The sequence below is a fragment of the Impatiens glandulifera genome, chromosome 1 (assembly GCF_907164915.1).
Source record: "Impatiens glandulifera chromosome 1, dImpGla2.1, whole genome shotgun sequence".
NCBI lineage: Eukaryota > Viridiplantae > Streptophyta > Magnoliopsida > Ericales > Balsaminaceae > Impatiens > Impatiens glandulifera.
The window spans coordinates 92925521-92997609 of NC_061862.1; the positions used below are offsets into that span (position 1 = coordinate 92925521).

The following is a 72089-nucleotide window of genomic DNA, read 5'->3' on the forward strand; positions in this document are numbered from 1 at the left end:
CATAAACTTAAAACGGTTATGTATATTTCGAATTTACAACCTAATAAAACAAGTACAACTCTTTAACCAAGTGTGAATTGGATGTGGTTTGACAAGAGATAATAGACCAATAACAATTGAAAATGGTTAAAAAATATATATTAAATATTTAATTAACCAAAGTGTGAGGTCACAATGTTAAATATTAAAAAATATGAATCAAATATTTGATAGAATAAAGTAAAAGTGTAAGGTCACGAAATGAGAGATTCATTGGAAAAAAATATGTGATGTGATACGTGAGAAAAAATTGTTTTACCGAAATGAATAAAATGTGAAATGAAAGTGTTCTATTTTTAATTTTAATATATTATTTGTGAATTTATTAAAATTTTAAACAATGAATACATATTATTATATTTTTATAAAATTTATTTTGTTTATATTTTTATCGATGTTGTGTATCGCACTGGAATTTTACTAGTTTCATTAATTCTTGTAATTTAAGATTAAGAACAGGAATCGAAATTATAATAGATAAAATGTGATTTTGTAATTTTTAATTTTACTATTTTAACTGGTAATTGTAATTTCCATATTTTTTTACTAAAGAAATTATTTTATTATTTATTATAAAAAACTAAAAAGTGGTGGTAGATAAATTGTGGTAGGAATTTCGCATTAAATTTAATTAGTATATTTTTTTACTATAGTTAGGAAAAAAATATATTTTTTCAAATTTAATATTTGTACTTTTCCTACCACTTTTTTTGAACAACGAACTAAAGTTTTCAAGTAGAGAGTGACCCTAGCTTATGCCTTATATGGCATTGTGTTTTGAATTTTTTATTTTATAAAAAAATTAATATAATCAAATATTATTGAATCCTACTTATCAATTAGATTAACTAAATATGCATTCTATTAATATTTGTATTTAAGCATTGTCTAGAAAAACAAATTAATTATATTTGAGACTAGTTGAATTGTCACAAACTTTAAAATGTGTTGTCTAACGTTTTAAGCTAAGTCTAATAGTTTCAAGTTCGACCTCATCTCATTTAGCATATATTCAAGCTCGAGCGGTTCAAATTTTTATATTAAAGTTCGAATTTGACTAATATGTATTTAATTAAGTTCACGAGTTACTCGAACTCGTCTCATTTGAAGCTCGTGAATAGCTCGTTTACAACCTAGACGAAGGGCTTCAATTTTTTTTTATTAAATATTAATATATATGTAATAACATATTGCGAAAATGACGAAAATAATAATAAAAAACACATATTTAACGTAGTTCACTAAAATAAAATTTGGTTAAGTCCGCATAGAATATATATTATTGAAGAGATGAAAACAAATATTACATAATGATAGTCTATAACACGAGTTTATATAATATACTCGATCACCTGAGACCCTAATATATACATAATTGAATTGAAAACAATATTTTCAAGACAAAGACTTTAACTTTTTAAAGTGTATAGTTGCACTTTTAAATAAACTCAAATAGATACAAAATCATAACAAATATAGAATTTTTAGATTTCGATGTATATAATATAAAAGATATTGAATATCGACACATCAATATTCTAACATATATATTAATCAATATTAAACGATATTTAAACCATCTTCTAAACGAACATGCTCACAAGCTCGTAAACGTGTTTAGTTAAACGGATATTTTCAAGAGTCTCTGAACAAACATGTTTTCAAGTCCATTAACGAGTCTCTAAATAAATATGTTAGCGAGCTGACGATACAAATATTTAAAAGCTCTAATTTGACTTGTTTAAATTTCAAACTTTTAAACGAGTTCGATGTTGACTCTTAAACTTGATTTCGTTTCTAAACAGTGAACTTTATCGAGTTTTTTAATTATTTAAAAAATTTTTGCAACAAACTCCATCTTGCCTACTTGATATTTTTCCAAAGCTCATGGAGTTGCTAGATTTTCTTGGCTGCTCTGATTGTAGTATTCTATATTAATTTATTAAAAATAAAATAAAACAATATTATTATTATTTTTCATAATCCTCTCCTCCACGATGTCTCTTTTAATATGGGTTAGTAAATTTCTTTTTAAAATTTTATTATTTTCATTTATAATTTTTTTTCAATCCAATCATTATATTATAACTAATAAATCTTATTTTTATCAATTAAAATATTTTAAATAAATTTAGTTTTAAATCTTAAAAATAATAATTAATTCAATTAAAAACCCAATAACTTTTTTATCAGACAATTTTTTTTAAAAAATATCTTAAAAACCAAAATCAAACAAGTTCTTAAAAAAAGAAAATAGATAAAGGTTAAGCCAAACTCTTATATATCCTAGATTGGAGTAATTAGAAACAAAGATGGATTTGATAAGCTTAATTGTTGTGCGGAATGAAAAAAAAAGTGATGAACAATGAAGTGTGGAAAAACTGATGAAGAGAGATTTTTTATTGTCAAAGATGAAGATAAAACAGATTACAGCAAAAGAAATAAACTACAATTATAAAATGCTAAAAACAAGAAAAGCGTAAATACTAACTTAATTAAGCATAACTATAGAATTAATGTGATATTAATTCCTATACTAAAGACAGATCGTTACAAATCTCCACATTGCCTTAGTGTCACCCAACAAAAAAAAGAGATTGATCAAACTACTTCCAACTGTCAACATTTAGCAGGTCCAAACAATGGGTGAATTTGTTAAATGGGACCGGCTTCGTGAACATGTCAGCAGGATTATGATGTGTGATGATCTTCTTCACTTTGATTCTCCTCTCAGTACGAAGAAAATGATAACGAACATCAATATGTTTGATTCTATCATGATGCACTTGATCTTTGGCCAAACAAATAGCACTTAAGCTATCACAAAAAACAATTGTCTGATCATGATGGATACCAAGGTCACTGATTAATCATTTCAACCATATACCCTCCTTGGCTGCTTCAATTAGCGCCATATACTCAGCCTCGGTAGTGGACAACGTCACCGTTGACTGTAATGTTGCCTTCCAACTAACCACAGAGTCACCAAGGGTGTAAACATAACCAGTCATTGATCTTCTACCATCGATATCTGTAGCATAATCTGAGTCCGAATAACCAGTTACGAGACACTAGTTATTACTCCCATAAATGATACCAACATCGGATGTGTCTCTCAGATAGCGAAATATTCGCTTTACCGCTTGTCAGTGTTCCTTACCAGGTCGAGACATAAACCTGCTAACAACACTAACTGAATACGCAATATCAGGTCTAGTACATACCATGACATACATTAAACTACCCACCGCACTAGCATACGGTACATTAGACATGTATAACTTCTCAGCTTCAGACTAGGGTGCGAATGCAGACAAATGATCTGTAACAGCTGCAGGAGTTTTGAGAGCCTTTGTTGTACTCATCTCAAAACGAGACAACATTTTCAAAATATAACTCTTCTATGAAAGAAATAGCTTTTTTTGAACTCGATCTCTTACTATTTCCATGCCCAGAATTTTTTTCGTGCTCCACCTAGATCTTTCATATCAAACTCGGAACTGAGAAGGTCTTTCAGCTTTTGAATCTCCGACATCTTCTTGGTTGCGATTAACATGTCGTCTACATATAGGAGTAAATAAATCAAAGAACCATCACCGATTTTGTTGTGATTGACACAACAATTTTATGCACTCCTATTGTAACCATGTTCAATCATGAAATTGTCGAACCGCTTATACCATTGTCGAGGAGACTGTTTAAGTCCATACAAAGACTTCTTCAGACTACAAACATGTGTTTCCTTACTAGGAACAGGAAATCCTTCAGGCTGACTCACCAGTATATCCTCCTGAATCTCACCATGTAAGAAAGTCGTCTTCACGTCTAATTGCTCGAGTTCCAGATCCTGATGTGCTACTATAGCGAGTAGTACCCTAATAGAAGTGTGTCGGACTACAGGTGAGAATATCTCATTGTAGTCTACGCCTTTCTTTTGACTGAATCATTTTGCAACTAATCGTGCTTTATATCTAGTCCCTTCAGCACTAGAGGTTCCATCTTTCCTTTTGAAAATCCATTTGCACCCAATGACTCTTCTTCCCTTAGGTAAAGTAACCAGCTCCCATGTATTATTCTTGTGAAGTGATTTCATTTCCTCACACATGGCAGCAATCCATTGCGCAAAATCACCACCATTAACATCTTCATTGTAAGAAGATGGCTCATTATGTATGACATCTTCATCTACCTAAAGTGCATAACTTCTCATTTCTTCAGTATCATTCATAGAGGGACTAAGTGTCCTACTTCCAGGATCAGTTGAGATATTTCTTCCCTCGATTGAATGAATTAACCTGTCAGGAGCTTTAATTTGCCTTCTAGGTCGTGTTGCAATGTCAGATTGACTTTCAGGTGCTCCAAATTGATAAATTTCCTCAGATGGCTTATCGGTATCGTGTTTCATGTCAGTTGTCCCTTGAATTGGAGCCACCTCAAGCTCCACATGTTTCTTAGTATTATTATTTTCTCCAGAAAGTGATGGTTTGATAGAGGAGTTAAGTATAAACTTCTTATTAAAGGTGACATCCCTGCTGAGGATTACTCTACCTTTAGAAGATGACCAGATTTTATATCCCTTGACTCCATCTCTATAGCCCATGAAAATACCCTGTTTTTCCCTTGGTTTTAACTTCCCTTCATTAACATGATAGTAAGATGTCCACCCAAAGACTTTCAAATGAGAATAATCAACGATGTTACCAGACCATACCTTGTAAGGGATTCTGCAATCAATCATAGTGTGTGGTGCACGATTTATCAGATAGCAAGCTGTTAAGACAGCCTCGCTCTAGTACTTTCTAGTCAATCCCGCATTAGAGAGCATGCTTCTAACTCTCTCTAACAATGTTTGATTCACCCTTTCTGCTACACCATTCTACTGTGGTGTACCTCAGACAGTGTGATGTCTTGAAATCCCCATATCCCTGCAGAACTCATTAAACTCAGATGAACAGAATTCAAACCCATTATTTGTTCGCAGCCTCTTAACCTTCTTTCCAGTTTGATTCTCCACCAGTGCCTTCTAATGTTTGAAGGTCTTAAATACCTCGCTCTTATGTCTCAAAAGATACAATCAGGTCATCCTTGAGTAATCATCTATGAATGTTACAAAATAGATATAACCTCCTATACCTTCAACTTGAGCAAGACCCCAGCAATCAGAGTGGATATAATCCAGTGTGCCCTTAATTTTGTGAACTCCCTTACTGAACTTACGACGATGCTTTTTCCCGAAAATGCAGTGTTCACACAACTCAAGGTTGGTAACCTTGTGGCCAGATAGAAGATCTTGTTTGGACAGAATTTGCATCCCACTCTCCCTCATATGTCCAAGTCGCATATGCCACAACTTGGTTACATCAGGGTGCCGATTCACAGATTTAAATGCGATTGCAGCGAAACCTGTCATCGTCTTACCTTGTAGTATATACAAGGTATTCTGTTTGATACCTTTCAGTATTATTTTTGAACTTTTACTGATGCACAATGTTCCTTCTTCACTGCTAAACTTGAAACCTTTATCATCTAAAATGCCTAAAGATATTAAGTTCTTCTTCAGTTGAGGAACATGCCGAACGCCAGTTAGGGTCCGTATCTTACCATCATCAGTTAGAATCTTGATAGTCCCAATACCCACCGTTCTACATATGACATCATTTCCCATGACAACGTTTCCTCCATAATAATCTTCATAGGTATTGAACCATTCTTTGTTCGGACTCATATGATATGAACACCCTGAATCCAACACCCACGTATCAATAGGGTGTAGAGAAGCGTTAGCTACAAGGGCAATGTCCTCCTCCGAGTCGGTGTCTCTATTTTTATGTGCTATAGCAGCCATATAATATTTGCCCCTTTTCTTAGGATAATTATTCTTCCAATGACCAGGTTCTTTACAGTAATTGCAGATGTCTTTAGCACTAGAGCCCTTAGCTTTGTAATTTTTTATCCTTCTTCTTTCTAGGCCCTTTGTAGTTGATTGTGCTGGCAATCAACCCAGATGCTTGACTGTCTACAATTTCACCGCTCGCCTTATGGCGCAGTTCTCTAGTATGAAGTGCTGACCAAACTTCCTCTAGAGTTACGGAGTCTTTACCCACAACGAACGATTGAACAAAATTTTCAAATGAGTTGAGTAAAAATACCAACAAAATTAATGCACCATCTTCATCTTCGATCTTAACATCTATATTTCTCAATTCAAGTAATATAGTGTTTAACTTATCAAGATGTCACGAAGAGAATTACCTTCAAGCATATGAAGACTGAACATACGTTGATTCAATAACAACTTGTTAGTTAGTGACTTTGTCATGTACAAAGCCTCTAACTTCGACCATAGACCGATTGCGGTATCTTCATCGGATACCTCAGTAATCACTTCATTAGCCAAACAGAGTAAAATTATTGAGTGTGCCTTCTCTTCCAAGACCTCAAGCTCAGCAGTGATTTTACCAGAGGAAGACTCCTTTGCAGGACCTACAACTATCTTTGCCTTTTCCTTCGACAATGGTGCCTAGACGCCTTGTTGTTTAAGCAAGGCTCGCATTTTGATCTGCCATAGACCAAAACTGTTTTGCCCTGTGAATTTTTCGATTTTCAGATTCATTGAAGATATTCTCTCGCCAGAAAACAATTAGTGATAATATGATCGGATCTAACTCGCTCTGATATCAATTGTTGTGCGGAATACAAGAAAGTGATGAACAATGAAGTGTGGAAAAACAGATGAAGAGATATTTTTTATTATCAAAGATGAAGATAAAACAGATTACAGCAAAAGAAATAAACTACAACTATAAAATGCAAAAAAACAAGAAAACGATCGTTACATTAATATTGATCTCTTCTTTTGTCCTGATTTTGGTGTTCCTAAAATCATGCATCCACCGCCGAAACAAGAACCTTCCACCGAGTCCATTGGCCGTCCCGTTAATCGGTCATCTTCATCTCCTGAAATTCCCGGCACAAAGATGCTTTCAAAATCTATCTCAAAAATTAGGACCCATTTTCTGTCTTCAGCTGGGAACCCAGTTAACGGTCATCGTCTCGTCTCGTCTCCTTCCGCGATTGAAGAATGTTTAACAAAAAACGATATCATTTTTGCAAATCGTCCCAAATTCGTGGTTACAAAGTATTTTGGTTACAATTACACGACGGTTAGTTCCTCCTCCTACGGTGACCACTGGCGTAACCTCCGGCGGCTCATGACGGTGGATTTGCTCTCGTCAAACCGACTCAACGGGTTCTTGTTCATCCGGCGAGAAGAGGCCAAGTATATTGTTTCGACGACTCTACCGTCTCACAAATGGCGGTTTTTCCCATGTACAAATAAGGTAATTAATTAATATAATTAATTAATCCTAACCCCTAAAGTGGGTAATAGACTAATAGTAGTTTAGACTTCAAGGTTAAAGTTTTAATTTTATTTCTTTTAAAAATAATTCATCAAATTTATTATTTAAGAATATATATATATATATATATATATATATATATATATATATATATATATATATATAAAAGAAATGATTGGAAGATGAAAATTTAGGCTCAACATAAATTTTGGAACACCAACTCATCTTGAAAAATTGGGAAAAAGAATTTTAAAGGGAATTTTGATTAGCTCAAAAAATAACAAAATCTCTTTATTCTCACTCTCCTCACACTTTATCTTTTTTTTCAACTGACAATAATTTAATTTATATCTAAAGATAGACTCTTTAATTTAAAATTTCTTTAAGAAATAAAAACTTAACTAGTTCATGTGAATATGAATATGGATTTTAGTCATGTAATTCATGGGATCCACTCATGTGATCCACTGACCCATTATTTTCTAGCTATGTGACCCACACAAAATAATAGGAATAATGACCCCATTACTTTTGTGACCCTCCCTATGAGACCTATTATCAGAGAGCACATGGGAGTTTGGTAACCCTATGATAGGGCACATGGGAGTTTGGTAACAGGGATCGATGTTTTTCAGAAACCACAAATAAGCAAAACGAGAAACTAAATTCACTCATGATGTAATTGTTATACTAAGTTTTAAAATATATTATATATCAAACCTTTATGTCACAAATTTTAAAAAATAATAGTAATGTTGTATAAATTTTCTAGTGGATAATAATATAAACAATATATATTTTATATTGGGTTCAATTCTTTTTAATAAAAACAAACCATATAAATCGCATTTAATGATTGAATTAAATGGAAAGCATGGTAGTAAAACCTTTTTCTAGCCTTCTCAGTGATTACATCCTACTTACAAAATTTAATAAACGAAAAATTAAATTTTGGTACCAAATAAATTTATGAATTTTATCTATCACTTTGTTATCAAATATGTATATGTTAATATTAAATAAAAAAAAGTATTTTTAACCGTTGTCATGAGCGCCCTATATATATGCAAATGTATCTATATCTCAGAATTCACTTATGATAATATTTCACCAAGAAATTCAGATTAGATGCAACCACATTTTCAAATAAAGCCAATAAATTACATCTAAATTTTGATAAATTGACAATTTTGTGGAAAAACGAATGAACCCAACAAACCCTACATAAATTGGTGGGATGTCAAAAGTTTATATTAGCCTTTACATTCACATATATATCTTTACCATCATGTCAATAAATGATTGGTGGCATTAAGGGCAACTTGGTAATTACAACATGTATTCAATTTGTTTCGTCATTTAAGTAATGCTGATTCAATATTTAGATTCTTCTCCTTGTTTATATATATAATTCAACTTTTAATTTTAGATCGAGTTTAAAGGAGCTTGTATATAATAACATCATGAGAATGATTGACCGGAAAAGATACTATGGTGAGGAAGAACTTTCAAACAACCATGAAGCTAGCGTGTTTTGAGCACTAGCAGAAGAGGTTCTTCAATACGGTGGGATAACCAATATTGGAGATTTCTTTCCAATTCTAAAGTTGATTGATTATGGGAATTTCGAGAAGAAAGTAAAAATGGTCCATAAGAAGATGGATACGTTCCTCCAAAATCTTATACAAAAATGGAAACTCTATGGTCGACCACTTACTCTCTTTACAAGAATCACAACCAGGATACTACACCGACGAAATCATCAAGGGATTTATATTTGTGGGTACCAATCTTATAAGTATTAGTACTATTTTCTTTAAATCCAGATTTATTTTTAAAAAAAGGTGTTGTTATGATCCCGGTTTCAATTAAAATGTTTGAAGTAGAAATCAAACTTTCAACCCAAATTCTTTCCAATTTAACAGCCCTGAAATCACACTAAAATCTATTTTATTCTATCTTGTTGAACTTTTGTTGTTTTGATCAGATAGTGTTGTTCGCGGGCACAGACACATCATCAGTAACAATAGAATGGGCAATGACTTTATTACAGGGGCGGAGCCAGGATGAAAAATTACCTGGGACTGACTCCAACTTGCATCTCAGATTTATCTTTCTACGTTCCACATTTTTTTCAATAAAATTTCCACGATTATTAGAAGATGGAAACTCGTCATGCCCTCTTAATGCACACGCTTGCAAAGTGAGCCACCGAGTGATTTCAATAATTGCTGTAAGCCGTAATCTGTTATTTTGTTTTTCATCTGAAGAATGTGCATTTAGTATTTTGTCAATATGACAAGGATATTCATTAGATTATCAAGATATTCAACTGCCCTATTATGTGGTGAAATATTATATCCTATATGCATAACGAAAGAGCATTTATCCTCATCATTAACTCGTTTTCAATATTTGAATCCATCTATTGTAAATATAGGTTTTTTGGGTTGCTTATGTTAAAACAAGAAACATGGGAAACAAAAAGCAGCATCTTTCAAAGGAGAGTATTCTAACCAAGTAAATTTCTTAAACCAATGACTTTAGAACCGTCGATTTTGATTTCCAAATTTGGTCGGCGGGTACTCATCCTTAATAGGTTGATATGACCTCATCTTGATATAAACTCGTTTAATTTCATCCCTTTGATTAAAAGGATATTTCCATATCGGAATACGTAATGTTGGATCAAGTTTAAGAGAACTTACATCAATATCAATTCTAGGAGATTTGTTAAGTTCTTGAGTAGGGATATCAAATTCTTTATTTTAACTTGTTTATTAATATTAATTTATATTTTCTTATAAATTTTTGAAATAGTTTAAAATTAAGAAATATAAAACACTATTATTATTATTATTTTAATTTTTATATTTTACTCTTATAAATAATTTGTATTATTAATTATATTGAAATAAATAAAAAATAATGTATAATTATTATATAAATATAATTTTAAAATAAATAATATTATTATATGATTTACAAAATTTTATATATAAATAAATCTTATTTATATATTATTATAAAATAAAATATTTTAATAAGTTAAAGGCGATGTCAGGGTTTGATCACTTGACCTCATATTCACATTTCAATAATATAGTCAACTAGGCTAAGACTGACATCTCAAACACATATATAAAAAAATTTCTTTTAGGATTTTAATTTAGGCCCCTACTCTATTAGTAAACCACCCTGAGATTTTGAGAAAGGTGAGAGATGAGATCGCCGATTGTATCGGTTGTAAAGATCGCTTTTTGAATGAAGGTGATCTTGCTCAGTTGCCTTACTTTCAATGCATCATATATGAGACTATGCGTTTATTCCCTGCGGTGCCACTCCTTTTGCCCCACTTTTCCTCCGATGATTGCAAGGTGGCAGGCTATAATGTGCCATGTGGAACCCTATTTTTGGTTAATGCATGGGCCATGCATAGGGACCCTAATGTTTGGGATGAACCATTGAGATTCAAACCGGAGAGATTCCAAGATAATGAATGTGAAAGACACAAGCTAATAATACATTTCGGAATGGGGAGAAGGGCTTGTCCGGGAGCTGGTCTAGCGCAGCGAATTGTGGGCCTGGCCTTAGGGTCGTTGATCCATTGCTTCGAGTGGAAGAGGGTTGGTGAAGAAAAAGTTGATCTTAAGTGAGGGGAAAGGAGTTGCCATGCCCAAAGCTGAACCACTAAAAGTCATGTGCAAACCAAGGGACATCTTGTGTCACACTTTCTTGGATCTAAACTAGAATCATCTGGACGAAATGTTAATACTAAAAAAGATGTATTCATGTTATGCACCTTTTGTTTTAAGGCTATACTGTTAGAATTTTTAGGGTCACTAGTATAATAAATAATTGTGTAATTGTCATATTTAATATAAGTCAAAATAATATGATCTAATGTGATTAAGTTTATGGCTTATGGATGTATTTGTCATGAATATAAAGTGAAGATACATAAATGGAATTTCTAATTTTATGAAGGAGCTGAATTAGAAAAACCTAACTATAATAACTAACTTAATGTTGGTTATATGTAACGGTAATGGTCCCAATTTGAAGTACGGTCAATTCTCATTTGCGTCCTCATCAACAGAGAAAGAAATCTATTGATGTACTCATCAAATGGAAGAACCATTCCATATAAGAAATCCATGTAAGAGGAAGCTACTTCTTCCATATCACTGAAGAATCCTTCTCTAATTTCTTCAATCTACCAATCGAAGGTTTTTCGGATTTTCCCCCTCCCCTCTCCAACTCTTTAAGTCCGATCAGCAACCATGGAATCAAATTCAACCTCACTCCCCATATCCAAATTCTTCACTCCCCATATCCAAATTCCTAACTAGTTCTACACCAGGAAGGTCTATGAGAAGATGATATCAACCGTCTGCGGCACCTCCATCAACTGGGCCTATATCATCTTCAACAACTTGAAGATGATGATTTAGGCTTCTCAAAGGAGGATCGGCTACATGCTTCAACTTAGTCGACTGCTTCGAAGTCTCAACCCAAATCTTGGATCGGGATCTCTAGTGACCCCGGTCAACATCCTCACTAAGGAATCAGTTGAAAATTGGATTAGGAGGGTAGAAAATAGGATTTGAAATTAATTTTATGTATTTGCATTTCATGAACAAACCAGCTAACTTTTTATACCGGTTGTTGTCTCTTTCAAATTAACCGATTGTTTTCATTTTCAATGGTTCTTATAAAATGAGTATTGTTAAATTCGGTTCAAGTTTATACCGCTGCAAAATATTTTAACACCGATATTACTTACTGCCTAAAACTTACCACTTAAAATAACCGCCAAATGTTACCGCCTAAAAGTTACCGCCAACATTTTACCGCCATAACTTTTAGAGGGAAATTTTGGCGTCAATCCATAATAACCGTAGAATGGAGTGACGGTTCGATGACTCAACCGTCACACTCATCATATATAAAGACTTTTGTTCATTATTTTATTCACAACTCACCATATTTCTTGAAATCATCTTTGCTATTGTACTCTCTATACAAACACTTCTAAGTTTTTCGGAATCATCATGGGACGTGATAACGCACTCTTTGTTCATATTGTTCAGATTGATTTTGAGAAGATTAAGAACAACGAAACGGTTGATGTTCAGAAGGTTATGGATTCTATCAATGAATCGGGGCTGGTATTCTTTCTTGATGGTCCGTTCATCATGTATCAGGATGTTGTTAAGGAGTTCTTTGAGAACACCAAAATTAAAAAGAAAGTTATTCATTCGATGGTGGGTAGCAAGAAGATTGAATTATTGGAAGAGGTTTTCACCGAGGCTCTTCGTCTGCTGACAGAGGGGCGCGACTTCTCAACCGATCTATCAGACAAGGCGACCCTAGAAATTCAGATGATGGTGTCCAACACGAGTGAACCGGTGGATCCCACCGGTAAGAAAATCTCATTACGGTTTGAGTATCGGCTCCTATGTGATATCGTCTCAAAGTCGCTCTAGGCAAGGGGAGCTAACTTTGTTAGCCTCACGCGGTCAAAGTTCGAGATGATGGACGGTATCCTTCTCGATGACCAAATAAACTAGGTCGGCATCCTTTTTGAGATCCTATGTGAGATGATATTTCCCAAGTTCGACCGGTCTCTGGGCTATGCTATGCAGATCGACAAGATTCTGCTTCATCTTGACATTCCAACCGGCCCAGGTACCTTTTTGTCTAAAAGAAAATTTTTAAATTCGGTCAACATCGAGAAGAGCATCGTTAAAGCCGGTAAGGCTAAAGTAACAAAGGAAAAGGAACCGAAGGCTAAAAAGCCGAAAGTTAAGGAAACGAAAGAGAAAATTAAGAAAGGAAAACGACCGGCACCTGTGGCATCAGCTAGCAAAGAAACTGACAGTGAGGCAACAGAAACGGATAACCGCGACGTCACTCTAGTTGATCATCAAATTCATGCCGAGTTTGTCCCTTCTCCGGTCATTCCTCCGACTCGTGCCGAGTCTACGGCCAGCACGGCTAGCCGATTCAAATCCAATGAAACCTCTATCCATGAGGTAAATATTCCTATCTCTAGTGTGTCCAAAATCGGTTGAGTCTGTGGTGTTAGAGACTCAACTTGGTGTTTCAGAAATTATTGTTGAAATTGTGGATGAGGTCAATCGGGTGGCTGAAACCGATGTGACCAGTAAAATTGTTGAGACCGGTCAAATTGCTGAAATTTACCGGGTATGTACTACTAATGAGGCCGATAAGTTGGTCGAAAGAAATGAAGGAGAAATCTTGGCCGAGCAGCCTCGGGTGCATGAAAGCGATAATACCGCGAAGATCACAACTGGTCTGGTCAATGAGGAAACTTTTCCAACCGGAACCAATCAAAACCCGATTATAAACGAGGCGGCTGATACTACAATTCCGGATTTTGCTGAAACACCGGATTCTTACATGGTTGATGCTGAGGTCGAGAAGATTGTAGAAAATGTTCTCAAAATAATTGAAGAGAGAGCATATCTTCTATCCGATCCTTACTATGAATGGGCAAAAATAAGGACAGAAATCAATTTAAGGAAATGCTCCTAGAATGCCCTGAAGAGAGCAAGTGGTCGACGATGGTATCATTGGAAGAAACAGTGATTGATCTTGCCAAAACATCATCTGTACCGATCGCCATGACAAGAGTGAAACTGGTTGAATCAAACCCAAGTTGAGGGTGTTGTCCTCAGCCATTAATAACATAAATCGAAGATATCTTGCTATAGGTGAAATAGTCGTCGTGGATAAGATCGTGCTGGAAATTTTGAAAACGGTTGAAGTAGATCTTTTAGCCGAAATTTCAAAGTATGAAAAGGCAACCGAAATGGATGCAGAACTGCTTGACTCCACTCCGGTTGAAGTGGAAGATGCTGACCGGAATGGAAAACAGCCTGAAAAGTCTAACTTTGAGGTCGGTCAATCATCCAAACAGGTAAGGGTTCAATCTAAAATCAGTCAACTAGAACCTCCATTTAAGTCTCCAGAAAATAAAGAGAAACAAGATGGGGTAACGGTTTCTCCGTCAACCGATATATCAGCCAAGACTTCATCGGGAAAGCATTCTGACCCAAGCAAATTCAGAAAATATAGTTTTCAGAAACCGGCCGGAACAGAAGTATCTTTTCCGATCAACTCTCTGCCTCCAGTACAACATCAATCGGTCGAATTAGTGGCTCACATAACTGAAGACCGCATGAAATCTATCATAGCGGAAATGATCAAAGCATCCATGGCTACTTGGCAGGCTTGTGGAAGTTCGTGCCTCATCCACCGACTCTAAACTTGAAGACGTTGAAAAGGTAACATCTCAAACTTAAAATAGTCATTGCCATCCTTTTCGAGTACTAAGCTAATTAATAATAGTCCATTTTAAAATATTATTTAGACTGGATTCATATAGAAAAAATATTTAAAAATTAAAATTTAATTAAACAAACTTAATATTTTATTTTCATTATTTGGATCTGTATTCAAACACCATAAAGTGTTTTCGTATTATAAAAATGGATAATTTAAGTATAATTGTTCTCTAGTCAACCTGAGTAAGAGATGTTCATCTCAAGTTTTATAATCATTTCAATAATGTCAATTATATAAAATAGCTTAGCCCTTAAAAGTAATTCCAACCAATTGAAATTTCAAATCATACAATGTATGAATACTATACACCTGTTATAATAAAAGAATATTTCAAAATGCAATAATAGTTGGATTAAATCAGAGGAAAAATGTTTAAAATGGAAAATCAGTTTGAATGATATTATCTAGAATTCTTAAACCCTTCATAATAAACCAGTAAAATTAACTTCAATACATATATTATTACAACTCCAATGGGATCATATTATCAGATCAAATCCAATGGTAAAATTGCATTATAACAAAACAGAGAGTCTCAAATTTTGGGGCACTATGAGAAACAGCAGATCTGAACCTTTGTAACAAAACTTGAATTATGATGTGAATAAAACAAAAAAAACTACTGCTCATTATTTTGACCCATCATGCTGATTAAAAAGATGCTCTTTCTTATCAAACTCTGCCGATTCTGAAACTAATTTCCTATTCAGAAAATATATTTGTAAATTAGACTGAAAAATAATTTAACTTTTAATATTAATTTGGTAATATCTCGGAACTCAGGACTAGTTTGATTCAGCTTATTGACGTTAGCTTATCCAGCTATCTTTGATATGATCTCAGCTTATTTAATCGTTAAGCTTGAGTATGTTTCATTCAGCTTATACACCCAACTTATTTATTTTTTTATATTTATAATATATTGTTTAATAATTAATATTATATATTAATAAACTATTTAAATTAAAAAATATTATATATTTAAAAATAAATTATATTAATATATTATTTTTATAAATTTTTGTTAATATATTATTTTAAATATTAATAAATAACTTAAATTAAAAAATAATATATTTTCAAATAAATGATAGGAATGTATATTATTTTTATAAATATATAATTTCAAATATATTTAGTATAAATATGATATAAAAAATATATAAATATAAATAATAAATAAAAAATATATTTAAATGTATATTTTTTTATTATAATAATTTTATATAAATATATAAAAATATTACAAATATATGGAATAGATGAGAGAGAATTAATAAAATTATTAGAGAGAGATTAAATTAATGAGAGAGAATGAATAAAATGATTAAAAATGAATGAAATAGATGAGAGAGAATGAATTAAAAAAATATTTAAAATTGATGAGAGAGAAAAAAACTGAGATTATAATCTTAAACGCTGAGGAGAGAAGTAGAGAGAAATTTGAGTTTAAACGCAAAAATGTGTTTGATTCTAATTTTTGGCGTGAGCTTATTAAGCAAAGTTACTGTAGCAGCTTATTACGCAAACATTAATAAGCTGCTTATTAACGCCGAATCAAACGTGTCCTATATCATTTTGAATAAGCATTTCCTTGTATAACCACTCACTTACAAACTTTTTTTTATATATTTTAATTCAAACGAATCAAAAGAAAACCAGAACTAAAGCTAACCATTTAACTTTACTTTTTATAAAACTGTAAAGCTTCGAATTAATTTAGGATATTAGTTGTCATAATTTTTATATAGCATAATCATTTTTCACTAAAAAGTTTCATTTTTTTTAATTAAAGCAAACACTATGGTTATGGTCAAGAATAAATCTGGTATTGTTCGGTATAGGTTATTTAAATAATCTATAACTTAAAAAAATTTATATCCATTTTTATTTTATTTTTTCTTCTATCACATTATTTAATTTATTACCCAAAATATTAAATATCGTTTATTTTAAATTATTATTTTTTATTTTATCATTTTATATTAATATATTTAAGTTTTTTACCAAAAATATATTCATCTCAAAATTATTCCTCATCATTTAAATAATCAAATTGTTTAAATAATTCAAATTCATAACTATTGTTGTAGAGTACTTCTGGGGCAGTTGTTTTTTTGTTTTGTTTTTTTTATAATTTAATTAATTATGAACCTTGACAATAAATCACACTGATCGGCTAACAAATTAATTTAAAAAAGCGACCGAATGGGACATGTGTAAGATATGACTTTTTAAACTTTCCCATACTTATTTTTTAAACAGAAAATATTGTGATCGGTTAACAAATTAATTTGTCAATGTCACATGACTCATATCCAAACTTGAATATATATAATTAATCATAGGGAAATATGGTCTTCATCTTTTCTCTCCATAAACATGGAAATTGCTCTTTTCTATTATGCATTTCTTTGCATTATTATTGTAGCTTTAGCTTTCAAGTTCAAGTTCTACTCATCTCATAAAGTCAGCCAAAAAAGATCTCCCCCAAGTCCTTCTCTATCTCTTCCCTTCATCGGCCATCTTCTTCTCCTCATCGGAAAAGACCCTATCCATCGAGTCTTTCGCCGGATCTCCCATGAACTAGGTCCACTTTTTTCTCTCCAATTGGGGAACCGATTTGCAGTCATCGTCTCATCATGGTCAATTGCCGAAGAATGCTTCACCAAGAACGATATTGTCCTTACAAATCGACCTAAATTTTTATTTGGAAAGTACATATTCTACAATTACTCCACTCTTGGCTTTACTCCTTATGGTGAATACTGGCGCAATCTCCGTCGCATCATGGTACATGATATTTTCTCCACCAGTCGTCTTAACAGTTTCTTGCACATCCGTCAGGATGAGGTCAAACATTTACTTCAAGGGTTGTGTGGTCTATCTTCACCTGAATTCGTTAAAGTAGAAATGAGGTATTTACTTGTCTATCAGCAAGAAATATGGTTAATATATAATTCTGATTTTCCAAATAGAAAAATTATAATTAAAAGAATATCTATATCTTGACTCTTATAATTGTGAGGTTATTGAGTTATAATTATCTTCATTGTTACCTTTTTAGGACTTAAGTTGTGCTAACATATTTATTTGCATAAGATAAAGCTTACATAGTAACAAATTAATGTTTACAGTTGTAGGAAAAAATGTAGAGGGGTAATCTCTTTAATCTTGCTGTCATAGGATAACCTCCTTTATTCCACGGGGAACAAAACATCATGCTCGTGGGTCATTTATAGAGTTTTAACTAGAGATGAGATTGGAACTATTATTAGAACACGACAAAGATAATTGTGTGACTTAGTTTTATGTTAATTTTACAATTTTTTTACTTTTTAAAAATATTAAATTTGTATTTATAGTTAGTGACAAATATAACTTCAAAAATTCAATATATATATATATATATATATAAGAGATTGTATTTTAGTTCTTTAAATAATTTCTACGACTTTTAGAGATTATTATATCTACTTGCATATGTTTGACTTTTGTAATTTTACTCTATAATAAGATCGCGATTGATAGATATGTCGTTTAATATAATCATGCGAATGATTGCTGGGAAGAGATATTTTGGAGTGGGGGAATTTTCGGTAGACGAGGAGGCGGTTGAGTTTCGACAAATTGTGAAAGAAGTATTTGAATACATGACACTTTCCAATGCCGCAGACTTTTTGCCATTTATGAGACTACTTGATTGTCAAAATATTCAAAAAAAAATGATGATACTTCAAAAGAAGATGGATTGCTTTGTACAACGTCTTATAACGCAGCAACGGCTCAAGAAGCAAGGAAACTCCATGATTAATCATCTACTCTCATTACAAGAAGCACAACCAGGCTATTACACAGATGAAATCATCAAAGGGAACATTTGGGTAAGTTAGTTATCAAAACAAAATAAATAAATTGATTATTTAACTGAATTACGTGATTGATTATCATTTTAAACGTACAATATAGGAGATTATTATTGCGGGTACAGAAACATCATCGGTAACAATCGAGTGGGCAATGGCTTTATTATTAAATAATCTAGAGAAATTGGAGAAAGCAAAAGTTGAGATAGATTCTTGCATAGAACCAAGCCGATTAGTTGATGAATCCGACATCTCTAAGCTTCCTTACCTTCAAGCAATCATATCGGAGACGTTGCGACTCTTCCCTCCGGCTCCTTTACTCGCACCACACATGCCTTCAGAAGATTGCCAAATAGCGGGATTTGATGTTCCTCGTGGTACAATCTTAATTGTGAATGCATGGGCCATACATAGGGACCCAAGTATTTGGGACGATCCAAATGCCTTTAAGCCGGAGAGATTCATGAGTGTAGAAACCAAGGGTGAGGCATACAAGATGTTGCCGTTTGGGATGGGAAGGAGGGCTTGCCCCGGTTCTGTGTTGGGTCAACGTGTTGTGGGTTTAACCTTGGCTTCTTTGATTCAGAGTTTCGAGTGGAAGAGAGTTGATGGAAAGGAAGTTGACCTAATGGAGGGAAAAGGGATCGCCATGCCTAAAGTTGAACCATTGGAGGTCATGTGCAAGGCACGTAACATCTTACTCAATGCTCTTGATATGAGCCGGCCGGCCCATAAAATGTGAAAACTGAAAAGTGAATTTGGTTTTTAGTTTGTAATACTTAACTAGCTAGTTTCCTATGGAGGCAAGTAACTAAAGTTGAAATGATGGAAACTGGGTTTTCTATATATGTAAATGGATTATATTATATTGTATTTAGAAAAGAAATTTTGTTTCGTTAATAAGTTTGAATTATATGTCGCTTCACTTTAATTAGCAAGAAGTTTATTTAGGAGGGTGGTGTCTCCTCCATTTGGACTAGTTTCTTGTTTTTCTACTTTTGTTTTGGTTTGGTTGTCATGTTTAGGGTGTTTTGCTTTTTATTTCCTCTTATTTTTGTTGTATCATTTTACATAAATGGTTTTTTATTAACTTTTATTTTGTTGTTATTCGTAACACTGATTCGGTTCTGATAACATTTGTCGGGACGTTTCTCAGGATATAGACTATAAATACCTAATGCAATCGAGTTTCAGTTAAGATAATTATTGCTCGTTATAACCTCGCATTTATAATGAGTCTAGTTTTTATGTGACTTTGATGCGGCTGAATTGCAAATTTCATGCTTAGTATTATAAGGATGTAACGTATAATCTGACTGATATTTTAAGTTTCTCTCCCTATACTGGCTATTCAATAAGACAAAACAACCTAACACCGACACATGGTTATCTGCTCTCAAATCTCCTATGTTCCCTTGTTTTTCCTCACAGAAAGAGGTAAAAGTGTAATTATTGTTATTATTTTTTATAAATGACTGTTTTACCCTCTCAAAAGAATAGAGGAAATTTGAAGACAAATGATATATATCTCAAAACACCGTGTCACAATATATTTTATTATAATAACACATTATCTATCCTGCAAATATTTAGTATTATATACATGTTACATAATTGACTATTTAGCAACACCTTGTGGACATTTTTACAGATATTTTTATACTTAGCAGTGTTTAATGTAATTTTATTGACCCTAATTTAACCGTTGCTAAATATTTTTCGGCCTACTGAAGATGCTATATATTAAATGTTGGTAATTAAACACTTTTTGCCAACACTTGTTTGTGCAGAAAAAATCACTTTTAACTTTTATGTGTCGGTAAAAATCTGTTTTGTTGTCATGTCTTTGGGCTTCAAACTTCACAAAAAAAAATGTTGAACCTCTAATAGGAAGAGATATTAATGGACATTAGCCTTTTATTAATTACATTGAACTTTATATATATTTACACAAATACATAATAATGAGATAACTATAGCCAATACACACTCGGTTAAATTATATCTACATTTCAAATTACATAAACCATTAATGAAATGATTTAATCTGAGAGACCATAAACATATACATTCACTAACTAGTGACCAGGTCCTTTCCTGCTGGGACTGGAAGCTAAGGGTTGAAATTCCCTGCTTATTTCATTTATATCAATAGCCTTGACTGATAATGGACGAAACTTAACTTCAGCTTCAGACCCATGTCGGATTATGGCTTGATGATCATTAGCCGTGATTTGATTCAACATAAGTAGGACTCGAGAATCGGCTAGAAGTAAGTTGGAGAAGAGAAGAAATGGTATGATGAAAGCTAAAAGATGAAGTCTCATTTGATGGTTAATGATGTTGAATGAGAGGTTAGTTTGTCCCTATTTATTTGGTTTGATTCAATTCACTTTATTTCTCTCTTCTCTCCTATTACTAGGGAGGGAGGTGGAAAAGATTGGTTGAGATTTGGTGTTGATGAAGATACTAACTTTATGTAAGGGGATGGTTTAGGGTGGTGGAGAGGAATTCAAAAGTAGCAACTTTTTGGATTTGGAATTTTGACTGAAAAATTTTCTTACATTGGTTGGTTGGTGATTATTTAAGATGAGATATTGCTTATGGGTTTTAAATTTGTATAAGTTTAAAGCGTTTGAAATTGATTCAGATTCTCTTCGAGCATCTCGATATATTTTGGTTTTTCTTATTTTATATAAAGTTAGTTTTAGGTTGACATTAAGCCTTAATTTAATACCGTTCATCTTCTATATTATTAAAAATATTATCTTGAGTTGAAACATTTGTTTATATATCTTGTCGGTTATTTTTTTTAATATTATTTTATATTTTTTCTCAATAACTTTTTTATTTAAAAAAAATGATTATTTAGATGATTGAAAAAAATTATAATCATATTTAAAAGTAGAAAATTGAATAATCAACCAAAAAAACAAAGAAAAACGAATGCATAAGAAAGAATCTCAAAATGGTTTTATTTTATTTTTGTGACTGTTTTATTTTTCTAAAATGAAATAATATGAGATCTTGATTGGAGTTTGGATTTTATTTATTTATTTTGGGGATAATTGTTTATATATATTGAAAAGTTTATGTGCACATGTTATGACACGAGAGCCGACATTTGTGCACATTCCCTTTTGTGTAAGTAATAATATTTATATTACCTTAAAAAAAATAAAGATAACTCCTTTTCCTCTAAACCATGGTTAATGTTGCGGCCAACTAAAATATGTCTTTCTTTCCCCACTCCTCTATATGTGGATTGGAATAATGATCCTATTATAAATAGGGCTGCTTTAAAATTTGGATTAAATAAAGATACATTTCATTTTAAAATATGTTATTATTTAAATTCACAACAAATATGTTATCATTTGAAAGAATAGATGTATTTAAACATATCTCTTTGCCAACAAATCATCGACTCTTGTAAGGAATTCGATGATAAAGTTTCAAGACCCAACTATTTAGAATAATTATAGATAGGTAGTTTTTAAGATAATTATATATATATATTGTTTTAGATTATAGATAGGTAGTTTTTAAGATAAATTATATATATATATATATATAAATTATATATATATATATATATATATATATATATATATATATATATATATATATATATATATATATATATATATATATATATATATATATTGTTTTAGATTCAATTCTTCCTAAATGTATATTTTTTTTATAATTTCTTCTTACAAGTACTTTAACTTTAATTTTTTTTAAGTCTTTTACTACTAATAGTATAATATAATATAAGAAGTCAGTTTTTTATTAATATAACACAATGTTCATAATTTATATTTTCTTTAATTATAAATGTTGATTTCAAAGGCAATAGGTCTTACTTATCATTTCAGTTACATTCATAATTGAGGGTTTCCTAACTATGAATGTCAATTTTTCGAGACATTACTTATTCTACTTAGGAGATTTATTTTATACATTTCTCGTTTAGTGAATCTCAATAAATCTTTCTATGTACAATTTATTTTATTTTGTTAAAATTTTATTTTAATCTAACCATTTAAATAAAAATTGAAAAAAACTAAAAACTAAAAAAACCCTAATCCTAATCTCGAAATCAACATAAGAAATTCACATGTCTCTGGTTCTTCTTCAGAGAAGGCCATAAACAGTTATTTGTAGACCGGCAAGTAACATCGTCCGAATCTCGTAGGTTTAAAAGATTAGATGGGGGGAAGCTTGAAGGACGATTCTGACACCGACGGCGACAACTCTGGCGGAGATGTTCCTGATTCCGATACTTCCCTATATTCCGAAGGCGAAAAAGTTCTCGCCTATCATGGTCCGCGCATCTACGAAGCCAAGGTGCTCTTCCTCCTCCCTCTTTTTCTGCTCAATTTGTTCTTCTTTTCCTACCGTTCATTCACTATTTCAATTTGGGAAATTTAATCATCCACTCTGAAGCTCAATTCTAGTAGAAAGATTAACTTTTTCGTTGGTGGAATGATGATTTCCTTTTGTTTTCTCCTCGTAGAAATCGTCCTTGATTAAACACATTAAAGATCGATTGATGTTTCATATAGATCTTTGGGAAATTAAATTAGCCATTCTGTCTTGCGAATTGTCATATAGATTCAAACTTCTTAGTTCTTGGAAGAAAATAAGGATTTCTTCTTGTTTTTATCGCTGATTAATTAAACACACTAAAGATGGTTCTTTGCGGAGTCAACATAACTAACCCATATGAGAACACAGATGTCAGCACAAGCGCCATGGAAGTGTAATAAAATGAATCAGATGTTTCCAGTCAGTCTAATGTATTTTGCCTCTCTAATAATATGAGTGTATCCTTCTACTGGTTTTCTAATAATAAAATATGTATTCAAGCATGGAGCCACCACAATACCCTCAAGAAACAAGTCTTCATTATTTCAGCAAACATTGGCCTGCCAAAATGATATCCCTTGGTACATAATAGATGGATTGAAAGATATAGTATATGCTTTTATGTGTTGGAAACAACTCAAAAGTTTAATGAGATAGTTTACTAATGTTGAATGTTATCACATCTTTTGTTGCAGAGAGTTTTTATACTTCTCAAATTACATAGTTCTAGCGTTTTCTATTATAAGTCAGACATGTTTCATTAGTGAACTCATAAAGTATTCTCTTTTTCTTTATTTTGAGTTGGACATTGTTTGATTCTTGAACATTTTAAAGTATTAAATACACACCTGTCTATCAAAAACACCTTTCTTAGCCTAGTTTCTTGCACTTAAAGTTGATTTTTTTTTGTTTTTCCGATTCCATTCTATTACCATATATGTCAGCCATACATGTTTTATTTATTTTATCTCATCAAAACTCTACTTACTCTCTCTTTGACACTGTTGTTTGTTTTAGAAGATAGATATCATATGATATACCAGAAAGGAAAGAAAATGTAGAATCTGAAATTGTGATAGTTTGTGCTGGTAGTTTGTGGCATTAAATCTTTTGCAAGATTATGTTTCATGTTGTCACGGGATTTCTCATACTTGTTAATGCTTTCATGATATTAACTATGACTAGCAATATGCTGTGCATTTTATATGTGGATTTTGTGAATCCTATATCCTACTCTAAATTCAATGTTTTGTGTGAATAAATGGCTAGGGTATTTTTAGTATACTGGGAAATACTTGTGGGCTAAATGTAATTATGCCAAGCCCAATTGATAGAATATTAAGAAGATTAGTAGATAAGTAATATAAATACAGATGCAGACAATATGCAAGGTGTGAATAAAAAGTTTGGAGGTTTTTCTAATTTCTCATTTAATTATACAGTGTTAAAATTTCTCTCAATTCTAGTCTAGTTTCTGGGATTCTTTATTTCAGAACCTTACCCAATGATTAGAAACTTGGTCTAGGCTGAGTGTTTAGACTCCCAATGATTCATAGAGGTGGTATTTCACTATCAAAGGCTTCCTTTTTTTTCATGTGCTTTATTATGCAATAAGAGAGGTTAATATTTGAGTTCTATTTCACCCATGTTGCATGATTACTCTTGCATGTCAGGTGTCCAGATGTGAAAAAAATATTAATAGTATGCATGAAGATTAAGTAGAAAGAGAAGTAAACTTGTCTTCAATACAATTTTGGGATAGATCTGAATTTGATTGGATAAGCAGAAGGATATCAAATGAATATTGGCTACGGAATGCCAAGCAAATGAGCCTGCCTCTTTTAGACCATTTTCTAGTTCAAACAATATACGAAGCGGTAAAATTGAAGATCTGCATCACGATTAGAGGTGTTTTTGGATATATGGTTCTAGGTTCAGGACTAAGTGGAGGATCTAGATTACTATACTGCATTGCATGTCACATCCTTGATTTAGATCTCTTTTATTTCCTCTTTCTTAGGCATTGTTATAACGTATCACTTAATCTAATGAAAGTGCTTATTTAAATTAAGTTCATTTGATAATTATTACTTAAAATCATATAATTATTTAGATTTAGCTAAAATATCTAGCTTAATTTGGTAACCTATGAATGACTTAACTCGGTAATATAGTAAGAGCATCCAAAAGACAACTTCAACCTCTGCACCAACTACTTAAAATTTTTATATTTTCATTTTGTTTATTCAACGTTTATTTTTGAGACACTTAAAACATTTAACACTTAGTTTTTATCATTGAATTAACTTTTCTAATCTAAAATATTTCCACTTGTCTATTGCAAAATTTACGCAAGGTTCAAAAAACTGAATTGAGGAAGAAAGAATGGAGATACTTTGTCCACTATCTTGTAAGTTTTCTACTCTTACTACAGATCTTCACTAAAATTCTATATTTGGCTCCTCTTTTTGTCTAGTAATCTATACGAGTAACAATATATTCACCAACTGTGTCACTGTTTCACTGATATTCCAGGTGAATATGTTAGTAATTGAGTGATTTTCCAGGAATTGGCATTTGATTTACTTTTTATTTTATTTTTCCTTTTACAGGGTTGGAATAAAAAGTGAGTTCAAGTTCTACTATTACGCCAATTTTTGACATATTTTCAAACATGGAGTTGAGGCATTAAAATCAGATGTGGTGAACCATGTTTGACTCTAAATCTTTTGACTAAATATATGTTCTTCTCGTCATAGCAAAATTATTCTTAATCTAGTGCATTTTATTTTAGCTTTTTCTTTGTGTGATATGTGGAGCTTCGAACATTATCGACAAGCTCTAGATTTATCTGCATCATATACATGAATAAGATTTCACAGTCAGATGTCCTGACTTGAAAGGTTTAAATAGTCAGTTTTAAATGCTTATGGGAAACATCATTGTGCATTAATAATAGAGACAGCTCCACATTAAACTTGATGCTCTGTGACAATTTCCTTTTTTTGGTTTTATTGGTATATTTTTCTAAGGCAAGGGGGTGGGAAGGCTAGCATTTTTCCACTGTTGTTTTAGTTGGTATTACTACTATGAATCGACAGTATGATCTTTCATGGTTAAGGTGAATCCACTCAGATATATCATTTGCATACATTGGACTAAAGCACTTAATCATTTAGTGATAAATTGTGTTATTAAACACATAATGTCAACTAACTAATCCCACCTCTTGATGGAAAGAAATAACAGTTTTCAAAATGTCAATTGTACATTTCTGTTCTTGCTGTCTAGAAACCATTTAATTTTCTCAGAATTTGATCAACCTCAATTTTTTTTGTTAAAATGGAAGCTGTTAACAAAATGAAAAGTCTAAATCTTTTTTATCATGACACAGCTGGGATGAATGGGTAAGGGCAGAGCGGCTGATGAAACATACAAAGGAGAATGTGCAGAAGCAGCAGACACTTGAAAAAAAGCAGGGTGTAGATAAGAACTCAAAGTCAGGGCGTGCTGGACAATCTAAACCTAAATCCTCAACTGGTAGCTACAATGTTCATTAACTTGACCAATTGTTCTTTAGTTTATCAAATTCCAGATTAAGTATTTCTCAGCTTATTTAGAGTTTGGTTCATACTACACATGTTCACAAGTTTGTATTAGTAAGCATGTGTTATGGAACGGGGATTAGGGTTCTGAAGGGAGAATCACACGAGGACAAATAACCTGCAAACTAGAAGAATTAGATGATTATTATAATTATTTAGTAGGATAATTCTTCTTATTTTTTGGCTGTGTCCATTTTGTGATTAAACCTTTGAAACTAATCCCCATAACACATTTGTAAACTAGTACTAACCTGTTTGTTTTATCCTTTTATAACTTCAAATTCTCAGATTCAATGCTACTTTTCAATCTCTGTTGTTCAGTTTAGTACTGGAAGACAGGAGAGCATATTTTATGTAATGGTTTGACGTCATGTTTTTCATTCTGAAGAACATCTTCTAGAATGATTTTTAGCTTTCCTAAACCCTGTTTCTTCAATGCTAACAAAGTAACCACATGATAACCTTAGCATTTTCTTGGCATTCCTTGATACACTGTTTTCTCCAATTACCTTTTCAGATGTTAAGACAGAAAAGGAGGACTTAAAGAACATGGGTAAGGTTTTCCCCTCTTTTTCAAGCTTCTTGCTTTCTCACTATGACCTGTTTTATGTTGGTATGAAGCGATTGTAGCTTTTTCAATAGGGTATTAGGACTTGTTTGATCTGGGATTATTTGATAACCAGGTGGTTACTTTCAAATAATTCCGTTTGATGTAGGTTATGAAAAACCAGGTTATTTGAAGTTAGTTATTTGAGTAAAAAGACATTAAGGGTATACATATATAATGAATACATAATTTATTAATTTTTAAATATAGAGTGTTTTAGTATTTTTGTTATGATTTGAATGATGTGACTAATGAGTAGATTGTTGATTGGATAGTGAGTTATTTGAAAACAATTCAAAATAACCCACATCAAACAAGACCTTAGTTTTTTTCCCTTTCTATATTCTTCTCTTCTTAAGTTTGTAATGCTCTTGTCATTGTAACCTGCTATATGTTGGTCATGGAGGAACTAATTGATTGAAGTTAGGTTTTGAACTAGTTGGTCATGCAAGAGTTGGAATCTATTTGAATATTAAGTTCTTGTGCACGAGATACTACTTTTTTTCCTTATCCAATCCTAATGCATAATAATTTTATCACATTATGTTTTATTTTTTTTGAAAAGTTAAAGCATTTATTATTAACATTTATCGCAAAATTGTGATTGTTACAACAATAATGTGACATCATTGCTGTCATGATAATTTTGTCACATTATAAACCAAGTGACGAAGTATGTTATCAACCATCATATACTAGCTTTGTTTAAATTATGGATCATTTTGTGTTTTGCACAAGTTTGAATAAAAGCAACTAGTTGACCATGGTCCAATGAAATAGAACATTCATTTTGTTTAGAATAATTTTGTAATATTATATACTAGGTGATGAAGTATGATATCAACCATCGTATGCTCCCTTTGTTTAAATGGTTCGTTTTTTTTTTGTTTTGCACAAGTTTGAATAACAACTAATTGACCTTCCAGTGAAATAGAACATTCATTTTGTTTACAATTATTCCTGGTAATAAGAGCTAATATTGCCATATTAATTGTCCATAAAAGCTAAAGTGGTTGAAAGATTGAGTATAGATCAATATTAAAATGTGTTAATTAAACTTATACTGGTTACAAAAAATAAGCTGATATTGGACCAAGTTACAGTGTTTTCTTTGGACATTTTTGCAGTGGCAAAAGGGAAGAAAAGAAAGACAGAGTCCGTTATCGCGGTATGTTTTGTAATCTCCTTCTGCACTTATATACTTTTGGTCTGTATGACTCAGTGGGGGACTTAATTGCTATATTAGAAGAACTTCACACTAGATAAGTTTTTTATTTGCTTTTTTTACAGATAAGGTTTTTGCTTTATAAGTTTTATTTTTATTTCTCTTTGACTCTCATGTCTTGCTTTAGCCGTTGAGCTTAAACAACCTTATTTTCATTCTATGGATTGACCTTTTTAAAAAAGAAAAGAAAAGGCCAGTATCATCTGGTAGTGTTTATTAGAACATATTTTCTTGTCAAGTAAGCCTGTTCTTCACTGAATGCCCACTGATATATATCTACATTCTTTTGGAAAATTAATACTTGTGCTAAATAGATTGTTGCAAAGATAGTGATTTCTAATAATAAAAGTGCAACTAAAACTGAAAAATAAAAACTAAAAGAACAAAGACTTCCAAAAAATAATCATCCAACTTGAATTTTTCACTTGGACGCCAAAAACATCTTAAAATAAGTTCAAACCAAAATTTATTGTAGTACCTCAAATAGGCCAAATGGATACATCAAGATATAGTAATACCCAGACAACCTTTACAAGGCTTTACCATAAAAGTCAAATTGGATTTGCATATATCTTAAATGATGAAACTCGGTTTTGAATCTGATGCTCCAAATGTTGATTTGCTGATGTTAGAAGGATAATGCGGCTATGGAGAAGCTAGTTAAGATCCAGATCCCATCAACTCTAAAGAAACAATTAGTTGATGACTGGGAGTTCATTAATCAGCAGGATAAGGTACTTGATAATACAAATTGAAATCAATTGCTTCATTTCTTTGTAAAAGAACTCTCTTTTTGTTCCTTGTTGAATTTGTTTTGGATAGAAATTCATTTGTGTTCTGATCTTGCACCATAGCCTTGTTTTTTTTTTTTTACTTTTAAAAACAGCTCAAATTACTTCATTTCGCCACCTCTTTGTTAACTCCTTTAATTTTTGTAGTTTCTTAATCTCAATCGTTAGCTAACATACTATTTTCAATCTAAAATGTATATCAAGACGAGTTAACAAATCGAGTTTATGAATCAAGTTCAAGAAGCAAAATGAGTTTCTTTCCATTTCATTTCATTGGCATTTTTGGTTTACACTTAATAATGAAAAAAATATAAATTGGATTATTGAATCATGAATGGAAGTTTGATACATCTTTTTCCATTCAAATGACCCTGGGTTGGATATGTTGAATATAATTCTTATGGTGGAGAATTAAATGTTGAAATTTTTTGTTTTAATTGCAGCTTGTTAAACTTCCTTGTTCTCCCACTGTTGATGATATATTGACCAAGTATCTTCAATACAGGACAAAAAAAGATGGCTTGTAAGATTTCTCAACTGCCTATCCACTTTTGTTACATATGCCAATTTGGAAACGCCAGATCCGGAGCTGGATCTGGGTTTGGGCAAAAAAATATTTTAAATTTATTTAACTTTTTAAAATATCTTATTGGGATATTTTTAGATGAAATAATATTCTGGAATATAATTTAATTATGTATATATTAACAAATTTAATAACATTTGTCTGTTCAAACTCAGCTCCACTCCTAGACTCCTAGGTGTTTCCTAACAGGGTTATGTATTTGGTTTTAATTTGCTCACTTTCCTTGGCCATGAGAGTTTGTATTACTAAAGTTGTCGCATTGACGACTTCTAATAATACAACTAAAGAGCGTCTGTCTATTTGGTAGCTTTGTCATGAGAATTTGCTTTTATTGCATTTCTGCAACTCCCGAGTTTGTTAATGTGCTCAAAATTGAGGGCAAAAATGTTATTTTTCCTCGTTTATGCATAACACTTAAATTTATCATTTTCTGTGTTTTTTTGAAGGATTACCGATTCTGTTGGAGAAATCTTGAATGGGTTGCGGTGTTATTTTGATAAATCAGCGACGGTTATTTTGTTGTACAAAAAGGAGCGTCAACAATATCGTGAAGCAGTAACAGATGGTGTTTCTCCATCCAGTGTATATGGTGCTGAACATTTCTTGCGCCTTTTTGGTAAGATCATCTAGTTACTAATCAGTAAAAAACATTAAATGGTTTTGATTATAGTTTTAAGTGATTGTTAAATAAATTTGAAAAGACTATTAGTTTTATATTAAAATGAAATTGGAGGAACCCCATTTCACTCCAAACAAGGCCTAAATTGAATAGTTCATGATTCTTAAGATTAATCAAAGCTATTATGTATGCAGTTAAGCTTCCAGAGCTATTCTCTTGTGTAAAGATTGAAGAAGAAACAATGGGCAGAATTATGCAAAATTTAGCAGACCTTCTCAAGTAATATAAGGAACATTCTAATATTCTTCTTCTGATCTTTGTTATATTGATTCTAATCTAAATGCACAAACAAAACATGCAGGTTCTTACAGAAGCACCAGGGCACTTTTTTTCTCTCGGCATACGAGTCATCAAAAAGTATTGAAAAAGCAAAAAGATAAACGAGGTTTTTTTTTCTATACACCAGCTTCATGTAACCCTAGCTATAAGCTAGCCACAAGGTGAGATTTTGATTTTGCTGACTTTGTTGTAGTTTGATCGATATAGATTTATTTTCCGATGATGTTAGAACCCTAGAGTTTTCTTCTTCTTCCTTTTACTTTGCGGGATTTAGTACATTTGAAAACTAATTCAAAATGAATATTTTGATGATAGCCCATTTTAGTGTATGAGAATTGAGACAAATCTTAAATACTTTTGTGAACAAATATGGATCTTCTTAATTGTTTTTTTTTTAAACACCTATCAAGCTTAAGTTCCAGTTGGAACTTTGGCCGTGAAATCTAGAAATAGTTTCATATTAGTGGACATATTTATCTAGATTTACAAACATAAATAATTTTGAATATGTAACCGTTTTATCAAATGATTGTCTAACTAATTTATCATCAATTAATACTCTCCAATTTAGCCACCAATTTTGGGTTTGGAAGACCCACCATCAAACTCATACACATATGAGTTTTTTATCTATTTTTCTCTCCTAGAAATGCATATTATTCATCCATTAAAAAGTTATTTTATATATATTTTAGATATATTTTAATATTTACCAATTTAGTTTAAAGTTATAGGTTTAATTTTATTTTTTATATAATTTATTTATATATTATTCTTGATTATATAATTTATTTTATTTTTTATATAATCTTTTAATATATTAATTTTATTTTTTTATATATTTATATAATTTATTTATATATTAATTTAATTTATATATATATATATATTATATTTTTTTTAATTAAATAAACAAATATTGGAGTTTAATTTGTAAAATTTATAAATATGTAGATAGTATTAAAAATGTTAAAAAGTTGGTAAGAAAATGAATTTTTGAGTTGAAAATGAATTATTGTTTAATGTGTAATTGTATTTTAAGTATGAGAATAAGAATTAGGAATAGCCTAACAATATAACATTTAATCTACTGTCTCATTTTTTTAATAATCATTTTTTAATTTAATTTATTTTAACATTATTGCAAATTTGATTAATTTATAATTTTAAATAATTTGTTATTTGTGTAATAAATTGTTACAAATATGTTTTTATAAAATATAAAATTAAATATTTTTAAGTATTTATCGAATAAGTTGAAATGATTTAATCAAACTAAATCTTACATCAATCTTTATTATGATTAGTATGATATTTTATTTTTTATTTAAATAAATAATATTCAATGTCTTAACAAAAACAAAATAATAATATTCATTTTACTCTGTTCAAATTTTGATATATAAATTATTTGTATTCTAATTCAACATAAGTCTATTAAAACAAATTTCAACATCAACAAATTATTGGTAAGAAAATGAATTTTGTTAATGTTTTATAATATAAGGATAAGTTAAAAAGATTTTGGATTAGTTGAAAGATGAGTCATGCTAATTGCATTTCATTTCCCCCAACTTCCCTTAAACTAATTACCTAACCATTCTAACAAAAATTAATTGATGTGATATATAGTTATAATTTCCATCATTGTTTTATTATTATTTTGTGCCCTTCTATTTTTATAATAAGCCAACTGTATTGATGTAACCTAATTAACTAATATAAGTACATAAAGATTCATCCCAATCCAACCCTAATCTTATTAGCATCTTTATCAAGTTTATTAGTCATTTTCATTTATTTTTTAAGATTATAAATTCATAAATAAATAAATAAAAATCATGAATATTGATATTTATAAAAATAAAATAAAAAATGATGATGGTTATGTAGAATAAAAGAAATGGTCAAAGAAAATGACTAAGAGTGAGATGCTTATATATAAATGATAAGATGGTTATTGTTAGGAAGAGGTTTAGCTTGAGATAATAGGAGATTGGGTGGCTCACACCACTTGCTACCACTAACCCCTTGAAAAAGACCTTTTTCTATCTTTATTATTATTTTCATATTTGAATGTTCTACTTATTATTATTCTAAATAATAAAATGGAATTTACATTTACTTAATTTAACTTAAGTTTGATGTAATAACATAAATGTGATGGCTTAAAGATGTTCTAAGTTACTCGAGTATACACTTTTTATTTTTCTTTATTTAATAAACCATCATAACTTTAACTTCAAACATCTTAAATGAAAATCAAACATTATAATTTTTATCGTTTAAACTAAATGAGTAAAATATATATATATATATATTAGTTATTGATAAATATAGAAAATAATTGATAAATTAAATAATTTTAAATTAAGCAAAAGTTAATTACCCACATAATAATACAATATTAAGTTTGTAAAATAAGATAGTTTTTTTTCTATTTCTTTTAAATAAGTTTATTATCTCTTGAAAACTATTTGTATGGTTGTTTTTGTAAATAAACTAGGATTGTTAATAGTTTAAAAAAAAGTTATTAGTTGATAATAAGTAAAATGAAAAGAATGTGATTCTTAGGCTAAATTTAGTTTGAAACAGTTAAGAAGCATTCACCTCTGTTTTTTTTTAAGTAAAAAGGGAATAGAATTCAATTCTTAGACATAATAACATCTATAGCCATAAATTAGAGATATTTTCATTTTAATGTCATCAAATATTTGATATTACTTTTAATTTTAATTTTCAAAATAAAAAATGAATTTAAATTCAAACCCTAAACAATGAGCACAGTTACGATAAGGATATCTTTAAATTCTAAACAATTAATAAATATTTATTTTCTTGAATATAATTTTAAGATTTAGATGACGTGTACTATTACTAAATAAAATCAAACCAAACGTGGCTTTAAGAGAAAAAAAGAGAAAATAACCGAAATTGTTTGTTCTCCAATTTAACGGAAAAAGTAGTATTTTTTTTTGTTTCTCGATAATTTCTATCTCGTACTCCAAATACATTAAAAAAAAATAAAAATTAGATTTCGCCGGAAGCCGGCTGCCGCCGTTCACCTCCCACCGGCCACCACCATCTCTCTATACAATGCCGGCGACTTTTTTCTTCGGCAGATTAAACTTCTCAAACTAATCAAAGCTTGAGTTTTTTTTATATAGAAAACCAACAAAGATTGTTGTTTTTTTTTTAAGATTCATTATCATCATCATCATTATCATCAACCCAACTACTCAATCCGGCTAACACCGATTCGTTTCACGGCGGCGTTCAAGAACCTCTCCGCCACCGCCTGCTGCATACACATCACGTTTCCTCCACCAACCCCTCCACCTCCTTGCTGCCCCTGCTGCTGTTCATCCATATAGTTCCTAACCTCCTTCCTTATCATCATCTGAACCACCGCCAAGAAATCAGAGCTAAAAGGCATGAAGGGTTTCTCCAGATCCAACCCATTCAATTGCTGCAACGGCACAGCCATCACAGGAGGAGGAACTGACCGAATTTGATTTCCATCTTCCACCCGATTAGATTCATCGGTCCCCGGCAGCGATAGACTTAACGATGTTGGAGGATCGATCATCGCCGGCGGCGGCGGCGGCGGTGGCGGCGGTGGAGAAACAACGCCGCCAGGTCTAGGGACAGGGCGGTAAATATGAGAAGAAGATGAAATCTGTAGACTAGAATCACTAACATCGGATCCAGAAGGACTACCCGGGTTAAAGTAAAGAGAAGTAGTGGATATAGGAATACCCGACCCATCACTAACGGATCTCTTCAACGGTTGAGGATTCGGACTCAAATAGTCTTCATCTCCATCATCGCCCCCGCCGTTTCCAATCAAAGATGAACACTTTCTCTTCAAAGTAGAGTTCCAATGATTCTTAATAGCGTTATCGGTTCGACCCGAGAGAAGTCTGGCGATTGTTGCCCATTTGTTACCAAACTTAGCATGGGCCCGAACAATCGTTTCATCTTCCTCGGCCGTAAAAGCCCGATGTTCGACCTGAGGTGAAAGCTGATTACACCATCGTAACCGACAAGATTTACCGGATCTACCCGGTATGGATTTGCTTATTAGAGACCAGTTTCTGGGTCCGTGTTTTTGAACCAGCATCTGTAACATATCGTCTTCTTCAGGACTCCATGGACCCTTGATCCGATCGAGATCTTTCTTCATAGTCGCCATTAATGATCTGGTTTTAGAAAAGGAAGGAAGAAGGGAAGAAGACGAGAGAAGGTGAAAGGTAGTGTGAGGTAATATATAGGAGAGAGACGAAAGGGTGACTGGAATAGCCGGTGACAGAAATTAATAGATGAGGAGAGATGGAAACCGTCTGTTAGGATGGGGAAAGCGGTTTCATTTGGAGTGTAGAGGTTTTTGGGATACAGCTGTTAATTAGACACGCGTCAGGTGGAAGCTGCACTGATTTATATACACAATAATAATAATAATAATATTAATATTAATGCTTTTATTTTTTTTTTCATCAACAGTCTCTAATGGAGCGTGTGCATAAACAAATAAATATAATTATAAATCTTGATAAAATTAAATTAAATAATTATTATTTGGGTTGGTAGAAAATAAAATTATAATGAGTTAATTAGATATTTATTTATATAAAAGATAAAACAAAAGAGTGTAAAGTACACGCACCAGGACAAGGAGTAGGCAAATCACATTTAAGTTGAGGTAGTTACTATTTATTTACAGTGTCTGAAATCCTCTTTAATCCCATTTTTTTTTACCGTGGTTATTACTATCCGTTTCAAATTTATTAAGCTTGTTTGTTTAATCTGGATTTTATAATATTTTTTATTTTTCTTTTATCACCTACCTTGGGTATTGTTTGGTTGAAATTTTTTAAATAATTTTAAAAAAAATTTACAATCTTTTTATTTATATTTTTTAATCATATTATTTAATTAATCAATTAAAATATCCCCTATTTCAATATTTAAAAAATATATATTTTCATTATTTTAAAACATACTTACATAATAAATTTATTTAAATAAATCAAATAGCTGAATACAAACAAAGTTCTATCTTCTAAGAGATTTTGAATTTAATATTTATAAAATTTAAATAATAAAAAAATATTATAATAATTTAATCCAATTAAGACCCAAATAAATAATTTACCTTGTCTTTTAACCCAAAAAAAATTGCCTAAGAAAAACAATCAAAATCCCAGTTAACCCTTTATCATTTGTGACTATTATTAATTATAAAAAAAAAAGAAAAAGGCACGGTAAATGCATGGTAATGTGAAAACAAAATTGGGTATAAAAGGTAAAAAAGAAGGCTAAAAAAACGGTTAGAGTTTTGATAAGTATTTGCTGTTTTGGTGATGAGCCCATCAGCTTTGACCGCTCCTCTTAGAGAGAGAAAGACAGGCTGGCGAGCATTTTCCTTTACGTGTGGGATATTTATATGTTTTATTTTAAAAAAAATAATAATAATAATATTTTCAGTTTCTTCTTATCAACAACACGAAAAGAGGGGTAACGGCCGCACGGAAGTGATGAGGTGGCATAAAACGACAACATCGGTCGCCTAATCGGAGGTCGAATCATTACTGCTTTCCTGTCAGTCCAGGCTGTATTGTGGGACCCATTTCTCAACGGCCTCAACTTTCTTCCTCCATCCCACTCACTCTCACCGACACCACCCGGTCACCAAACTGCCAAAACTGTCCTCCACAATTATACTTTATTCCCCCTCCTTACCAAGTACTTTGTTTTTCTTTTACTAACTATTTTTATTTCAACATTTAATTAACCAAACTTTAATACAATCAATTAGGTAATGGTTTAATTCTAATTTATGACATTTATAAACTCTTTTACATACAAAAGAATACAAATGAATCAAAATAACCTAATTTAGTAGATAAGAGATATAAAATAATAAAAACTTTTTTTTTTCCTTTTAGAGTCACAATTCAAACTTAAAATATCTGTATTTTTTTTTGTTAATAGATAAAAGAAACTAACTACTCTAAAATTGTGATATTTTTGTAGTTATTGGTGAGAAAGTTATGTGCATATGATTCTAACAAATTAAAGTAGGCATGTGTTATGTGCACATGAATATAAGAAAGTTTGTATTCTTTTCATTTTAACAAGGTTTTATTTTATTTGAGGTAAAATATGGTTTATTTGAATTATTTATGTTAAATAATTCAAATATATTTAATATTATAAATAATAATAAATAAATAGTATTTTTATTTTTTTATTAATTTGAGTATTTTGTAAAAGTAGTGATTATCCATTAAATAGTTCAGATTAATTTATTTTTACACGTAATTTATGTCCCTTTACAATCTAAACACTATGAGCTGTAATAATTTATTAGTTATATGTTTTGAGTATGTTTGGTAGACTTAATTATTTTAACTTATTATTTTTATTTATTAAATTATTTTCTAAAATCACTTTAATAATTTATTACCTAAATATAATCTATTTGCGTTTGTTAAATGGGAGAAAAATTGCATTGATTGATATATATAATTACATATAGTTGGAATGTATCTATAAATATAAGCTTGAAAATAAAATAAAATAAAATAAAAGGGGTGGATTAACATCGAACATTTTTGCGAATTAGAGAAACAAATGGTAAATTATATTAAAAAAATTAAGAAACTAAAACTTGGACCCATCAACTTCCAACATTAAAATAATAATAATTCATTCAACAATTAAATTAAGACGAACAAATAAACATGGATTCACGATATGATGAGACAATAAATAAAAAAAGAATTTTAAGATTACTTGTTAGTATGAAAATATTCAACGAAGAAATTAGCGATGAAGGTAAAAGCTTGTAATGTTAAATTAAGACCAACAAATAAACATAAACATTCATTGTTGTTGGTCAAACAACACCAATTGAAAATGAACTAGAGACTATGATAATACTTTTATGATCAACAAATAAATATGAACATTAATTGATGGAAAGTAACAACAAAAGTAAATAAAAATATCAATGGTAGAAGAAAAATTTATTTATTACAAAATTTAATAATATATTTATTAGAATCCTGCATCAATCAATATTTAATAATCATCATTTACAACAGTAGAAGAATATGATTCTTTGTCTTCAAAAACAAATTTTTTTAATAATAATAAAACCTAAAAACTCTTGTTTTCATGTTGATGTATTATCATTTAAAAAAAATAACAAAAACATAACCCTGATCACACCATATTATGAGATATAAATTATATTGATTAATTATTATGTGTTTAATTTATAATCATTACATTATGCTATTATTTGAGTTTTAAAATAGATATTACTTTTTGGAACCAAACAAGACCTAGTATGTATATATGTACGTACATGCACATGAATGAAAAACATGTACGGTCGCGTTGAAAGCTGTGCACGCTTTGTGAGGCAAAGTAATATGGGCTTTCCTTCCTGCTACCTTCCTTCTCCGGTTGTTAATTTTTCTTTTGCTTTTTTTATTAGTTTAAGTTCAAAAGCTTGTTTGATCTTTTTTTTTAAAAAATGAATTATTTTTTTTAGAAAGAAAGAAAACTTGTTTAATAAATAATTATATTGTTATATTTTAATTGAATATTTAAATAAATTAGTAGAGAAAAAAAGTGAGTGATAGTGTAAGACAATACAGAAATGTCTCGATCAATAGTAACAATAATACTGTTGCCAAAAATTGGAATTACAAACTAGGTACCCAATTAATTATATTACCTAATACATAATAGTAAAAGTTAGCAAGGTCAGAATTTGAGATTTTTATTAAGTTTTTTTTATAAGAAAAAAATATTTAATGAAAGAATTTTTTTTTGAATTTTTTGAATTGGTAAATTTAGTATAATGTTTATTTTAATATTTTGATGATGAATTAAGTAATTGAATGGTTACAAATAAACAATTATTGAAGATTTTTGATGAAAACTAAATAAAAAAAATAAACGAAACTTAAAATACTTTATGATTATAGGAATTTGAATTGGCATTAAAATTCAAATTTTACAAAAAAATTATATAATTGTAAGTTCTAGAGACTTGTTACATAAAAGTTAAAATCAAAAGTAGAGTTCTTGGTTAGAATGTATATATTCATACAAGAATCAATTGCTCATTCAAAATTATAAAATTAGCATAATGAATAATGATGATATTCTTTTTCTTTATGAGTTTTATCATATTTTACCGTGCAAGAAATGAATAGTAATTTAAGGGACACTATTTTTTTTTTTAATCTTTTGGGTTAGATTTCAATAATTTTGTGTTAGATTAATCAAGGTGCATGTAAATTGACCATATAATACCTAAATATAAGAAAAAAAATAAGTATTAGGCTAAGATCCATTTCACTACAAAAACAAAAGTCAAGTTGTTTGTATAAAGCAAATATTGGCATTTTCTTTTTCTTGCACAAATATGGCTATATAAAAGATGATATATTGAAGGTGGAGGAAGGCAATAAATAGAAAGAACCGTATTCGTTTTGATTACTTTGCAGGCTTACCTAATGCCTGGTCATTTCCTATAATTCCTTTCTCTATTTTAATTATGATCCACTAAGAAATGTATAATCCTGAATATTGAAAAAGATTAAGATATTTGTTACAATAATAATAATAATAATAAATTTAGTGGGTCTATCCAGTATTGTCTTTTGTCATTAACTTACTAAGGAAAATTAGTTGAGTAAACGGTTGGATTTTGCAATAGTTTCGCTAATCTTCTTAAAAATTAAACTTTTGACAAATCAGTTCTGAAATCGTCTATAACGAACAACAGATATCAAAACTGAAATAACACAAAACAATAACAACACAATATACGTGGTTCGGTCAAAATTGACCTACGTCCACGAGAGGGATAAGTTTCACTAAATCAAAGAAATATCAATAGTAGAAACTTACATGTCATACTCTCAAATAAAAGAAGTGATTATATTATGAATGATTGGAATACTCCACAATCAAAAGCTCAAACTCTCTCTATAAAGAAGAAAGTAGAAAAAAATCCTAAATATGTTCACTCTCTCTCAACCATACTACGTGTTAAGAGAAAATACTAAAAAATGTATTTATACCCTCACCCATTTTTATAACAGAAAACTCTGACCCGTTTATCTGGAATTTAAAACCCGCTCGCAATAGCAATGAACACCTCAACAACTCTCCCCCTTCCGAGCCATGGGAGAATGTTGCTATAAACATTCATCACCGTGACGCTCCTGTCAAAACCATTCCGGCTTTGGCACAACATATCTCATGCTTGCCTCTTGGCAAGCCCTTTGTCATCATATTTGACCCGTTCTCATTTGTATGCATTTTCTCCAAGTATATAACTCCTTCTTCTCGAGCACTTCACGGATCCAATGACACCTTCTTTGAATGTGTTTTGAGCGTGAATAAAAACTTGGATTCTTTCTCACATGTATAGAACTTTGTGAGTCACTAAACACCATGAGCATGTCTTGTGTTATACATGTTTCCTGTAATAATTCATTCATCCATCTTATTTGCTTATAGAATTTAGTAATGTCAATATATTTAGCTTCTGTAGTAGACAAAGAAAAACATTTATGTAGACGAGACTGTCATGATACTGCTCCTCCTCCAAAGGTAAATAGATACCCTAAAGTCGATCTCATTGTGTCGATATCAACACTCATATCTGAATCAGAAAAACCTTCAACATGTGGCTTTCTAGTACCATAACACAAAACATACTTGGAAGTCCCTCGAAGATATCTCATTAGCCACTTTACCACTTCCCAATGTGTCTTACCGGGATTTGAAAGGAAACGACTAACTACTCCAACCGCATAAGCTATATCCGATCTTGTGCAAACCATTGCATACATCAGACTGCCTATTGCTGAAGCATATGGAACTTTGCACAATTCTTGTCTTTCCTCTTCATCATTGGGAGACATTGTCTTGTTTATTTTCAAGTGTGTAACCAATGGACAAGCAACTGTATTTGTCTTGTCCATACAGAATCTTTTTAGAATCTTCTCAATATCTCTCTCTTGAGACAACCATAACATTTTCATCTCAAAAGACTTGGTCAAATATTTTTTTTAACTTGGCAATCTTGAGTTTTTCTCTCCTTAGAATCAACATGTCATCAACATATAGGAGAAGTATAATAAAATTATTAGAAGCAAACTTTTGCACAAAGACACCGTGATTTGTAGACGTTTTCATGTACCCATGGATGGTCATGAAAGACATAAACTTAAGATACCACTACATTGGTGCTTGCTACAAACCATATAGACTTTTTACAAGTTTGCACACCTTTCTTTTTTCACCTTTCTTATTGTAAACTTCAGGTTGATCCATATAAACATCTTCATCCAAATCACCGTGGAGAAATACAATCTTGACATCAAGTTATTCAACCTTAAGATCCATACAAGCAGCTAGACATAACACCACCCGGATGGAAGTCATCTTCACTACTGGTGAGAAAATCTCATCATAATCGATTTCATGCCCCTGGCCAAAACATTTGACAACCAGCCTAACCTTGTATCTTGAATTGCTATTATCACCTTCTTGCTTGATCTTGTACACCCATTTATTTTGTAATACTTTTATGTTCTTTGGTCTTTCAATCAGTTCATATGTGCCATTTTTCAGCAATGACTTCACCTCTTCATCCATGAAAACTATCCATTCTTCCTTGTGAGCATCCTTAAGAGCCTCCTTATAGCATACAAACTCCTCACAATTGGTTAGAAGGACATACTCTATAGTAGGGTACTTAGAACATGATATTTTCTCCCTAGTAAACCTCCTAAGTACCTCTGTTTGTTGATTTTGTTGATTTCCATCTTCTTGTTAAACTTCAAAATCAGCATCAATATTATTACCAAGATTAGTTTTTGTATCATTTTCATGGCCTATAGCTTGACCCTGAAGAATATCATCATCATTATCTGAGTCTGAAGCTACATGTGGCATTGTCTCCTCAACATCATGAGGCAACTCAAGACCAGAAAGACGTATGTGCGCATCAAACTTGTCACCATCTTCAAAATTCTGAATAGTCTGATCTTCAAGGAATACCACATCTGGGCTTCTCAAACCTTCTTGTCAACTGGGTCATAACACTTGTATCTCCACTTTTCATCACCATAACTCAAAAATATGCATTGCCTGATTTTTGTATCTAGCTTAGACCTCTCATCTTTTGAAACATGCACAAAGGCTCTACAATCAAAAACACATAAATAGTCATAATTAACATCTTTACCTGACCAAACGCTTTCTGCACACTTATTATTCAATAGCTTGGAGGAAGAACGATTGATCACATACACTGTAGTGCTCATGGATTCAACCCAGAAATACTTAACCAATCTAGAATGAGAGAGCATATTCCTCATCCGTTCTAATATTGTTCTGTTCATCCTCTTTGCCACTCCATTTTGTTTTGGAGTCTTGGGAACAGTCTGTTCATGTCGAATACCCTATTCTTTACAATAATTATCAAATGAGCATATGTCTCTCTTTCAATCAGCTTGTGAAAGACCTCAAACCTTTCTGCAACCTCATCTTTAGACTTTATAGCATAGGCCCAAAACTTCTTAGATGCATCGTCTATGAAAGTTACAAAATAATAAGCACCACCTATGGATTTAATCTTCATAGGACCACAGACATCTGTATGGACCAGTTCAAGGACATTCTTTTTCAATTCCACTTTCGACTTACTAAAGGAGACTCTGCTCTGCTTACCCTTCAAGAAATGCTCACAATTTTCAAGATGAGCATTCTTAAGATTTGGTAACTCGTTTCTCTTGATCAAAACATTTAGTCATTTTTCACTAATGTGACATAGTCTCTTGTGTCACAACTCACAAGATGACTCCGTAACGACAGAATATGTTGCATCATAGAGAATTTTCAAATTTGTCTTGTATAAGGAACAACATTTCTTACCTCGTGCAACAACCAAAGAACCCTTGCTTAGTTTCCATGCTCCAGCACTAAAAACATTATGGTAGCCTCCATCATCGAGCTTACCTGCGGAAATCAAATTCATTCTCAAATCAGGAACATGTCTTACATCTCTCAATGTCAGGAAACAACCTATGTTTGTCCCGATTCTAACATCACCAAGACCAACTATCTTGTACACAGTACTGTTACCCATGCGAAGCTCACCATAATCACCAACTTTGTAGGATTGGAAATAACTTTTATGTGGAGTAATATGGAATGAGGCACCTGTGTCAACAATCCATACTTTTCCATTTGAAGATATGCTCAGAAAGGAGTTTTGACAGTTAGAAGCATATGTTAGTTCACCATCTGAAGCATAAGTAGATGTATTTGCACTTTGTTCTTTCTTTTATCTTGACTTCACCGTACCCTTTTCTTTATCATTTTTAAATTTCTAGCACTCATTTTTCTATTGACCTATTTTCCCACAATAATGGCAAGCACCATCCTTCTTCGGAGATCTAGACTTGCCCTTACTCGAACCATTTCTATTATCCTTTGATCTTCCTCTATCAGTCACCAACATATCAGACTTAGAGAGTTTATCCCCATTTCGATTCTCCTCATCAAGTAAGGAACTAGTGACAAATGTCATGTTGACTTTACCATTTGGTGATGAGTTGTTAAGAGTTATCATAAGTGTCTCCCAACTTGTAGGAAAAGATCCAAGGACTAAAAATGCTTGCACCTCATCATAAAAGTTTATCTTAATACTACTCAGCTGATTCAAAATATTTTGAAATTAATTCAAGTGCTTAGCAATTGATTTATTATCAATGTACTTCAGATTCACCAACCATCGTACCAGTTATACTTTATTCCCTGCTGACCCTCCCAACATAAAGAGCTTCAAGTTTGCTCCACACACCATACGTCGTAGTCTCGTTCTCAACATGGTGCACAACATTTACACCAACCTAGGAACGAATAAATATACACACCTTTCTATCTATCCTTTTCAATTAGTCTAGTTTGTAGTCTCAAGTCTAACACCCTCATTTTCAATTGCTTCATTCAAATCATCAGAAACTAACAGATCATTAATCATCAGTTTCCATTGTCTATAGTTTGTACCATTTAGACTCACCATATCAGGTCTGGATTTCTCCATTATTACTGTCTTAACAAATGTAAAAAAAACAGCAAAGAAACTAGTTGATATCCTCTTTGAATTTTGTCGGATAACTAACAAAGCACCTTGCTCCAATGTTAAAATATGTAACCAATCAATATTGCTTTGATACCACTGTTGGGTTTTACAACAGTAAAACTACGAATCTTCTTAGAAATCAAACTTGTGACAAATCAGTTATGAAATCATTTATAACGAACAGCAGATTTACCAAAACAGAAATAGCACAAAACAATAATAACACAATATATGTGGTTTGGTCAAAATCGACATACGTCCACAGGAGGGATAAGTTTCACTAAATCAAAGAAATGTCAATAGTAGAAACTTACATGCCCTGCTCTCAAATGAAAGAAGTGATTACACTAAGAATGATTGGAATACTCCACAATCAAAAGCTCTCACAACCTCTCTTTAGATCAGCCAAAGAACAAGAAAGAAATAGAAAAAACCCTAGATCTAATCACTCTCTCTCAACCTTATTGTGTGTTAAGAGAAAAATACCAAAAACAATGTATTTATACCCTAACCCGTTTTCATAACAGAAAAGCCTGACCTTTTTACCCGAAATTTAAAACCCACCCGCAATGGCAAGGAACACCTCAACATAAACAATTATTTGATCAATTTTCACCAATCTTAATTTCACAGTTATCATTAAAGAGTCTATCTTTGAATTCATGGAATGAACATTCTTTAAAATTTCCTTCACTTATGTAATGAATTTAATTACATTCCAAACTGAAATTATCATCCCATACAATCAATGATGAAAATATTTAAAAGTTTGGAATAATTAATAAGTAAGCACATAACTAATTAGATATTTCAAATAAAAACAGTCCTTAAAAGATCAAAGATAAAAAATTACTGATTTGATTCTTACTTAAATCGTCTCAAGTTAAAATAAATGTTAAGACTTTGGAGATTGTATTAGATTTTTAAATTCAAAAAAATCATTACATAAATCATATCGACCCCATTCTAGATCGGAAAGTAACAAATGTTTAACCAAAAATCATCATGAGAGCCAAGGTTGCAAAAAACGGGATTAATCCGCGATTAATCGAAAATCGAAAAAAAAACATCCCATTTTTTCCTCATCGATAACCAAAATCGGTCAACGGTCAACTAGGTCTGGTCAACGGTCAACCTGGGTCGAACCCGGTTAACTCGGGTCAAACTCCGTCTAATTTTTTATTAACATGTAAAAATTATATTCTAAAGAATATAAATAATTTTCTCTCAATTTCATTTTCTCACTTCTGTTCTTATTACCCTCTTTCTCTTACTCAAGTCGTCGGTCATCTCGTCTAGGGAGCCTGAAATCGGCATCGTCATTGTTGATATTCCATTCCAAATCGTGTTCTCTCGTCTAGGGAGCCTGAAATCGGCATCGTCATTGTTGATATTCCATTCCAAATCGTGTTCTCACTAATAAATATTTCTCTCTTAAAGTCTTTCATGCCTACTCTTGACATTGTTTTCTCCTTTACCGCTTTATTTCTTTATATCATGTTAATACATCAATCGTAGATATCAATGTTTCAAACAGATATGTTTATAGGATCCACTATACAACGAAACATCTTTGTGGTTGCTTCTTTATGCTTGTGCAAAATTTCACACAAATATATCACAAGTTTGTTGTTATTCTAGGTTAATTCAAATTTTTTGTATAATCTATAATTATCTATGCTATTCTACTTTGATGATTGCGTTTGAGATGCTTCTAGACAAATTTGAAGTTACTATCTACTCTATGCTACCGAATGATGATACAATTTTGATCTACTTAGATTTGTAAGTTGTATCTCATTAGGGTGGATATACATTACAAAAGAACTTAATGAATTTCCATATTTGTAAGATGTAACTCATTATGTCTTTATTTAAAAAATGATGCAAAAGTTAAAGAAGCTATTGTTTTACTCTAATGCTTAAGTTTTCACATAGAAGGTTTTTCAATAAAAGGTAGTTATTTACGGTGAAGTGGAAACCTACAGGTGTTTCTTAGAAACATGTGTTATTTTTGTACTCATTGTGCACTCAAAGTGTTTGATGAAATAACTCAAAGTGGTGTCGAAAAATCATCAGCGGCTTCCAACTCAAGTGTGAGTGGTTCTAATCCTTTCAAACGTGATTCTAACGATGTTGGTTGGAACTACGAAAATATTATTGATCCTAAAGACAAGAATATACTTCAGTGCAAGTTTTGCTCAAAAGTGGTCACTTCGGGAATATATCGGCTAAAACAACATATCACTAGCGTGGGAAACAATGTTAAAGTTTGTCCAAATATATGTAAAGAAGCCATAAGGATATGTAAACATGATCTATATAAGACCCGAGTGAAAAAGAAACAAAAATTTAATGAGCTTGTTCAACGTCGTAAAGAAGTCTCTATAGGATCTTCTTTCGACGCAGATTTGGATTTAGAGACACAATCTGAGAGAGGCACTTTGGATGGTTTTATGGAGAGTTTGGAGACGAATCCAAATGATAATTCTAGGCCATCCGACTCTAGTCACCCTTCAAAGATCACAAAACAAGCAAGTTTGAAGACGATGTTGGATAAAAAAAAGAGTGCGTGAAACACATCAATATGTAGCTTGTTGGCTAATTGAAACCGGTATTCCATTCAATGCTACTCAAATAGAAAGCTTTTCATTAATGACTGAAGCTATTGGACAATTTGGAAGAGAATTAACTATCCCTAGTCGGTATCTATTGAGTGGACCATGTTTGACGGACGAGGTTCGGAGGATTAAGACCGCTTTGATAAAACATCAAGATGAGTGGTCTATTACTAGTTGTTCGATTATGACAGATGCATGGACAAATCGTAAGTAAAGAAGTATTATGATCTTATGTGTGCATTGTCGAGAATGGATGTTTTTCTTATCTTTGAGAAAGGATTCTGATTCAGCACATACTAAAGATTACATATTTGAGTATGTTGATAAATGTATTGAAGACATTGGAGGAGATAAAGTAGTACAAGTTGTGACTAATAATGCTTTAAATAACATGGCAGCAAAAAGTCTCCGGAAAGTAAAGAGACCTAATGTATTTTGTACTTCATGTGCTCCACATATCGTGAATCTCATGCTAGAGGGGATTGGTAAGCAATCGAAGTTCAAGAAAACAATTGATAGTGCAAAGAAATTAATTATTTTCATTTATGGTCACCATCAAACTCTTAACATGATGCGTACGTATACCAACAAGATTGAGATTGTACGCCCCGACGTAACATGTTTTGCAAGTACGTATCTCACTTTGGATAGTTTGCTTTCAAAAAAGGAACAATTAAGAACTGTGTTTGGATCGAATGCATTTGACTCTTTGAAACATTCTAAGAGTGTTGCCGGAAAAAAATCATATGCTACGGTCTTTTCTCAACCATTTTAGAATAAGGTTACTCATGTTTTGGAAGTTTTTAAACCATTAGTAGAAGTTCTTCGCATTATTGATGATGATAGGCCTTTTATGCCATGGTTGTATGGGAAACTAAAAGCGGGCAAAGAAGACATCAAAAGTGCATTGAACGGAGTTAAGGGAAACTATAAACCTTTGCTAGATATCATTGAGCTTAAAGGGAAAGGAAGACATGACAAGGAATTGCACGTAACGGCATATTTTCTTAATCTGTTTTACTTTGTAAAAAATAGAGTCGACATTGGAGGAGCATTAGAGGTCATGGAAGCCATACAAAAGTGTGTGGAAATGTTTTTTCCGGGTGATGAGATTTTGCAAGGAAACGTGATCAATGGAGAGTAATAACTTGGAAGCTAGTTTTCGAGCCAAGATTGCTAATTGTTATGAAGAGAAAAATGCAAACTCTTGGTCCTCGTTTGATCCCGGTAAATTTTCGAATCGTTGTATCTTAGACAGAAATACAATAATAATCTATAAAAATTCATACACATATTCTTATGTTTCTCTTTTAAATTTAGTTGGATGGTGGAGTAATTATGGCGGGAGTGCTAAGAATTTGCAAAGGATGACAATTAGGATTCTGTCATTGACTATAAGTTCGTCAGGTTGTGAACAGAATTGGAGCTCATTCGCTATGGTATGATGATATCTCACTTTGTCACTAACAAGTTAATAGTTACAAATTAATATATGAAATTCGTTTGAACTTGTTTGCTTGTAGGTCCACACATAGAATCGAAATCGACTTACGACCGAAAAGTTCAACGATTTGGTTTATGTCCAATTTAACTCAGAGTTATTTTATAAGAAGAAAAAGAATGACATCCTAGAAGCTAGTGATTACAACAAAGCTCAACATATGATGGTTGATGGAGAACAACATGTTGAGTCGGATGTTGATGAGGAGATTGATCCCATTATCGGAGCGACACATATGGAGCTTGGTGACACACTTGCAGATGAAATACTTCAACCTAGAAGGAGCGCAAGATATACAGATGATGATGATATTCAATTGAGAGAACCTTGCGAAGAAGAAGATTTTGTATCGGAACAAATAGACTTTGATGAAAATAATGATGAGTGTAGATGGGATGAAGATTGATGTGTTTGTGGATGTGTTTTAGACTAGTTTATAACTTTATATGCTTTTGGACGATAATTTTAGTATCCAATGCGACTCTGAATGAATTTGGGTGTGTTTTTAACTTTTTTTGAATGGAATTTAGTATTGTTCTTCAAAAATAATGTGTTTAGACTAAAAACGATTAATTCGATTAATTTTAATTAATCCCGATTAATCCAATTAATCATTAATTCGTATGTGTCGATTAATGTCCGATTACCGATTACTACAACCTTTGAGAGCAATACAAAACTGGTAGTGGATGCGATGTCGTCTTTGAAACTCATTTGTGAAATAAAAGTCCTCTCGTTTCTCTTAGATATTAAGTTCCAACTTCGACAACACACATTCATCACGGTACAATTATTGTACAAGGAGATCAAAAATGCGGCAAAATATTGTCTTTTATTTATTTATTTTTTTTTAAAGAGATAATTCTAATTAATTCAAATAAAGAGTTATATATGAAATATTAATTTACAAATAATACAAAATAACATCTAAATATCAAAACAACTAATTAAATGAGAATCTAAATATTAAATATTAAGATAAATTTGTAAAAATTTAAATTTCAATTAAGAAGATCCAACAAATTTGATTTTTCATAAGCTTGACTCCAAATACAAACATGTTTGAGTTACATAATGATCATTATGAGGGAAGAAATATAATAAATCAAACAAATCAAGCACGCAGTATTAAAAGAATCTCTACAAAATATTCTTAACGATAATGAAATTTATCATCACTCGTGGGTTGACTATAACTTTTTATTGATCAAAAGAGAAACAACACCAAATTTAACAACTTCATCTCATTTACTGTTAAGAAGAGGGCATGTACATAGGGCATGTACACAAACTCGAGAAAGTATTATCAAAATAATTGATGAGTATAAATAATAAATGACCCATAAAAAGTTGTAAATATTATTCAGATAAAATAAGATTTGAATTGGACAAAATAAAATGAAGCACACTCAATGCTAAATAAGTCATCAAGAATCAAGATCAAAAATAATTTTTCATAATTTTTGTAGAGAAAAATAAGAAATTTAGAATTTTATAAGTATTCCTATTAAATATTGACTTTCATTATCCTGCTATATTTTATAATTTGGGTCATACTTTATTATCTATAAAGACTATTATTTCTAAATAAAAATTCAAACTTTTAACTAAAAAATAAAATATGTTTAAGTGTTTTATTTCAAATGCACATTTTATTATTTAGATAACTAGTTTATTAAAAACTTAATTATAGACTATTATTTCTAAATAAAAATTCAAACTTTTAACCAAAAAATAAAATATGATTAAATGTTTTATTTCAAATGCACATTTTATTATTTAGATAACTAGGTGTATTAAAAACTTAATATTTTACAAACATTTCTTAGTTTAGCAATAATAATTGATAAGAATAATAATAAAATTATTAGCAACATTTTCCTTTATTCTCTCTTTTTGAGTTTATAATTATTGCTAGCATATCTATTGTTTGTCAGTGGGTGCTTGATGTTGTCCCAACTATGTACATTGAACTTATCATGTTTATCTTTTATGACCTTTTCTAAATATGTAACTAATTTTATTAAATCATTTAGTTAATAAATATTAATTTGTTATGATAAGTTTATTTTAAAATTTTTCACTGTAAAATAATTTATAATTAAAGTTTTAAGTTAAATTAAATATATATATATATATATATATATATATATATATATATAATTACTATGAGAAAAAATCATAAGTACAAATTAATAAAAATAAAAATAAAAGCCTTTTCAAATAAACTCAATAATTCCTCTCCAATTATAACCATTCAAATGTTGGTGAATTTCCTTTACTTTCATCATAGAAGTTTTAAAATATACTAAATAAAGAAAATAAGTTCATTATTTTAGTTCTTTAATTTGCATTAAAATCTCATTTTATTATTAATTTTTGGTCAGCCTCATTTCCATTTCTCAACCTATAAAAATATCTAAAAAATATGTTTTTGTTAATTTTAATTTGTTAACTCCTTTGAATTCTGACCATATTTTAAGAAGGGAAATTATATCAACCAATTATTAAGAATATATTAAGAGTCGGTTAGGATTGTATAGAGGTGATTTATGAACTTAAAATATTTGACATTTAGAAAATTTAAATAATTTTTAAATGTTCAAAAGAAAACAAACCGACTCAAATCATGATTTGCATAATTTTAATTAGTTTTAGCCAATTTAAATCTTTCAAATTTTATTGTGTTGTGTTAATCATATATATATATATATACAAAATAAGAAAAAAAGAGAAAAGCTAACAAAAATCAACAATATGTAAATAATCTTATCCCACCTAAGAGCTCCAAATTAACATTGAATACAATTTACCATAGACCTATAGAAATCAATGTAAATTCTATATCACAAACTTCAAAATAAAACATAACATATATGATATCCCAAGAAAATGTCACATTGAATCTTTTATTCAAATTTATGGCTTCAATTTTATCTTCGATGTGATTCTTACCATCTTCTTATCGAATTTCTAGTTTTAAGACTTAATTATATTAATAGGAGTTTTTTTAGTTTATTTATTCAAAGTATAAATGTATATATCTTTATTGAAAGGATAAAACCATCTCATAAATTAATGTATATATCACCAACTTGTAACATTATATTGAAGGCCCCTCTTAAAAGAATTGATAGGAGATATGCATCTTTACCCACCAAATTATTTAGTACTTAAATTGTTAAATTGTTGTACCCTACAATTTTGCTTGGCGGTGACCAATAATAAGTGTAATTGATACTTTATTATTGTGTTAATAATGCACCCGCAACTCAAATAATTAATTTGATTTTACATATTCACCGCGTAATATTTGAATTAATGTGACATCGATCACACTTGGTCCAAGTTGTTATACCCCACTATTGCGGGTACAAAATAATATAAAAAAGGGTTATTTTCCTACTAAAAAGATAACCCATATTTTAAGAATTCTTAATTTCATTATTATTATTATTATTATTATTATTATTATTTTATAACAAAGTTGGATAATACTTTACCTTGGATGATTATAGGGGCAAAAATTTATAATCTTAAAGGATCATACCCGACCAAAACATAATTAAATTATACTTTCTAATTTATCTTATGCGAAGAGCACACTTAACAATATAATAGTTGAAACATTTAATCAACAATACATAATAAATGGAAATATGGATCCACAATAACTATATGGACACTAATTCATATCTTTAAAACATATTTTTCCTTCTTTGCAACCATAGTAACAACACCATATTTCACGCTAAACTTGTTGTTTACATATTTTTATTAATGGATGATGTAAACTAAGGCTCTTTATTTGAATTAAAAAAAAAGTTGATTTAAGTTAAAGATTCATTATATTAATTATGTGCTAGTTTATAATGGTGAATAAATTATGGTAAGGATACAAGTCGTCCCTGACAATTATGATACCCTAAATGTCTTTATTTGATTTTATTTTTAAAAACTTTTTGAAATATTTAATATTAAAACATTAAAATATATATAAAAGGAAAAAAGTTCACTTAAACGTATGTACTTGTACAACTAGTTCACTTAGACGTATGTACTAATAAAAGTTCATCTAAATGTACGTAGTATCAAAAATTGGCTCATTTAGCCTTTTTTTTAATAACCATGTTAACTTTTATTTTTAATTTTATATATTTATTAATTAAATATTAATATATTTTCTCTCTCTTCCCTTTTCATTTATTATTTCATTTATTACTAATAAATGAACTCTTTATTTTTATTTTTTTCTAATTTTTTATTATTTCTATATAAGTATTTATGATTGATTATTTTAATTTTATTTTATATATATATATAAGCATCCATCATTAATTATTTGAACTCTATATTTCTTCTTCTTTTTTTTATATATATTTTTTTATATTCACATTAATTATTAATTATTTTAAATTGTTTGATCCCAAAAATATAAAAATGAAAATTCTTTCAACAATAAAAATCCTTCAACACAAAAATAAATTAATTAATAATTAAGAATTGAATAATAATAAAAAATTATTCATCAAACACCAAAAGAGTAATAATCAAATATTAGATAAAACAATTCCTTTACTACTAATATAAGTCGTGAATAAAAATTAAATAAAAAAATATTAATTTCATTTTTATTTATATTAAACTAAATAAGAAAAAAAACTCTTTTTCATTTTTATTATATTAAATTAAATAAGGAAAGAACCTTCAAAAAAAATATTACAAGAAAACATAAAATTCATAAAATAAGTTGTTAAATTGTTTTAAAAAAATGAGAATTTAAGAAATATAAAAAATAAAAACTAATAAAAAAAGATGAAATATAAAAGAGAAATTAATATTAAAATAATAAAAAATTTAAGAATAAAATAAATTATCTAATTTAATTAATGAAAAAGAAGGAGAGAGAAAATATATTAATATTTAATTAATAAATATATAAATTTAAAAATAAAAATTAACCATGGCTATAAAAAGAGACTAAATGAGCCAATTTTTGATATTACATATGTTTAAATGACATTTTATTAGTATATACGTTTAAGTGAGCTAGTTGTACAAGTACATACGTCTAAGTGAGCTTTTTTCCTATATAAAATATAATAATAATATAGTGTAGTTAATTAATTGAGTTGAATTTTAATAATTATCTTTAAATCTTTATAAAAATTTATTTAAAAAATAAATTTTGAGGAGAGGAGTGGCATTGGTTTGTATAGATTTGAGGAAGAGAATAACTTGACATCACCTCAACCAATTGGTTGGAAAAAAAAAAGAGAAAAGAGAAAAATTATTTAATTTTTTCAACCAATCAGATTGTGCGGCCAGTCATTCCCTAAATTTTTATGCTCATTTCTCTTAGTCTAACTCTAAATTCGACCCTTATATTGAAAATAAAATTAGAAAAATGCTTCATTATAATGGATATTTTTTTTGGGACCTTCAATTTTTTTTTTTTTTTTCTATTTGAGTCACAATTCTTAAATAGTTAAAGGATGCATAAGAAAATGGTATCATAAAGGAGTCCAATATATTATTGTCAAAATTGACTATTTCTACTTTAAATTAAATTTGATATTCAAAATTATAAGAATATATTGGAACTGTAGTAAAGTTATTTGGAATCTTTTATTTTTATTTTTATGTAAATAATTAATTAATTAGAGATAAGTCTTCTTGATCGATCATATCTCAAAACTATTTAGACAAGTGTCACGTGCTTGGGGTATAGAGAAAGGAGACACACGTGCGCCCTGCGTCCCCTAATACGGGCAGAGGAATCATCTGCCCTAAAAGTTTAACCCTCTACGGCTCTACCCCTTAAAGTTAAGGTCATGTTTGCATCGGGAATAGTTTTTTAGAGAGATGTCACGTGACTAAAGAACCCTCCACGAGCTTTCCTCACATAATTTTATAATTTATATATATGTTTATGACCCATAATTGTATTACGGCTAATTAATTATTTTTTTATTAGGGCATAGAAGCTAGCACCCATAACAACTCATCATTGGACCACTTATTTCATTTTGATAATTTCAAATTTTGATTTTTAATTTTAAATACTTACCATTAAGGGTCTGCAAGTTAATATATAAATTTAAAAAAATATATAGATATACTATGAAAGTAGGAATAACTTAACCATTAAGTTGTATTATTTACTTATTAGTAGGATGGATGTTAAAATTATTTTAATGAAAAAGTGGCTTCCACTTAACTTAAGTTACTAAATAAAATACTTAATTAACCACTTGCCCTTTCCAACTAAGTAGTTATTAATCATTCTCTCTATTAATTTATATATAATTATACATCTCTCCACTTAATTATTCATATATTAATTAAATCAACTTTTGATTAGGATAAGCTTCACCCAAAGCTAGTTTGTTTCACACATTTCATTATTGATAGTGTTTAAGTTCTGATTATTAATAATAATTTATAACTATCCCTTAGTAATTAATTAATTAATATTAGTATTAAATATTTAGTTAGTCCAAGTACAGTACTATTGACTCCATAGGATTAATAATAATTTATTACTCTTACCATGTGATGTGCACGTAAGAGTCTGCAAAATGTAGATATCTGTTGATACGTACCATATTATAATAATACCAATTTTTTTTATATTAAATTATTTGAATAGTTATTTTTATAATTATATATATTAAACCTTATTTAAATAGCATATCCAAGAAAGTCTATAACTAATTAATATATATAACTCATATTATCATTGTTAAATTTTGAAATATCTACCTATTAAATATGTTGTTACATAAGTTAAAATAAGTTGAGTATTAGTTACATAGGATTGAATTTGGTACACGATAACACCATAAATATATTTACTTGATCATTCTTTAATAATAAGAATAGTTAAAAGGTAGAGATGACAGTTTTCACCCGACAAGATTGGGGCAAATCTTTAGAGCATTTCCAGCACACCCTCTTATTTTGTCAAATTAATCTTCCACCTCATCAGAAAGCCGGACACATGTTGTACTTTGACAAAACACTCCAATGCTTCCGCCCTCCTTTTCTCTAAGGAATTTAAATGTGAATTTTATTTATACTATTTTAAATAAATAATTAATTTATACTATTATAACTAATATTCCTATATTACAATAAAATTTGAGAATTATATTATAACTAATATAATTAATAAAAAATATATTAATTTATTTAAAAAATATATTTATTAATTAAATATATAACTAATATTCCTATATTATAGGAAAATTTTAAAATATATATTTATTTAATGTTATTATAATGTTCCTTAAAAATAGTAGAAAAAAATAGTATAATTAAATATATAATTAATATTCTTATAAAGTATATTATATTATAAAGTATATTATATTATATAATAATGAAAATGTATGTTGGGCACTGACCTACTTTTGTTTTTACATACAATACATAAAATAAAAAAAACAATGACTTGCCCTTTTCCACGCTGTCCGATGCGGGCACAGGTCATGCGCTGGAGATGCTTTTATTACCGGGCATGGACGGAGCAAGGTATAAGCCGGCCCGGACTGTAGTCCGAGTAGCCCTAAATATCTTGTATGTGTTCATCAGTAACGACGGTAAATTACTGTCGTTATTGATTATTTTACGTCGTTAAAAGGCACTAGTGACAGTAAACTTAGTTTATTTTGTTTGTTTATTTGATATTATTATAAAACTAGTCCGGACAGATTTTTTTGATAAAAAATTAACTCGGGTAGGTTTCAAATCCTGACTCCGCCCCTGTTACCGGGTGTAAGTAACTTAATGCCGATAAATTTAGGGCAACACCTCATCCTAATTTAGAAACTACATTTCTTTTTTTAGTCGATCAATTTTGTCTTCTTCTCTCCAAATTGTTCATCTATTGAACGTCCCTATCATATTATTTATATATTCTTAAGATGAGTGATTTATTGTGTTTTAGGTTAAGTGATTTGTAATTATATATTAAATAAGAAATTGTTTTTCCTTATAAAAAAATCAAGTAAGAGTCCTACCTATGAATATTAAATATTAATAGTTTCAAATTTCATTCTCTCTAAAAAAAAAAAAAAACATTAAATGATCAAATAAATATAATAATATGATTTTGGTTAAAGTTAAAAAAAAAAAAATGTTTATAGTAATTAAAATGAAAATATCACGTGGAAAGCAAGGGGATTGGAAGGGTGTTGGAATGTAGGGTCCACCGACACATGCACAACGGAAGCAGCTGTCACGTAGCCCCAAACCACTAACACGTAACCTCCGACAAGCGCGCTCCAGCTAACACACTTTTGTCAACTTCCGTTCCACCCTATTTTGTCTTTTTAGTATGTCAGCACTCATCCGAATTTATTTTACAAATTATTTTTTATTACTTTAAAAACTTGTTTAATGAATGAGTTGTTGAGATAAAATTTAAATTTTATTTTAAAATTCAACTATCATATCATCAATTTAATCAATTTATTTATTTTTTATAATACTAAAATTATAACATATTTTTTTTGATATAAATTAATTATTAAATTAAAATCTAAAAAAAAAAGAATAATTTGATCAAAAATAAATAAAAACTAATTTTTCCCACATTTAATTAAATAAATGTTTTTTTATAGAAAAAATCCAAACAAAAAACTAAAAAACCACTTCTACAAACTAGTATTTGGAGAAGGAGTAAAAATAATAATTTGTGATAACTTTTTTTTATAACGCTGAGTTTCTCTTCTCTTCTCAAAAGGGACCATAGTTGTACTAGAAAAGGGATTGACAATGATTTTGAGAAGTAATTTTTTTTTTACAAAAAGATTGAATGAATATTGATATATATAAATAATAAAAAATAGTAATTTTAAATAATAAATATTTTAATTAATGAATTAAGTAATTTGATAAATAAGAAAATAGAAATGATGTTTTATTTATTTTTGACTATTTAAATGATCTAAAACGGAAAATTATATATGTAATAATATTATAAAGTACTTTTTATTAAATTATTTTAAAAAAAAATTAATAAGACTAGATAGTATTCATCGTACTTCATTTTAATTTAAGATTTTTTTTTTAGCAAAAAAATATTTTTGTAAATAGATTCAATTGAATTTGTAAATGTTAAACTACATTTAACAGGTGTGAAAGTCTAAAATAATACATTTAGGAATTTGTTATATCCAACCAATTCAGTTAATAAAAGAATTTTATATATTCTTTATTTTTTATTATTAAATTATTGTAAATTTTGTTATTTTTTTAAGGTCAGAGAATGAGTTTTGATTTATTCTTTTAATATTAATAACTTTGATAACTTTGTTTTATAGAGTGGTTAATACACTCAATTATTATTCCAATAATGTAATTTTATTTAATAAATTTAAAGGATTAGAAGTTAAATGTTCATCTTTTGTTGTTATGAATTTTCACTCCATTTTGTTCAAAATTAATGTAATTGATAATTTTTTTTATGCAGTAGATATCACCACACAAAATGATGGAGATAAAAAATAGGAAAAAATTTATTTTGACGTATATACTTATACAACTAACTTATTTAGGTAATTTAAACATAAATACTATTAAAAATGAGCTCATTTAGCCTTTTTTAGTAACATAGTTAATTTTTATTTTTGAATTTATATATTTATTAATTAAATATTAATATATTTTTTTCTCTCCTTCTTTTATATTAATTAAATCAGATAATTTATTTTATTCTTAAAATTTTTTATTTTTATATTAGTTTCTTTTTTTTATTTCATCTACATTTTTTTTACCAGTTTTTATTTCTCATAAATCTTAAATTCTTATTTTTGAAACAATTTTAATAATTTATTTATGAATTTTATGTTTTACTATAATATTTTTAAAATTTTTTCTTATTTAATTTAATATTATCTAAATATTAATTAATTTATTTATGTGTTAAAAAATTTTTATTGTTGAAAGTATAATCATTGAGACCAAACAAATAATTAATAATTAATAATTAATATTAATAAAAAAATATAAAAAAATATAAAATTAAAATAATTAATAATGAATGCCCACATATATATATATATAATAAAATTAAAATAATCAATAATAAATACTCATATAAAAATAAAAATAAAAAACATTTATAAAAAAAATAAAAATAAAAGATTATTTTATTAATATTTAATTAATAAATATATAAATTAAAAAATAAAAATTAATTATGATTTACTAAAAGAAACAAAATGACACTATTTTTTTATTGTATATATATTTAAATAAACTTAAACTTTTACTTACGTCTAAATGATCTAGTTGCACAAGTAAGCGAGTTTTTTTTCTTATAAATTATATAAATGTCTTTTATTTAAATATTATTTTTTATTTAATATAAAAGACTTAAAATATATATATTAAAAATTAATATATGTATAATAAATTATTAAACTTAAAAAATAGTATATGAAAAGTCATTTATCTTTTTAACTCTATTTTATTATATATATAATTTTATTTATATTAAATATTTCATAATATATATAACAACTTATTTAAATAAGTAAAATTTATTATTTGTCACTTATATATATATATATATATAATTCAATTTATATTAATTATTTTATAATATATATATATATATATATTAATCTATTTAAATAAAACAATAATTAATTATCACCTTTGTATATATAATATACATAATAAATAAAATTAATAATTCAAAATTTATTTAAAATCATATTAAAATTAACATTAATAGTATAATAATAATTCATTCATATATATATATACATATTGAAAAAGTTAATAATTTTCATAAAATAATTTATTTTAAATATATTATAATAATAAGCATTTATTAAATATTTTATAAATATATATATATATATATAATATTTTTTAATTATTAATTATATAAATTATATATGCATACACAAAATTATAAATATAAATCAACAATCTTAAATTATCTTAAATTATTTAGTGATTAAAGTGTTAATGCTATACATTTTAAACTATTAAAAGAATATTGTTGGTTAATATGTGAAATAATAATTTGGTTTATCAAAGTGAGGAGATATTTTAACGCAAAATGATATTGTGGTTAAAATAAGCGATAAAATTAGTGGGTAGGTAAATGACATTCACGAGATTAAAGATCGATTGGGATGAATGGTTAAAATATGCGATGAAATTAGTGGTTGGGTAAAATGAGATAATTATAGAGTTTGTTGATTTGACCGAAGTAAAAATGTAAGGTCACAATATTATAGGTCAATTGAGGTGGATTAAAATATGGAATGAGATGCTTGGTTAGTCGAAGTGAGGATAAGTAAGTCGGTTTTTTATTGTAAAATATGTGAGGAGTGAGTTGTTTGACCGAAGTGAAAGTAAATTATCAAAATAAGAGGTCAGTTGAGATTGGTGCATAAAAAGGTGGAATGAGATAGTAGGTTTGTCGAAGTGAGTATGCCACACAATGAAAGGTCGATTGGAAATTGGTGGGCCAAAGTGAGGGTAAAAGAGATTTGGTAATGTACCAAAGTGAAAGTTTAAGGTCATAGTATGAGAGACCTGATTATGGTGGATAAATATGGAATGAGATGCCTGGTTAGTCGAAATGAGGATAAATAAGTTAGGTTGTTTATTGTAAAATATATGAGGAGATGAATTGTTTGATCGAAATGAAAGTAAATATCGAAATGAGAGGTTGATTGAGATTTGTGAGATAAAAATGTGGAATGAGATGGTTGGTTAATCGAAGTAAGTAAGGTCACGCGATGAGAGGTCGATTGAGATTAATGAGTCTATATGAGGGTAAAAGAGATTGGTAATGTTGGAGATGATTGATTTAAACGAAATGAAAGTGCATAATGTTGTAGTATAATAGGTTGATTAGAGTGTGAAAAAATGTGGAATGAGATGGTTAGTTATTGCCGAAGTGAGGATAAAAAAGTCATGTTGTATATTATAAAATATGTGAGGAGATGAGTCACGAGTCCCAAAGTGAAAGTTTAAGGTCACAGTATGAGAGACCTGATTATGGTGGATAAATGTGGAATGAGATGACTGGTTAGTCGAAATGAGGATAAATAAGTTAGGTTGTTTATTGTAAAATATATGAGGAGATGGATTGTTTGATCGAAATGAAAGTAAATATCGAGATGAGAGGTTGATTGAGATTGGTGAGATAAAAATGTGGAATGAGATAATTGGTTAATCGAAGTAAGTAAGTTCACGCGATGAGAGGTCGATTGAGATTAATGGGTCAATATGAGGGTAAAAGAGATTGGTAATGTTGGAGATGGGTGATTTAACCGAAATGAAAGTGTGTAATGTTATAGTATATAATAGGTTGATTTGGATGTGGGAAAATGTGGAATGAGATGGTTAGTTATTGCCGAAGTGAGGATAAAAAAATTAAGGTTGTATATTATAAAATATGTGAGAAGATGAGTCACGAGATAAGAGGTCGATTGGAGATTGGTAATGTTGGAGATGGTTGATTTGACCGAAGTGAAAGTGTGTAATATCACAAATGAGAGGTCGATTATTGAGGTGGATAAATGTGGAATGAGATGGTGGATGGTTAGCTGAATTGAGGATAAAGAAGGTCGGGTTGTATATTATAAAATATGTTAGGAGATTGGCTATTTGACGAATTGAAAGTAAGGTTTCGATATGAGAGGTCGATAATGAATTGGTGTATAAATGTGGAATGAGATGGTTAATTAGTCAAAGTAAAAGTAAGGTAACGAGATGAGAGGTCAGTTTGGGTGGATAAACGTGGAATGAAATATATGGTTAGCCGAAGTAAGGATAAGAATGTTAGGTTGTATTATTATAAAATATTGAGAAGATGAGTTGTTTGATGAAGTGAAAGTAAGATCTTCGAGAGATGAGAGGTCGATTGTGATTGGTGGATAAATGTGGAATGGGATTATTTTTGATTAGTCGAAGTGAAAATAAAGTAAAGATATGAGATGTCGATTGAGAAAGAAATTGTTATTGGTGGGTAAATATGCGAGAAGATTAATTGTGACAAGATTAGTTGTTTGACCGAAGTGAAAGATAAGGTCACGAGATGAGAAGTCCGATTTAAATTAGTAGATAAATATGTAAAGAGGTAGTTGGTTAGTCTAAGTGTTTTAAGGTCACGAGATTAAAGGTCGATTAAACATTGATGGACTAAAGTGAGGGTAAAAAAGAGATTGATAATGTTTGAGATTTTTGATTTGACCAAAGTGAAAGTGAAAGTGTAAGATCACGAGATAAGAGGTCCATTCGGAAAGAATATGTAATGAGATATGTGAGAAGATGAGTTATTTTACCGAAATAAATAAAATATTATAACCTTTGGAAGATGGTCCCCTCGTAGATTAACACATGTTTAGATGACACGTGGCAATACGGGGAGGCCCGAGTTGGCTCGAGGTTCAACGCGTTTCAACCATCGTTTGCGTGTCAGACATCTTTTTAAAAGAAAATATTATTTTGAAAGATTTTGAAAATACCTCGAGACTTTTGAAATTAATCATATAAAAATAATTAATTTTATTCAAATTATAATAATATGGGGATTTGACTTGATTAAATTAATTAAACATGATTAATTTAAGAAAAGATTATTTATTTGAAAATATAGTTGCCAAATGATTTTTAGAAAAATCAGTAAAAGGTACATATATAAACGTATTTTATACCAGAGTTTCTATAAAGGATTCGCTTTTTTGTTACGCTCGAGAAAGGGCTTTCACACTATGTCCTCAGCGTTCGTCAAAGGACTATCTATTTTTTAATGAAAAACCTGGCTATTGAAAATTTTATTTATAAACTCTATTTCCTTTAATTAGTAGTTTAGGGGTCCTAAATAGTGATATGTTTAAATTTTGTAAATAATTGTACGAAATTATTTAAATGAGCGTACTTGCGATTGCGTTGATATAAGATTCAGTATAATACCTGGAAAATACTAGAAAAGTGTTAGAATTTAAAAATATATTTCAAACGGAGCCTTAGCCAAAATATTTGTTTAGGAAATATCCCGAAAATATTTGAATATCATTTTCTGATCTTTCGGGATTATTTGAAAATGGATTGGAATTCCAAAATTATAAAAATAATTTTGGATTTTGAAAAATGGAACCAAACAGGCCTTAGAACTAGAGTTCTAAGGCTTGGGTCCGTTTTTGTCGATCTAGGCTCGGACAAGCTCGGTCTAAACTGGGGTGGTCTAGATTAGGGTTCGGTACGCTCGGTCGAGGGACCAGAAAGCTCGGTCCTGGGGTTCAGGAGACTCGATCTTGAACTCAAGTTGTTCAGTCCTAGGTTTGGGAGGCTCAGTCTTAAGTCTAACTTCCTCGATCTTGGACCTAGGAGTCTCGGTCCCAGGTCAGACCTCTCAGTCTGAGGTTAGAATCAAGCTCTTTAACAACTTTTAAAACTGAAATTCAAACTTATTTTTAAAAAAAAAATTCAGTTGGATTAAACATGATCATAATGTTGATATAATGATTTGGAAATTATCATAACATGTTTACAACATGTTAGACAACTATTTGAATCAAAATTCAAGCCAAAAAACTCAATAACACAATTTTCAAAGTTTCCAAATTTCAAAATCAAATTTGGGTTTTTTGGATTTAGGTTGAATTGATCAAATTTCTTTCGATAGAAAGCTTATAAATCATATAGGGAATGATTTTAAACAAAGAAATCACATAATTGAACTCTAAATATGATCAACCTGATCAAACTTAAAAGAATCAATTTTAAATCACAAATCGAATTACATTAGGTCTAGAAACTAACCAACGATTGGAGAAGACTCCAATGATGTGTAGAAATCTTTCAAAAAGTCTGGATCGAATCTTGGATCGCCAGAGTGAATTTTTAAAAACTTCAGTTCGCTGGAGTTCTTTGATTCTTCGATTTGAACTGTAATACTTGGTGATTGTTTGATAGATTGAAAGCCTAATACCTTGAGACTATTTATAATAAGTTAGGTCGGTTGTGCAGATTAAATTCCACTTCGATTTTTCTTTCGAAGTTATTCTTCACCGTTTCTATTTCAACTTCGACAGCCTAGCTAGGGGATAGGTTTTGACTTCATAGCCTATGGGAAATAAAGGCGAAGAGGAGACATGCACGAGGGTAAAAAAAATGAGAGGATAAAGTTGAGTATCGGAGGAGATCCCCTTCATCGGCGAAGAAGAATGATAAAATGATGTCGTTTCGTTTAACCGAAACATGGCGTTTTGGCGTTTTCGGCTAACGGGGTTGACGTCCTGTTAGTTGATCTCCTGTGGCCCTGGGCGTGCATTCACTTGGTTACAACCGGCTATGCAGATGATTCTTGCGTGTTTGATGAAGATATGGTGTTCATCTGATGGACACGACTCCTGCTTCAGCTAATTCTCCTGATTTCGGCCACATTAGATCAATTGTGTTTATTTTTATAAAAAAGATTATATGAAAACTAATTTTTAACCTTTTTTATTTTCTACACCAAAAATTCCAAATAAAATATTTTTGGAAACATAATAAAAATTATGTTCATTATTTTTTATGTTTGAGTATTTTTGAGAATTTTGAGATATTTATTTAATTGTTTTAACCCATAAATGTATAATTTATGTTTAAAATCATAATTAAATAATTTCAACTTTTTTAGGTTTAATTTGGATAAAATAAATACAATATTTTAACCTCAAATTATTTTTTGAATTTTTAATTAATTTTTCTATTTAGGATTTAATTATCACAATAATTAACCCTAATTTAATTATTCATCTCTTTTGGGTTATTTTGAATTTAAAAATTCAAAATATTATTTTTATACTATTTTAAAGTAATAATATTATTTATAAAATTAAAGTATGCTATATTTTCATGTTTAAAAGAATATAATGTTTTATTTTTTATTCTAATACATTAATATTTGTGATTTATTAAAAAAATTAAACATTGAATAAATATTTTAAAATTATTATATTTTTTTATTAAATTTAATTCGAAATATTATTTTTATACTATTTTAAAGTAGTAATATTATTTATAAAATTAAAGTATGCTATATTTTCATGTTTAAAAGAATATAGTGTTTTATTTTTTATTCTAATACATTAATATTTGTGATTTATTAAAAAAAATTAAACATTGAATAAATATTTTAAAATTATTATATTTTTTTTATTAAATTTATTATTTTATACTTTTTGTTAGGATCTAGGTCGCGGCTGGAGGACCGGGATCGGGCCGGTTAGCGCGTCTCACTCAAAGGGTGGTGATTAATCCGGTTAGAGATTAACACCGGGGTTTCAATACTACACAAATTGTCACAAACACTTGAACCAGGTTCAAGCGCGAAAGAGGTTTGTTTCAGGTTGAAGCAGCACACTCACGAGATAGGCAGAACCAGTTTTTGGATAAGGCAAGTTTGGAAGTTACTGGGTCGGTTTTGTAACTTGGTGATTCGGTTTAGATAGTGTAGAGTCGGTCAAAACGGAGTAGGTCGGTTAGTACAGCTCGGTTATAAAGTAAATCAGGCGGAAAGTAATAACAAGACAAGTTTTTATGGATGTTCGGAGATAAAACTCCTACGTCACCCCTTCCTCTCGAAACCGCGAGAAGTATATTCATTAAGGAATACAAATACAATCCGATCGAGACTTATTTCCTGCTCGATAACACTCGTACAATTTATACCGAAATTGTAAATACACACTTCAACTTTAGCACTTAGGCCTTTTCTAGAGATAGAACATAATCTTATCACTTGTAAATTAATTGTCCACTGTGTCCCGCATTTACTCCTCTTCAGCTGCTCCTTTTATAGGTGAAATATACCAACGGTCATATTTCATTTCCTTGAATTTGATTGGTTGAGCAGAGGTTCAGTGATTCAGACCTGGTGGTCAACCTTTCAGACCTGGCGGTCTGTTCTTCCAGTATGTAGGACAAACCGGCTAGGTTTGTCTTTTACTCAATGTGGTAACTGTCGGTTAGACAGTTGTCTGTACTTGGAAGATTGTCTTTCTGATTTATCCTGAAGTAGAAAGATCTTGTAGGACGGTTTTCTGCAGCCTGCAGACTGTCCTCAGACTTGTATGAATATGGAGATGTTCAGTCTGTTCCTTTGGTATCATTCTCAACAGATACCCGAAGTATCTTCTTATGTTGGTCAGTTATTTGTCTTCACCGGATGGCTTCCGGTCTGGTCGGTTATTTGTCTTAACCGGATGGTTTCCGGTTATTCATGTGGCTTCTAAATGACCGGATGTCTGGTGTTTAGTTAGGAGTTTAGTTTTGACCGATCTTGCCTTCTTTGTGCGGTCATGTTTCTGGTCAGTTTAGGTGTTTGACCGATAGAGATTCTTAACTAGTTCATTGGTTTGACCGATCCGGTTCTTTGTCTGTTCCTGCATAGGAGGTTTATTTGTGTTAAGTTCTATTAACCGGTCTAATTTTATCTAACAATTTCTCCCTTTTTGATTATTTTATTTAAAATTATCAAAATCATGTAATATTGCAAATGTAGGCCGGTTTTGTGAGTTTTATTTGACCAGATTTTTGGAAACTGACTTGGGAGGATTTTTCGAAAAATTTTGAGAAAAATTTTGAAAAATTCTATCTTTTATCTTATCAATTTCTCCCTTTTTGATTATTTTATTTAAAATTATCAAAATCCAGTCGGAATGCAAATTTATGCCGGTTTTCCAAAAATAACTATATATATAAGTATGAGTGAAGATAACCGAAAAAGGGAAAAATATTATATATGTAAAAACTGAAATAAACATAGTTTAACAAAAGAAAGCCCCTAGTCCAATCTGGATGGCAGGAAGTCTCCCATCAAGTCATCTGTCGGTTGGTCCTCAGCCGGTTGAGCCGGTCTTGAAGAAGAACCTCCTGCTTTTGTGGTGTCCTTGAACGGTGGAGCGGCCGTGCTGACTGGAACCGCATTGACGACTCGCTGTCTTATAGGTCGCGGCTCGAGATCCTCCTCGAAGTCATCCTCGAAGTCATCCTCGTCAACAGCTGTTTCGGTGATTCTGTCCAGCATTTCGGTGACTTGAGCCTTCCTTGCAGAAACTTTCCTCTTTCGTTTTGTCGGAACCGAAGAGGAGGGACTCGCCTTGGACTTCTTGTGAGCCTTGGCATATTCGTCGAGCCTTTGTTTTTCAGTGTTTAACCGCTCTGCATCCTTGGCTTCTTGAGCTGCCATGGACTTTGCAAGTGCCGAATTTCTAGCCGCTACATTTCGTGCGCGTTCGTCCAAATCCGCTTCAGACAATCGCGGTGCCTCCTTCGCTTTCCGCGTTTCTTCGTCCAACGCATCCTGAATATTCTTAGCCGCCCGAGCGTTTGCCTCCTCAACCGCTGTATCGGCAGCCAGCTTGGCCTTCATCAATTCATTCACCTGTTCGGTGACAGCCTTGAGATCGGCTTCAAGTTTGTTGTTCCGATTCTCAAGGATTACATTCTTCTCTTCAACACTTATGACCCTGTCGAGTATTGAACCGGCTTCGGTGCTTGACCGTCCCAGGTCTTCATCGACCTTTGTAAGTCGTTGCTCGGTTTTCTCTTGAAACCGTTCCAACTCCTTCACCAGCTTTGAGGTCGTATCCTCCAAATATACGGTTCGTTTAAGATGGGCGTCGTACAGAACAGTGTCGTCACGGTAGTTGACTTCGATCTCTGTGATTCGGTTGTTTGCCTTCACAAGATCTTCCCTTGTGGTTTCGGCCAACTTGATTGTTTGAACCACGACGTTCTTAACTTTCTTTTTCCACGATCGAACCTTGGTGTTGGCAAATTCATTGATGATAGTTATGACCTCATTTTCTGTAATGGTCGGTTCTGAATCCCTGGGTTGAACGGATTCAAGATTTTCGGTGATAGGAGGCTCTGTCCTATCGTCGGTTTCGTTGATAGCCTGATCCGATAGAGGAGACTTACCACCTGGATTCTGACCGTCACCGGTCTCAAAGACGCGGAGAGTGCGCTGTATCTTGCTGTCTGCGCACTGCTTCAAGCCGCTCTATCTCGTCAATCAATTCCCCTTTCTTTACCTCAAGTATATCCAACACTAACAGTTGTAATTTAGCCTTCGGTGTTCCCGCAACATACCTTTCTGAAAGCTTTTGTATATGTACGGTTAGCTTTTGTAGCCGAGCACGCGGTTCTACTATTGCGTGTCGGTCCATGGCTTCGTTGGGATCCTTGGCGTTTGTTAGGCTGATGACGTCCTCTTCTATCTCCTTCATCCTTCTGAAACTTTGTCCATCGGTTAGGCCCGATAGCATATGCTTGAAGAATTTGTTGCACCGGTACCCGAACCACTCACTATATACTTCGGCAGCCGCCTGAGCTCGCAGATCGATTTCCTCCATGATTCTGCGCACTATATTTTCGGCTATCTTCTAGTCGTTGTCAACGGGAACGTTTTCCTCCCCATGGTCGTCTGCATCGGTTTCAATACTGGCCTATTGTTCCTGTTCAGTCGGTCCCTTTTCTTTACTGGACTCATTGTCTTTGGTGTTATGTGAGGCTGTTCGGTCGGAGCTTGAGGCCGAATCGTCCTCATCTCGCGTGTTAGAGGGCGGTTCCGCGGATTCCATCGGTTATTTGTCCTTCTTGCTTCCGGACTTGCCTTTTACCGGAGCCGGTTTCTTAGCGGCAGACCTGTAGAACCGGGGGTCGGCTTCTTCTTCTCCAGGAATTGGCGGGATCTTATTATTTTGCTCGACGAGAGAAGAACACCAGAACCGGTGTTGATGTTGTTGTGGAGCATGATCTTCCCAAGTGGGATGGCGTATCCCCATGACCGGGTGGAATCCGGTTTCACCATGTCTTTTAGGTTGTGAAAAACCTCTTTTGCCCAGTTAACATTTATGTCGTTCAGTAATCCGGCAAACATCTCGATTTTTGCCCTAGTGAGGTTGTCGAAATTTCCACCTCTCGCCTGAACCGACTTGGTGAAGATGTCACAAAGCAGTATGTATTTCGGTCGCAATGACGACTTCTTACCGGAAACTTCTACAAGAGCCGCGGTTGCCGAGAGAATCTGGCAAGCCGCCTCGAATGTTTTTCGGTTTAGTTCCATCGAAGTGTTGCGTCCATCTGTTGGAAGAGGTAGGATTTCCGCAACCGACTCTTCGGTTATGTCGAATTGCTTTGCCGCCAACAGTTGCAGATATTGTGTTGCCAGAGAGAGATGCGGTGTTGAAGAATTCGTCAACCGCTTCCTTGTATAGAACAAAAGGGCCTCCTAAGAAGTATTCGAGACCGGCTTCTGAAATCCGGGATAGAACTTCCTTTGCCGGAGCCGAACCGTTTTGTCTGATCTCCTCAAAATTCACTTGGATGATATGTTTGAACAATGCGGTATCACGACCCATTGTTGATGATTGAATTGAGAGAGCAAGAGAAAAACCGCGTTGAGAGAGTTTGAGAGCTAGAGAGAGAAAGTTGTTTCGCGTAGGAATGAAATGAAATTGCCAAGGTCCCTTTTTATAGGCGCGGTTTGGAAGCCCAACCGTCGCAAACCGTCCCATCACTTTTGGGCGGGAATTTTCCCTCCAAGCTAAAAGGCGGCAAACAATGGGTGGTAATCAAAGGGCGGCAATCCAAGGCGGGTAATCCAATGCGGGAAATCAACGCGGGAAATCAAGGCGGGATATTTTGGCGGGAATCTTCCCTCCAAAGATTTTAAGTGATCTTTCAATTTCGATTTTGATGAAGCAGCCTCTTTTTGAAACTGTTTTATGAAGTAATTTGTTAACCGCGATGATGCGGTGTTTTGATTTTGACCGGATAGTTCAACGAATACAAATTTACTTATCGGTTTTAACCGGTTAGTTAGATGAGTGATCTGAGTTTTTGCAACTGTTGACCCGATTATGAAACTGAAATGGATTTTCATTAAATAAAGATACAAGATAGAAATCGATATACGGATCGGTTTGAAAATGTAAAAGGAAAGGAATACAAAAGAGATGACGGTGCAACTTAAGCAATAACCATTCTAGAGAACTTGTCCTCCACCTCATACACATCAAGAATGTTTGAAAGAGATGCCGGTGTACCCGGTCCAAATTCTGGTCGATATTTGAGAATGAGCCGACTTATATGAGGAGCATAGCCGAGACCTCTTTTGGTCAACACCATGTTTTTTAGGTTGTTGAATATGACCGATGACCAATTTATGGGAGCATGACTCATGATGTAGGTCATCATGTTGTACACCTTCTTGGAGTAGCGCTGGTTAGGGGATTGGCAGATTAGGGAACGATGGACAATTTCAAGAAGAAGCTGGATTTGAAAGCAAAGACAAGTCTTTGGTCCGTTGTTCTCCACCGGCACCCCGGTTCCGGAGAACAACCAAGCATAAGATACTATGGCGCGGCCTTCCCGGGGCGGGAAGTCCGAAACCCTTCGGTGGGCAGGTTAAACATTTGAGCAAATTCGGCTTCATCCAGCCAGAAGGTGTGATCTCTCATCGTGGAAACAATGTAGTTTCCTCTTACGCAAGCACTTCTGAAGAAAGTTTTGACATCCTCAAGGAGTATGGGGCCGGATTCTTCGAGAAAGGTGCGAAGACCGGTGTTAATGATGGATTCAAACAACATCTCCTTTGTTTCTTGATCACTGATCTCCAGGAAAGAGTCAAAATCAATACTTAGGAAATTTGGTAGAGTTTGGCTCGGCATGATTCAAATTTTCTTAAGAGAGAGATGGAGTTCAAGAGATTTTTGTTTTTGAGATGTGTTAAGTTGATTAGGAGATGGCCCTTTATATAGATTCGGTTTTGGAGGGAAAATATCAACATTGAAGATCAGTTTTGTCTTATTAGAGAAGAGAATATTTATGTTTCCAAAGTTGTTAGATAAAATTAGATCGGTTCACATAAACCTAACTTAAATAAACCTTCCATGCAGGAACAAGGAACCGGACCGGTCAAACAAAAGAACCGGCTAAAGAAAACTAGCCGGTCAAGTCACTAAACCGACCAGGAACACTTGGAACATGACCGCACAAAGAAAGGATCAGCCAAAGCTTAAAACCGGAAACATCAGATAGCCGATCAGCCACAAGGCAGAGGAATAACCGGAAGAAGTCCGGTTAAACCAATCACACCGGAAGCCATCCGGTTAAGTCGAATGACCGACCAGTACAAGAAGACAATTCGGGTATCTGTTGAGAATGATACCAAAGGAACAGACTGAACACTTCCATATCCATACAAGTCTGAGGAAAGTCTGCAGGCTGCAGAAGACAGTCCTACAGGATCTTTCCACTTCGGGATAAGTCAGAAAGGAGATCTTCCAAGTACAGACAACTGTCTAACAGACAGTGTCCACATTGAGTAAAAGACAAACCTAGCAGGCTTGTCTTACACACCGGAAGAACAGACTGCCAAGTCTGCGAGATTGACCGCCAGGTCTGAGGTTGACCGTCAGGTCTGAAAAGACGACCGCAGGGTCTGAAATACTGAATCACTGAATCACTGAACCTCTGCTCAGCCAATCAGATTCAAGGAAGTGAAATATGACCGTTGGCATATTTCATCTATAAAAGGGGCAGTTGAAGAAGAGTAAATGCGGGACAAGCGGGACAAGTGGGATAACAAGAGAGATTCTAAGAGCATTTAATTTACAAGTGAAAAACAGTGTGTTCTATCTCTAGAGAGAGCCTAAGTGCTAAAGTTGAAGTGTGTGTGTCTTACAATTTCGGTGCAAATTGTAAGAGTGTTATCAAGCAGGAAATAAGTCTTGATCGGATTGTACTTGTATTCCTTAGTGAATATCCTTCTCGCGGTTTCGAGAGGAAGGGGTGACATAGGAGTTTTATCTCTGAACATCCATAAAATCTGCCTTGTCATTTACTTTCTGCCGGTTCTATTATCTAACCGATCCGTACCGCTCTAACCTACTAAAAGCTGAATCACCAAGTTACCGAAACCGACCCATCATTTTCTTTAACCTTCATCATCCGAAACCGGTTCTGCCTATCATACAAGTGTGCTGCTTCAATCTGAAACAAACCTCTTCCGCGCTTGAACATAGTTCAAGTGTTTGTGACAGTTTGTGTAGTATTGAAACCCCGGTGTTAATCTCTAACCGGATTAACCACCACCCTTTGAGTGAAACCCGCTAACAGGTCCAACCCCGGTCCTCCAGCGGCTACCTAGATCCTAACAAAAGTGTATTGGGAAGAGGTTACTTTTGACCAATTGCGGAGCTCGAGGTAAGGATTTAGTCTAAAGGCAACCAAGTTAGTTGGGAAGTAATTACTCATGTAGTTGGGAGTTACTTCATTAATTGAATGTTACTTTTCATTAATGACAGATATTATAAGAGAAGTAACCGATTGAAACCGAAGATAACATAAGCCTAGCCGAGATGATCATAAAAGAGGTTAAACACAGATACAACCGGTGCGTACAGCAAAATGACCGGTTGTAAGAAGAAGTGGCTTAATATCCGTTGGAGTTGGTGTGACCGTTGGAGTGGATGTGACAGTTCCTCCTCTTCCAAGCCTTCTCAAATCGCTCATAAAATGAGTCGGTGACTTCCTTGGTTAGTACCTGGGCTTGATTCAGCCCTTCCCCTGGACAGGTTGGAACTCCAAGCTTCAGAAGCAGACAGCTCAGTTGGGGAACGAGGTCGACTGTTCGAACGCCAATCATCCAGATTAGGACGTCGAATAGTACCCTTGACCAATTAACCGGTGTTCCGATGGTTATAACAGCCATCATATTAAAGGTTGCGGTATAGTAGGTGTTCGTCACATCTCTCCCTAAGATGCTTCGACCGATTACATCATTGAGGAGCTGATATTCAGCTCTCAATAGTGACTTCGTACCATGGTCATCAACGGGTTGACTTGACCGCGAAAAGGTTAGGGAGATATCGGCTTTTAGGTCAGCCGGCACATTGAGATCGGTCAGCCCTTGCTTTGGTAGGCTGAAACATCTCGCAAAGTCATGTTCGGTGAAGTCAAA

General features: G+C 31.4%; 3 protein-coding genes and 1 pseudogene across 4 annotated transcripts; 3 read left to right on the forward strand and 1 right to left on the reverse strand.

The window, feature by feature from the left end:
• Positions 1-6923: 6923 nt before the first annotated feature.
• Positions 6924-11188, forward strand: LOC124936403 (annotated as a pseudogene).
• Positions 11189-17156: 5968 nt separating this feature from the next.
• LOC124936413 (cytochrome P450 81Q32-like) lies at positions 17157-19510 on the forward strand. Its single transcript, XM_047476915.1, has 3 exons — positions 17157-17692; positions 18292-18658; positions 18744-19510. The coding sequence occupies exons 1-3, from the start codon at positions 17157-17159 to the stop codon at positions 19380-19382; spliced, it is 1542 nt and encodes a 513-aa protein (XP_047332871.1). The 3' UTR covers positions 19383-19510.
• A 3249-nt stretch (positions 19511-22759) lies between these two features.
• On the forward strand, positions 22760-31040 carry LOC124919317 (protein MRG1). Of its 2 annotated transcripts, XM_047459542.1 has the most exons (11): positions 22760-22993; positions 25371-25424; positions 25627-25640; positions 26409-26554; positions 27137-27172; positions 28354-28394; positions 29084-29185; positions 29686-29765; positions 30275-30444; positions 30642-30726; positions 30809-31040. In XM_047459542.1, the coding sequence occupies exons 1-11, from the start codon at positions 22856-22858 to the stop codon at positions 30885-30887; spliced, it is 945 nt and encodes a 314-aa protein (XP_047315498.1). In that variant the 5' UTR covers positions 22760-22855; the 3' UTR covers positions 30888-31040. The 2 variants fall into 2 exon arrangements, with proteins under 2 accessions (XP_047315498.1, XP_047315499.1); XM_047459543.1 differs by lacking the exons at positions 25371-25424; positions 25627-25640 and having other exon boundaries at positions 22778-22993.
• Positions 31041-33711: 2671 nt separating this feature from the next.
• Positions 33712-35024, reverse strand: LOC124919319 (transcription factor MYB44-like). Its single transcript, XM_047459544.1, has one exon. The coding sequence runs from the start codon at positions 34979-34981 to the stop codon at positions 34022-34024; it is 960 nt and encodes a 319-aa protein (XP_047315500.1). The 5' UTR covers positions 34982-35024; the 3' UTR covers positions 33712-34021.
• Positions 35025-72089: the final 37065 nt, after the last annotated feature.

Bases quoted from the DNA above. Each gene is read 5' to 3' on its own strand.
- LOC124919319 (XM_047459544.1), bottom strand. From the start codon at position 34,981: ATGGCGACTATGAAGAAAGATCTCGATCGGATCAAGGGTCCATGGAGT.
- LOC124919317 (XM_047459542.1), top strand. From the start codon at position 22,856: ATGGGGGGAAGCTTGAAGGACGATTCTGACACCGACGGCGACAACTCT. The intron at 28,395-29,083 runs GTATGTTTTGTA...TGCTGATGTTAG, and splicing joins AGACAGAGTCCGTTATCGCG to AAGGATAATGCGGCTATGGA. The intron at 30,445-30,641 runs GTAAGATCATCT...TTATGTATGCAG, and splicing joins ACATTTCTTGCGCCTTTTTG to TTAAGCTTCCAGAGCTATTC.
- LOC124936413 (XM_047476915.1), top strand. From the start codon at position 17,157: ATGGAAATTGCTCTTTTCTATTATGCATTTCTTTGCATTATTATTGTA. The intron at 17,693-18,291 runs GTATTTACTTGT...CTCTATAATAAG, and splicing joins TTCGTTAAAGTAGAAATGAG to ATCGCGATTGATAGATATGT. The intron at 18,659-18,743 runs GTAAGTTAGTTA...CGTACAATATAG, and splicing joins TCATCAAAGGGAACATTTGG to GAGATTATTATTGCGGGTAC.